The sequence below is a fragment of the Uloborus diversus genome, chromosome 3 (assembly GCF_026930045.1).
Source record: "Uloborus diversus isolate 005 chromosome 3, Udiv.v.3.1, whole genome shotgun sequence".
Classification (NCBI taxonomy): domain Eukaryota; kingdom Metazoa; phylum Arthropoda; class Arachnida; order Araneae; family Uloboridae; genus Uloborus; species Uloborus diversus.
This window is the reverse complement of record NC_072733.1, coordinates 146649513-146721601: the sequence shown is the minus strand read 5'-3', so window position 1 is coordinate 146721601 and position 72089 is coordinate 146649513. Positions and strand designations below refer to the sequence as shown.

Genomic DNA, 72089 nt, shown 5'->3' with positions numbered 1-72089 from the left:
CCTGGTCAAACTCGCTTAGTTATACTTTGAACTTAGGACCTCTGAACTCCTATTTTGTAGTTTATTAAACAAATCGTGTCGTAAATCAAAATATTTTTAAAATTAACCTAATTGACATAAATACACATTTTGAAATTTACATCACATTGTTGAAAGTAGTATTGCGGAATCCTCATCGTCTTTGGGCAAAAGTTTAATTAATTGAGTGCTGGTCAACTTTGACTTATTTTGTTTCAGTCGAACGTTTAATTAAATTTAGTGTGGTAGGTTCATTGTTTCAAAGCTTTTCAAAATACAAAAAAAAAAAAGAATTTCAGTTTCAAATGTCTGGAAATTTAAATACAAACGACGTCAGAAAAAAGTCTTACATAACAAGAGCTTGAACAGAAGTATATTCATTTCTTTTCAATAAAAGGAAATCTTAAAACGCATCTGCAGAAATCGTTTACAGTTTTACTACTTAACAGTCATTTAACTCAATATTTTTTTTAATTAATTTATTTGACACATGTACAGATTTTAAAATTTACATCACATTACTGGACAGTTGTATTGCAGAATCCTTGTTTTTACATGCAAGTCGATTCTATTGTAAAATTCCATAAAAATTTAATTTATAAAAGCTATTTTTTACATTTATAAACTTAATTAGTCGAACACAAATAATATATGTATCCTTTAACATTAATTTCTCTTGGATAATATTCTTCTAGACTTAGACCCCCCCCCTCCTCCCTTCCCTTTTATCATCAAATATAGCTAAAATGTTTTTAAGATATCAGGGTTTTTTTTTTTTTTTTTTTTTAATTACGGCGAGATTCTCCGAGTCTCTTTCCTCTAACGTCTACAAGTTCAGCTTAAATCTATACTTTCAAAATTAAATTTTGAAACATTGATGTTGGATATCCCCTTAAGTCCCATAAAAATGTTCCTAATTCTTCACCTCTGAATCGTTTGCGTAGGGGATCATTCATGGAAACTCTTACCCTTATAGTTTACTAAAAACTAATCTAAAATTGCAATTTTAAAACTCCAGTTTAATTCATTTTTCTAGACCCCCCCCCCTTCGTTTTCTCCCCTTTACATCACCCAAAGACAGCTTAAACGTTATTTTCAAAACATCAGCTTCAACAAATATCTCGGGAAGGTATCCTACACATAGACGTGGGAACCGGTTCGCTCTCGCTCACTTAACTAGATGGATCAGCCTACCGAAGTTCGGAGGGGAAAATGATTCTCCCTAGGAGTAGACTCGGCCGCCATTGTAAGGGCAAATACACTGCTCAAAACAATTAGGGGAGCAAGCAAAAATGTGAAGAAAACCGGGCGAGACGGCTATGTTTTGGCATACAATGGATAGTACACGCGTATCAATGCGCAATACAGAAAAAAAGACGTAAAATAATGGGAATTAAGTTTTAATGCTTTGAAAGTATGGAAAAAACGTAAAAAGATGATTTAGGGCAACAATTTGGTTACATGTAAATGATGAAAAAAGACACTGTTTAGACATGATGCATAAGTTTTAATAAGGCGTGTGGGCTCCTCGAACACCTAAGACTGCTGCACACCTGTTTGCCATGGATGCGATGAGGTTATCTATCTGACTTTGGGGAATACTGTTCCACTCCCCAAGAAGTGCAATTTCCAAGTCTCGAACAGTAACAGGCGGCCTTGATCGCGTAGCAATGCGTCGTTCGAGAATGTCACAAACATGCTCGACTAGATTCAGGTCAGGAGAACACGCTGGCCATTCCATACCCTGTATTGTTTCAGCTTCAAGCATGTTCTCCACCAGACGAACTCTATGCGGTCGAGTAATATCATCCTGCAAAACAAAAAAATATCCAATGGCTTCAGCATAAGGGGTGACATGAGGTCGCTGTATCTCGTCTGCATACCATCGGTCCGTCAAAGTGCCATTCCGAATGATATGCAGGTCCGTACGTCCGCCCATGCTGATTCCACCCCATACCATCCAACCAACTCATTTGTATTGTGACCTTTAACGAATGAATGCGAGGTTATTTCGAGTTACCCTGTCCCTCCATACCAGAAAGCGTCGGATGTCACACTCTAGGCTGATTTGGGACTCATCTGTAAACAACACTTGGCTCCAATCATGTTGCTCCCAATCTCGATGTTCAACATCCCATCATCTTCGGGCAGCACGGTGGCGTGGGGTCAACGGAATGAGGACCATTGGCCTACGTGCATAGAGCTCTCCCTCATGAAGCCGATTACGTACTGTTTGGCTGGACATCCTTCGTCCTGTTGCCAAGAGTAACTGTCTTTGCAGCTGCGTAGCATTCTCTGTTCTGTTTCGACGAGCTATTAACAGTATATACTGGTTATCAGTTGCTTCAGTGGCATGTGGCCGATCTTGCCCTGGTCGACGTCTAACATTTCCTGTCTCTTGGAATTGATTCCAAAGCCTTGCAACAACACTTCTGGAGACTCCAACAGCGTCCGCGACACTACGTTATGTTTGCGCGGATTCCAGTCTGTCTATAAGATGTCATGTCATGGATTCCGGTAAATCACTCTGTTAAGACATTCTCAAGTAACCTTGTCTCAAGAAAAAATACTGTGCAATCGAATTTCACAGTTACGGCAATAAAACGGACGTTTCTGCAACATCTCGATTTCTGCTCTTATCTCCTTTTTCTGGTTTTTGACGTCATGAACACTGATTGGCATATAAAATTTTCTTTTTCCGTTTCCTGGTAGGCTTAAAATTATAGATGTTTATATGTACATACATTTTATGTTATTTATTAGTATGCATCTTTGCGTAATTTTGTTAAAACCATGTGCTCCCCTAATTGTTTTGAGCAGTGTATATTGGTGGTTGACCAGCATTTGCTTCGTTTCTCAGCGTTTTTCAGGTGGATGAAACTCAATCATGCCGACTTGTTCAGCATTTAAGAACCATTGTCTGTAAGGATCAGGCAGGTTGTGATTGTTGACATTTTTAATTTTCTTTATTTTCGCAAATGTTGTTCCTTATCATGAATGTAATGTTTGTGCAAAATATGAGCTTTGTCTGCCTTACCGTTTTTGGGAAATTAAATTTTATTTTCATTTTTAAACGGAGTTTGTGGCCGTCGCCCTCGTAGTGACACCGATTTCACAGCTGTAATAGTATCTAAGAAGACGATATAATAGTATAGAATTTAAAAATCCATGTCATTATAGGGGCACTTAAAGCAACAAGAACTTTAAAATCCACAAATTTGAAAAACACGCAAAAATGTGCCACGCCCCCGAAATTTAAAAATTTAATTTCCCAAAAACGGTAAGGCAGACAAAGCTCATATTTTGCACAAACATTACATTCATGATAAGGAACAACATGTGTGAAAATAAGAAAAATTAAAAAGGTCAACAATCACAAATGCCGAAAACTGCCTGATTCTTACAGACAGTGGCTCTTAAGTGTACAAATAGATTAAAGAAAGAAAGCAATGTATCTTTCTAAAGGTAAGAGTGAGTTTGTATTTAGAAGCATAGAATTTAGTTTGAGCAACTATAATGTTAAATAATCAACAGGAGTAAAAATATTGAAACGCATACTGCTCTGTTTGATAGGAAAAATAAAGGAGGGTTGACGAAACCGACTAAGGACAGTGTTAAAATTTGCTCAGAAACAGAAAAGTGTATCCGTAAGTATATTAACAAAGGTTTACCAAAAATGGTCAAAATAAGAACCAAAATTGTCCATTTAGTGCTAGCCAATTTTACTTGCATTTCATTATTTAAAGAGATCAATCATGGCAATGACGATAAAGATAGGGAGCATACACTTTAATTAATAAAATTACTTGCAAACCAATATGTTAAAACTAGATGTCACCATATTTCTAAGAATCTCAATTGTAAGCTTAGTAGAATCAGACAAAAATTAACAAAAACCATACTCTTTAATAACTATTAAATTATCCGTTAAGTATAAAATAGCATAAATAAACTTATACCAAACAGCATTTTATTTTAATTTTGCATTAAGAAAAACATGAACAATTAACAAGTTAACATATAAGCTGATTACGTATAGTTTTATGCAATTTACTAGCTTTTAGAACAACAGGCCCGTGTCCAGGATTTCATAAAGGGAGGGGTTTTGGTTTCAATAATTTTTCATTTTTTTCTGCATTTTCAGGAAAACACAACAGTGTGCCAAAAAATTATTCATTTCCGTTTGATGGTCACAACGAGGGACAAAACGGGGAGCCAAATTCCTAGAAGATTTCGCTTTAAGCAATATTACCATATCTGTTATTGTATTTTTTTCGGTGGAACGTCGTTTATCGGCCCCCATTTAACCGGGATAAAATTTGTAGAGTTAAAAAATATATACCAAACCCAGTGGCACGCTAGCCCATGGGGAATAAGGCCTACTGTGCTCATCTCAGTCTTCCTGACCAATGGCTCTGGGGTGCTAGGCAGATGTTCCGGTTAGGTGGTCAGCCTAACGCGTAACCCCCAGGGTTTAGTTCGCAAGCGCGCTTGGTACTCATTTCATCGGCCCTTCAAAGGGATGAACCGTTAAGTCAACACATAGGGATAGAACCCGGACCTGTGGCGTGGAAGTGTACCACTGAGCCACTGGGCTCCAAAAAATATATACGCACTTAAATAATAATTGTAAATTATGATTGCTGCAAGAACGGAATCGTAAATGCGACAAATATTCGGTGTTTGTTTTGATTAAACATACAACTCCTGCATAGAACATACAATAAAGTATAGAACTACTAATTTTACAAACAAATATGAAGATTTTGGAGCGTCACACTGACACCGCCGCAGCTAAACTATAAATGATAAAGTATCTTCGAGAAACGGTACTATTTAGATTTGTTAGAAAACTTTGTCTTTTTTTGCTTTAATCTATACTAATATTATAAAGAGAGAGGGCGGATTTTTGTGTGTTTTGTTTATATGTTCGAGGTAATCTCTGGAACCACTGCACCTATTTGAAAAATTCCTGCACTATATGAAAAGTGCTTTCTTACTGAGTGACATAGGCTACAATTCAAAAAAATCCAATAAATAGTTCTTTTTACTTCCTTTTACAAACGAGCTGATATGTGCATCACATGACTTCCTTTTACTCCAGTTTAATGTCATTTTCCCATTATTGGCAATTTTAATGTGATTCAATAGTTTACTCTCTGAAAAAAGATACGTCTCTTTTTCCAAAATATGATTTTAGTCGATAAAGAGAAGGCATTTCTAAATTTCTAGGAAGCTTAAAAGGGGATGGTAAAAAAAAAAAAAAAAACCGTGCACAAACTTCAACATTCAAGTTAATTTTAAGCCAAATTTGCACTTTTCTTCATTTGGTTTATTATTTTTTCACCAATGGGAGGGGTTTAGCCCCTAAAACCCTCCCCTTGGACACGGCTCTGTAGACCAATGTAACGATAACTAATGCTTCAACTTTAAGTTTGAAAGATACTAGGAAACCATACGATACACTGTTAAAATCAGAAGTGCCACAGGGGTAAAGAATTTCACCCTAGGGTGAAAAAACGGTGACTCAGGGTGCAACAGAGGCTAGGAAGTGTCGTTAAGGTGCTTTTGGTTCCTCAATGGGTGAAGAACGTTAACTCAAGTGCTAAAAGACCATTCAATAGGAGAGCGACTCGTTGCGCATGCGCCCTGACAACAACTCCAACGACAACTTCAGTTTGAATGGCGAACGAAGGAAGTTGCAACGAAATTTACTTTCACATTGAATAAGTACAAAACTGAAAATTTCGTGGATTAATCGTCGAAACCTCGCGTAAGTAAAGGCATTTGATCATATTGTAGCTCTTAGAGCTTTCGAACATATTTAAAGTGTTTAAAATATGTTGACAACTGCTTATTGTTCCGTTTGCCTTATTAAATATTTAATATCTTGCTATTTATATCCTGCAAAACTGTTACATAAAACTATCTATCAGTACTATCTTGAACAACAACATTAAAAATAAAAATTTTAAATCAGCTGATAATTGAATAGCTAATCCGGAATAAAAATGCATCGACGCGACGTGAGCAGCCTATATACCAATGTATATTTCTTCTCAATGAAATAACTACGTAGTAAAAACGAACAGAGCAGCAAAGGCGGAGGGAAAAAAAAAAAAAAACGCGTAAAAAGAAATCTCTCTCACTCAGTGTGACTCATGAGTTTCACATCGTGTTTTGGTTAACGTATCTTTCTTAGGCATTATTGCATGAAGCGAATGTAGTTATCTACTCGTTTTTATTTTTAATCTGACGGAAAACTTGACATTGGAAAGAAGGGCTTTTAAATTAGTATTTATCTTGTACGCATAAGGATACTCAAATATTGAATCTTATAATAAGTATTGATATGTTACGCTCGATTAAAATTTTAATCGTTAATGAAACGCTTTTTTTCCCATGATTCTAATCTAATGTTACCTAATATTTCTGGTTGTTCCGGCAAATGATTGATAAATACCTTCCCTGTTCATTTTCAGTACGGATCATGCAGTAAAAGTTGTCAACAACATATTAATTACTGTGCAGTCCAAGTGTGAATGCAAGAAAGTTGGTGCACGAACAGACAAATTAAAAGTCATGAACACTTCTAAACTATGTTCGAAAGTTGAAATGTGATCAAATGCCTTCGTATATATAAATCAAAATAAATAAAACACAATTGTATTCAAAAACTCACACAACACGGGGGGGGGGGGGCTATAGGAAGCAATAAAGGTGCCATTTTTCTCATCTAGGGTACCATCTTTCACCTACGATGCACGTTAGGTGAAGGGAGCCAGTTTTTCACCCTTGCTAAAGGTGCAATTTCGGCTCTCTTTCGGGTGCCGCTGGTGAACAAGCGTTTCACCCCTGAAAGGTGCCAAACGCAACCTGTAGTTTTAACAGTGTAGTGTAATAACGAAAAAATATTGACGATTTACTAGCAATGGAAAGAGCTAATTACAGCATGTGTCTGGATTCGTAAATTTTTTGCCTTCGTGTCTCCGTAACCGAAATATGAAATTTGTAGGTCTCTCGTAATTTTAAGAAAAGTTTAAATTTAGCAAGTTTCAGTGAGAAATGGATAACATTTTTCACACGCATGCAGGCAGATACCGCTCGAAAACTAAAGTCTTTTGTATTTTTAAGGGCATAAAACTTTTAGATCAATCAAAAATTAGCGTTGAAAAGTTGTCACCATTAAAAACTGCACATAATAGAGAATTAATAGCAAATTTTCGTGTTTTATCAACAATTTAGTTGCAAGTGTTACATATTATTTTATTTCATAATATTTGTTATTGATTCTGATCCGAAAGTGGATGTGAGATTTACAAATCTATGTACCTTATGCCATTTTTGTTCAATAAAAATATTTTGTAAATTTTACTTTTCGCAATTTAAAGTACATATTCTGATTACGAGTAATTAAACATGTTATCATGACTTTAAAAGCCATTCAATATCAATTTTGATTTCTTAAATTTATAATTTATTACTAACCAAAAGTACATATAAATTTACCCGTGAATTGCAAATTTTATGCAGTAAACTTCACAGATATATCCGAGTTAATTTAAAATCCCTTTATTTGAAAATATGCGAGAATTCACACAAGATACGAGATATAGCCTAAAAAATCCTCGTAGTGATTAAAATTGACTTATCCGTTACCCAAAAATTAATTTTTCGTTAAAGACAAAAGTATACTTTAATGTTTCGCATAATTCCGAATGACGAATGAGTTACAAATTAAGAAGATGCGAAATCTATTTATCCGAAATTACCCCCCGTAGTTAATTTCGAACAGGAAAATAATTTTGAGGATTTTTTTTTTTTTTTTTCAACTTGAAAAAAAAATCTTTCACTGAAAGTAGTATTTTAAAACAGAAAAATCCCAGAAAATAGTGGAAAACGAACCGATAGGAAGCTTATGTGATGCGCGGTGGAAAGTTCTTGCCCTACAAATGGCGGACGATCGTTGGTTGAAAAGGAATCACTTTTCTACCACAGGATGATCCATCTAGTTGAGAGCGCGAGCGAACCGGTTTCCATGTCTATGATCCTACACCTTTGCCCGAACATTAAAAATATAGCCTAAAATTGCGTTATTAAAGCTAAAATTAGAATTTTTTGATTAAAAGCCCTGAAAATTCCGAGTATTCCAGTCTGAGGCCCCCTGAGCCTCTCTTTTATAGTGTTAAATAGTTTGCATGAAATATATGTATAATATTGAAATATTTCTTTAATATCTGCAACAGAATGAACTTTTTACTTATCCAATAATTACAAATTTTTCGTTAAAATTTTCATCATATGTTGTTTAATTTTAGTTCATCAAGCTGTACATTTTTCTTAAATAGGACATGGTCATTTTTCAAAATATAACATTTTTTATTAACGTGTCGAACAGCAAATTGAAAAATTGATTTAAATAAGGCAAAAAAAGGGTAAATTTCTCAGAATTATCTTCTAAACCAGTGGTTTTAAACCTTTTGTTTCCCAGTCCTTTATTTTTAGTAGTTTCAAAAATCATATCAAGATAGCTGATATAACTTTTTGCATATATTTCGAACTCATGGTAGAAATTCAAACATCATTTTTTTTTTTTTTTTTTTGCTTTACTATGCATTTGTGTTAAATTTAAATTGTGAGACTCAACTTTCATAAATTTATAAAGTGTACCAAATAACAATAAAGGCTAGGGATCCTTGTTCCAAGCATAATTGATGGTCAAACATCAGGATTACAATTGTATAATTTTTAAATTTAGTTATTTAGATTCTTCTGCAACTTAAACAGTATGATGAATAAAAGTTTATTTAAAACAAAATGTGAATGCTCAGAGATGTACAAGTGCTTAATGTACAAATACTAACGCATAGTGTACGCAAAATATGGAGGTCAACGATCTGCGAGTGCTATGTCAATTTTCAAATGTTTAAGCATAATGTAATGAATAGTAATGGAAATAAGTAACTTGCATTAAATTATTCCAAACCAGGCGAAAACAGTTACAGATGAAAATTCTGAAATCTACATCAATGTTTACTAATACTTTCTGCGTAGCTTCGCAGAATTTGGCACACGTGATGAAATACGTCACATTTCATAGCACAAAGTTCTTTCAATTAAGTTTATGAGTGAGGGTATTGAAAAAATGTAACAAAATTTGCAGTAAAAATAACGTCATCTAATTTAATAGTGTATACATACAGTATATAGTACAACCAACCAATCTTTATCTACCCATCATCGTTGCAGCAAAGAAAGCAATGATTTTACAAGTGTGTCCAAATGTGACCAAAGGACCAAACATGTTTTCAAATGTGTTGACGAACCATCTGCTGCCTGGACTCGTGTGCTCGCAGTCGAGGTTCAGTATCCACAACATATTCGGAACACTTTCCTTCTGACGAAGCTTATTCAGAACACTTCATAGCGCACATTCACATATTAGGATCACTTTTTCTGAAACAAAGTGTTCCAAATTGTGCAGGTTTATTTGCAGTGCAGTTGTTGATTGTTCTTGAAGCCATGATACAGTTGAGATAACATGTTCATATTACATGCCGCCTCCATTAATATCATGTTTTTCTCAAGAAACTACGATATGATTTCTTTCATTTTGCATTTTTTATAAGCTGAAAAAGAAAAAGCTATCATTTCACAAATAGCTTCCTGGATCAAAATAATTCTTTTAGGCACGCCTGCACATTTTTTGAAGAATGTTAGTTATTGATTCCATCAAAGAAAAATTAATGGACGAATCGCGATATTACGTTCCCTTGAATTCAAAACCAGCGAGTTAAATGTATAAATGTATTCTGCCACTCTAGGACTCCAGTATGACTTCTTTAGCAAACAAAAATGCTATTATTCAAAATATGCTCTATGTGTGTTTTGTGTTCTGTTTAATTAACTATATAAAAAAAAAATGATATGGAGAAGTCGATTAAAAAATAGTGAATAAAATGGTTAAATAAATTCATCCTTTGGGGGGGACACGGGCCTCCTGCCCCCCCCCCCCCTTAAATCCACTACTGAGTAGAACAGTAGCGAGCTAAATTAACTATGTCATAAATTATTTGTGAACAACAGTTTGAACTTATTCATGCAAAGCAGTATCATTTATATTACAAATGTGTGTAGTTTTCTTATGGAAAATTATTCACTTCTAAAAAATTGCAAAATTTCTTTTTGTTTTAACTAATAAGGTTTTATTTTAGCAGGACTCTTCCATTTTTTTTTTTTTTTTTACATTCTACCAACACTTTCTTGTTTCTCATGGCGATTTTACATTAAAAAATGCCTTTCATTTAAACCTGATTTTTAAGGATACTACTAGTTCTTAAAAACTCAATGAACTGATAATAAAATGTAACCAAATTTAAATCAATATTAAAAAAATAATAATAATTGAATTATTTGATACCAATAAGAATTTAAATAAAAGAGTGCAGATTACATCTGTGACGAACTGTTATAAATAGTAATAATGAATTTATAAATTAACAGATACTGAGATAAATCACATATATATATATTTTTTATTAAAAAGGTTTTGAATTCAAAATAAAATTAAACGAAAACAGATTTTTTTCCGGCCAAAAAAAAAAAAAAAAAAAAACTTCACGTAATTATATAACTTGGCTTGAGTTACATGTTACTATAATCTCAAAGAAGCTTAATTTTATTTTAACGAATAATTTCATACTTTTAATATCTTAATTTTTATGCGCAGTATAGATAAATAACTAACTTGGCAACACACTGAAACTCATGGCTATGACACAAATAAAAGCAAAACGACGTGTTCTTAAAATAATTTTGCTACAGTTATTGAGACATTTTGAAACTAATTAAACAATAGAAAATTTAGATTAAAAATTAATAAAGTAATTAGTATACTTGAACTTTGACGGCTTTGTTATCTTAAACTCAGAAAAATCAGTTTTAAAAACAGGGCAAATATTTTACTACTGCTGGCAATTTATTAGGTGCCGTTACATAGTTGAGCTTTACAATATTTGAAGGAACTATTTATGATGATTTTAGTGAATGTCCTTATCATCCCATGAAAATTAACAAACCATAGACAGTTTCATGAAAAGTAAAAAATATTACAATTTCAACAAGAGTTTTAAAAAGTATCTGAAATTGCACAGCAGTATTAATAAAAAAAATTTAAAACACATAAATAATCTTTCAATGTATTTCGATATAGTAATTTTGAACTGTAAGAACATCTTAATGCACTACACCAAGGCATCTTCACATTAAAGATAGCGTTTGATGAAAAATTCGAATAGCAGAGAGAAAATATCTAGTATTCCGCACAGTGAAATCACACAGGCAACGATACAAAATGGCGGACTGAACCCACGTGACTGCCCGCGTCCAATGGCAGTCGAAAGCGGCGCGCAGTGCATGGATCCAAGGCTTTAGTTTCTACACCCCCCTACCTACTTTTGAACAGATTGTGTTTCTTATTCATATTTTTACATAAAATTATATACATGTGTCCACTGATAATGATTATCTTCTTCCTTCTTAAGAAGAGAAATGATCTGTTTATGATAACTAAAGTAAGTAATTACAAATGTACATATTGATCTCCGCGCTGCTTGAACGCAGTACATGCAACCATACAAAATGAGAAAGGAAGCGAGAAGAGTGTAATGTCTCACTTTTCTCCAATACCTGAAGGCAAGCAAGCCGCCACTGCTTTCCTTCTAACCGACATTGCTTATCCTCACCACTTTTCGTCACACAAAAAGGTTGGATCATAACTTCAAAGCCCTCGCATAAAAAGTTTCACTTAAAAAATCTTTGATTCAGCATTTTATCATAAAAGTATTGATATTTCAACCCACAAAACTTTAAATGTACCTAATTTCTGACAAACAAGAGCTGTGGCTGGGAGGACTTTTACGATCTCAAAAACCCATGATAACGGTCCTGATCTCAAAGGTAATTCAACACTTGTTAAAATTTAATTATGTAACAATTATGGCCATAATTATTTAAAAATCATTTTTGCAATAAAAATAGAAATTTTTACTAACCTGAAGCGGGGTGATAGCATGCACTTGATTCTTCAGGTGATAAAGAAAGAGTAGCATGTAATTAGACAACCTAAAAATTAGTAAACCCTAATTACAGCACAATAAAAAGTACCAACACACTACTTGAAACGAACTTAGAACATCTCAGTTTTCTGTTTATGAATGAACACACAGCGAGTGACATGCTTGTTGAATAAAGAAGAGTAAATTACCGAAATAACCAAAACTGCCTACAATTCATTAAATTTTTAATAAAATAGTATTTTAAATGGGCTCGCTCAACCTAAAAAATCGATAAAAACTGTACTGTGTGTCAAGCAAGAGTATCCATCTCAAACACTTTGGCAAATTCATGTGGTGACATTAATTTCATAATCGAATTGACATTTTTTTTTACAATTTTTAACTAATAAATATTTGGCAGAAAATTATAACAAATCGTTTTTCCTTATATCTAAATGTTATTAAAAGATACTGCCAGCAAGCATTGAAAGTTCTATAATTTATAAGCATTTTATTTCCTCTGAATCTCCTTTCAAAAAACAAAAATTTGACACTGTAAATACTTACGTTGCATAAAGAGAAGATTTAACTTGGAGTTTTATAGCTTGAAGGAATATTAAAAACGATACACAAGTCAATTTTTTTCAATGATCAGGAAAAATAAAAACCCTAACATTAAAGCATAAGTTAAAATGGGTTTTAATATCACATCACATTTATTTTTTAAAAAAATTTCTGCAACATACAGCATTTATAATACAAATCACAAGTTACGACAACCTCACGTACATCACAAGTGTATGTTTTGTTTACTTCCACTCGTCGCCCAGCACGAAATTGATCGCGCCAAACCGAATACAGAGATCTATCGTTAAAAAAAATTAATTAACACAATTTAAACTTTTGCCTTGTCTTAAAGTGTTGTTTTTCAATAACGTTGTGATTGGAATCATCGATTTAACAGGAAAACTAACTATAAAAGACCCAAATAAAGTGTCAGAAGGGAATTTTAGCACACCGGAACACATGTTCTTGATATAATTACGCGATAGTTAAAGAAATAGGAATGGACTCACTCAAGTAAAGCTACACACGTATAATTTGAACATTGTAGAACAGTAATATGAGCATTAAAATCTTGGACTCACCTTTAATTTTCCAGATTCTGGGTTTTTCCACAGCACTGTCATACGCTCCATGTTAATCCTACGGGAGAAGAAGAAACACTGCCTCAGGCGGTCTTCGACCAATAGGAAAATGATGCCGCGTTGTCGCAACTCTGAAAACTACGTTTTCATATAGGGACTCTAGTTTCTACTACAGGCAAATTACCAATAACTTCTTTCTCTGTGCTTGGAATGAAAATTTTGCGGAGAAAATGAATACTTCGAGTGAAAGTGTGGCTTTAGTAAAGCTGACTGCTTGCCAATAACGCCTGGTTAGGAAGTGAGTTAAGTAAAGTGCTTTTTTTGATGCCATGAATTTCTTTTCCTTTAAATGAGTGAAATTTATGTCCCGAAAACGTCAATTAAAATTCTTTTGCAAACTTAAGCTGCCGCAGGCGGCAAATACGGGGCGAAGTACCTGAAGTACACCGCCGGAGGCAGTACTTCGGGGGAAACGAAGTTGACGTGTCGTTAGGCAAATCCACTGAAGGAGGGTAGGGCGAGACATGTACGGCGAATCCGCCACAGGCGGCAAGAAGGGCGAGCCCCGAACGTGTCTGTAACATTTTTTTTAAGTATTAGTAATGAGAAAAGCGAGTGCTTTTAAACAAACTTCAAAAATTAGTTACTTATCAACTATCCATGAAGAATTTTTTTTAAACTCTATATAGTTTTAAGATGCAAAAGAGCAAGATCTGAAAGTTTCACGAAAATCTGAGATGGTATAAATGAGAAGATGTACAGGGTGGTTATATATATATATATATATATATATATATATATATATATATATATATATATATATATATATATATATATATATATAATAACGTGAGGTGTTCAGAGCCCTGTAGCGAGTGAAGTATTGGACCAAACATTGCCAAATGTTTTGGGCGTGCACAGTAGACCATGGGATTTAGATTTCTGAAATAAAATAATTAGTACCAAAAATCAACACCAGGGGTAATTTTGGCGTAGAAAACGTGTCTTACTGTGAATGAATTCGATTTCTACAATTAAAAAAATTGGACCAAAAGTCCCCACCAGTTGGAATTTTGGCGTTATAAAAGTGTATTACTTGCGAATACTGAAGAAATAAATGACATTTTCGGAAAGTATAAGGATCCCCTCCCCTATGTAAAACTCTTCAAATATGCATAAAAAATCATTGAAACCAGTCTAAAAGTTTTTTTTTTTTTTTTTTTTTTTTTTCAGTTTAGAATGTGTCGTCAGCCCAAAATTTTCGGAAACGGCAACCGAAACGTTTCGGAAATTTCGGATCGGAAGCACCCTTTGTAAGTCCCCAAAAAAGTTTTAGGCAATATTTTGTGCTTTTTTGGGGGGGGGGGGGGGAGGGGCCGTCATGACCTCCCCCTCCTCTGTATACGCGCCTGATATCAGGGTATCTTTAGCAGTCGCATTAGAAAAGAAATTGAAGAAGTGTTTATAGAGAGGGTCCTCCTCCAGAAGTCCTGAAACCCCAATTTAAGTTATTTTTATTAAATTAGCAGAAGGGTCACGATTCGGAAGGATTGCTTCATGAGGGGCTGCGGGTCGCGACCCTGATACACCCCCTTCTTCTCTACACCACTGCGGGATGTTGGAGGGGAGTCACCTGATCCTTTGGGATGAGCAATAAGAAGGAAACCTCAATCTCTTTCCACTTTTGAACGTCAACTGCAACTTTGCAATTTGTCTAGATCAACTTACTCCTTTTTCTAATAAATTTTCAGAATAAACATTTTGGAGGAGGATGAAACCCTAATGAGATTGGCTATGGAGCTGAATAGTTGCTAGAAAAGTTTATGGACTCGTAGTTTCCTAGAAGTTTTTTTAGTAATAGTTTTTTTTAATTATTTATTTATTTTTTATTACAGTGTGGTCAGACACTTATGAAATGCTGTGAACAGTCCACGCAACTACAATTGCAACTTTTATAACACTTGTTTTTTTTATCCAAATGTTAAGCAACTACTCTACCACGTTGTGCATTACCGCTCAATCAATGATGTAGATCAAAATTATATCAATAAATTGAAACATATAAAACAATTAACCACTAAATTGCCAAAAATTAAACTTTCTCTCCATCAGTTTAATTCTGAATGCGCCACTGCTACTTATTACCTACTTCAATTTACGACTTGAACTGCATCATTGCTTGTGGACTCTTCCTGGAATGCTAAATTCATTTTAAATACCAGCTTGTTGGTAATCTCAGCTTTAATGAGAGATTATCTGTCTCCAGCTCGGTTATTGACTATTCTAGACTGACGAGTCCATAACAAAAACAAAACTGCAATCCTTAGATACCCTTACCAGGTTGTTGGTATTTTGCACATAATTCTACATTAGCCCTGGCTTAATCACAGTAACTTACTGCATACTGTAAAAGGGCTTCTTTACGTGTGCCACAACTTTCGTGAAAGTGAAGATATTGGTGATTTCGTGAGCGGAAAATTCGCGAATATTATCTAAACAGAACCAAAAGTTAAAGAAAATTTTTTTTCCTCAGGGTTAAATTTTTGCAAATTGAGAAAACTAAAAATTAATGCCATGACAAAAAAAAAAAAAAAAAAAAAATTGCTTTTCTGTGTTATCTAAGCTTTTATTTTCAGTTTAAGAGTCCGCCCCATAGCTTGCGGACTCTTGCGGTAGTGCTAAATTCACTTTAGCTACGAGCTTGTTGGTAATCTTGGTTTCAAAGTAAAAACATGAGCCTCCATTTTGGCCTTTGACTATTCCAGACTGATGAGTCCATATCAAGTACGAAATTAGTCTCTGGATGTCATAACCGGGCCGTTGGTATTTGGAAAGTAGTTCTGCCTTAGCTCTGACTTATGGGCAGTAACTTAAGTCAGAGCTAAGGCAAACTACTGTTTGTTTTATATATTGCTCAACCACTTATTACCAACTGTTCTCGGGGAGATTTTAAATGAGAATTATTTTAAAATGAATCTTTCAAGCAGATTATTAAAGCTTGAGCACATGATGAAAAAGGGTCAAATTTGAAAATTATAAATTACACAAACTTAAAACTGTGTTAACTAACAACACTTTTTCTTGTTAATTTTGATGTGCCAGGAGCTATGGGAAAACTTTCATCGTTGTAATTTTTTATGGGATTTCCAATGACACCAAATCAGAAAATATGAAAACTTCTTCGAGTAGAAGCAATGATTTAGGATCTAAAATAAATATTATCAAGTACTTTCAAAAGAATTTAAAACTCTTTTAAAAAAGTAAACTAATTTTTTACAAAAAATTTATTTCCCAAAGACAACACAGCACCATATATTTCAAAGTATCACAAAATCATTTAGATGAACTGTGTGTGACTTAAATATACCTTTTTCAACAATAAAGTTCTGTTCATATACATAAATATACATACATTTTTTTAACAGTAACAAAAATGAGTTTACATAATATCGAATGTTTCAAAAATAGTTAAAGTTTCACACAAAATTGTATGCAGTTCATCAAATGCAGTTGGTTGGCACAAAGCAATATGAGGCAAGTTCAAAGCTCTTTTGTCTTTCAGCAGACAACTTATAATAAGTAAAATAACTATTAACAAAGTTCCAAATTTCAATGAATATGAAGGAAAACTGGAAAGAACCATTTACAGTAAAAGACATTCTAGAAATTAGTTTTTCTTTCTTAGATAAGACTAATTTTAGTAGTAAAATGGAACGTAATGTAAATAAAAATCATTTTAACTAGTGAAAAAAAAAACCCTAACTTGTATTTTTCAAAAAAAAAAAAAAAAAAAAAGTTTATGTACAGTTTAATTTTAAGCAAAATAATGTTTGTTTGAAAAGCTTTGTATTACATTTAATTTCTTAAAAATCTTTCATAAATCATTCATAACTGTGCAAAATTTTATTTCTAGAACTAGATATTTTTTTTACAAATATTAAAAAATTATACTTTTCATTAATGATACATACAAAGCAACCACAACACAAACATTGAGACCAAAAGACAATAATACATGCATAAACAGTCAAAATATTTTAGAATAACACTTGATTTCACATATTTTATCTAAAAGCTAGTCTAAATTTATTTATGTAACCAATTTGCAAATCAATAAAATACAGTAAACTTAAATGTATGAAGCACTGAAAACTAAACATAACACGACATTTTTTAGCATAATATTATTAAACTTATTGCTAAAAAATTAAAACAAATTTACGCTATGGGCTATATAACAACTGTCAAAAATACATAGTTTGTAAAATTCTAAAACATTTCCATAAATAGTGTACTTGTAAAATGGATTGTTGAATGCATGTTTTTTTTTTTTTAAATTAAACAATCACAGACAAAGCAGCAAAGTAAATCACATGAATTTATTTAACTCTTCAAAAATGTCACATGTATATCCAAAATCTATAGAAAATATTTTAGTAAAACCTATAGCCTTCAAGAATTGTAAATATGCTTATAAAACATTGTGTAAAAGGAACTATACTTTAGTAACTGACAAAAGTTCACATCAGGATTTATAAATTGATCTTTCAAAACTACTAATTAATCTAGTTTCAAGTATCAAAAAAATGCTTCACTTGACACAAAGAAGATGAATGTTCATTTCATGAAAATGTTATTTTCTACTTTGTAAAAATGTTGCAGGATCAAAATTTTTGCACAAATCAGAAAATATTATAATTCCCAAGTGAAAAAGAGACTTGAATAACTTGAATATCAAAGACATTAGCAAAATGTATGCAAATGATACTACAAACATCATAAATATTTTTAAAAATTTATTCTAGGCGACATCTTCACGTTGAATTACCTCATCTTCTTCTACATCTTTATTTAACTTACGACCAACCAAATCATAAAACTTAATAGGATCCCAGCCTTTCTTTTCGGCTACTTTAACTTCAAGCATGTCTTCTTCAATTATGGTTCCTTGTGCAATGTATCTAGAAGCCACAACTGTTTTTCCTAACTAAGACAGAAGGAAAAATAAAATAATGCAAACACTCTTAAAAGATAAGACATACACTTTACAGTAGCTAAATCTGAAATTACAAAGTGGTTATATGCCTTAAAAATAACAATCTAAACTCAAAGCATATTGATTGTTAGTTATAAAACTATTCCCTTAAACCATCCATAACAACAATTCCTTAAAATCATCATCTCTGGGGCAGTTTTCACCAATCTCTATGTTTTGGTTTCAACACCTGTATTAGAGCTACAGACTGCAACTTTAAACAATTGTGAAAGACCTTTCTTAAAAATTAAAATCATATGTAAAATCATTCTTGTGAAATACATTTGTGGCTAGTTTCATGTCAGTCAATTTTAGCTTTGTGTGCATTGCATTTTTGGTCATATGTTTCCAGATGATTCTTACTTGCTATTGAGTAATCTACAAGTAGAATTTTGAACAATACTGCCGTGTGCAGGTAAAGGGCAGTAACTGCAAATTTTTCATTTTTCATTTTTTTGCATTTTTGTCATCTATTGTACGTTATCTTTACTGTACAAGCTCACTTATTTGGTTTCCGCTGAAAAAAAGGTACGAAAAAGACGTCTGATTCCAACATTTCCCTATTGTTAGTATTGAAACCAAAACGCGTTTCTTCAAATATCTCGACAACTCATTTCTGCAGATACTGCCGTTTACCTGCACACGGCAGAATAGTTCTGAGTCCTTCTGTATATAAACAGTTACTGATGTACAGACTATTGAATGCAAAACTGTTTAGGGTGTAATCCCCAGGCAAAATGTATATATTTCTCCCTTACAACAGCATTAAAAAGAAACGGGCATTCCTTTTCCAAGAACATTACAGGCAGTTCCTGATTCACTCTATGTCATTTACACACAAATGATCTACTGACAAATAAAATGTTTTTTACATTAAAAATCATAGTATTCAGAGATATCCCCTCCCCTAAAAATTCCTTTTTTGGAATGTAAAATCGAAAATACACATCAGAATTCAGTCAATTGTATTTTCAGCTTATTTTAAATAACACTTCAGCACTGAGGAAAACATCGGGGAAAAGCAATTTTAATTTAAAAATATTGTTTTAATTTTTTTTCAAATTCAAAACGTATAGGGTAAAAAATCAAAGTAATAAACAAATCTTTTTCTCACCCTTCCATCTCACTTTTAGTAAATTAGTGTTTTAGATAGAAGTTTTTTGCACATTTCACTCTTCCTCAATGAATTTCACACCAATAAAAAATGTCAACAAATATTTTCACACATTGAAAAAAACTTTAGCAATATCTCTGCTTGTATTGAAATTCAACAAACAATTATTGAATTAAGATTCACTATGTTCTCACAGTGAACTTCAAAGAATTAATTGCTATAAAAGTACATTGTAATAAATTTTTGACCAAATCTTTGAATTGTCTGAAATTGACATTGTTTACAGATCAATGTGAAAGAAACAAATTTAATTGTGAACCCAAAAAGGAAGGAAATTTTTCCTTGTGGATTTAATGTAAGTGACAATCCCAGTGGCAGAAACACGGCGACACAGCGACATCGTCGTGGACAACGAAACCCTATTGCAGACAGTTCTGTTCGCATTATTAAAAAAAAAAGTTGTCTGTAAAAAAAAAAAAAGCTTGTCTGCAGGGAAGAAAAAGAAAGAAAAAGCTGTCCCCAACTGTGGTACATTTATTATGCCATGACGCACAGCACACGTGATCCTCCTTCAACCGCCACACGTATAAACCAAAACAAAATGGATCTTTTTCAAACTATTTACTGAAAAAGCAAATCTGAAATCAAATAACGCATATTTCTGTGCAAAAAAAAAAAAAAGAGAGCACACTTCTGTGATGCAAGCGATAAATAACTTAACCAACTTAATCGTGAAAAATTTTGCTTGTTTGTTTTTATCATATCGTTAGCAGTGGTGTTGGTTTTAAGTTCTCTGAAAATGCAATGTAAGGACGTTTTCTTCCTGCTAATGACTTAAACCCCCCCCCAATAAAAAAGCATTTATCAGCAAACGGAAATGTTTTGTAGTAAGTTACAAAGATTAATCAATCTTTGAGTTGAATTGCACCATTGCTGCGGTCACTCATCTGGTGTGCTAATTCTACATTAGCTACCAGTTTGTTTGGCTCTCTTGGCTCCCTTAAGAGGATTTTCGCCACCGGCTCATGTGATTCCTATTCCGGGCTGATGAGTGCTAAAAAGCACGAAACTGCAGCCCTCGGATAGAATAACTGAGCTGGTGGTGTATTTTAAGTAGAAACTGAAATGTGATCTCTTCAAATAGGGTTACGAGTTTTCAAGTTATCGCCATTTAGCGTCTAGTGTTAAACCTTTACTCATTCCATCTCCCCCCCTCGACTTTGAATTTTCGGTGAATATGTCAGTGATATTAATAATATTCATCATGCAGACATGTAAAATGGTGATTCTAAAATTCTTTTACTTTAATAAACTTTTTTATTTACCGTTTTTATTAGAGATGCGTGGTTCATGAACGAACGGGTCAAAGAGAACGAATCCTTAAAATGAACGGATCCGTTTGTTCACTTAAAAAATGAACGACCATTGTTTTGAACGGTGAGCACGTTGGAACATTGTATTGATGCACTTGGGATAAAATCGCATTTTTTATTCATCTTCAAATTTTTGGTTCCAACATTCAATATCCAGAGATTTTTAATAATGGTTATTAATGTCAAATTTTTCCCCCATATAAAAAAAGTGCTCCTTTTTTTTTCTGTTCTCATCGGTACTATGGAATAATTATGAAACTTTCTAATATTTAAGGTGAGTTTTTAAAAAAAATTACTTTAACTGGTACTCCGGAAGAGCCAAGGCTGTAGCCAGAATATATTTTCGGAGAGGGACATGATCGGAGGAAAAGGTGGTTCCATACTTGTAATCAAGGGGAAAATAACGTTTAAAAATTATGTTTATTATGTTGTTTACAAAAATCTAACAAAATTGTAATTAAAAAAGTATCAAATAATTGTTTTAACTAATTAATTAGTTCATTAGTATTTGATACTTAGTTAATATTACATCAGAATTATTCATTATGGAGTAATGATACTTTTTATACGATCTACATCACTATCTGATGACTACCCGACGCAGCAAAATAAGAGGACTGCATACACTTAAATGGTCTATAATACATCATACAGTGTTTATTACATATTTACAACTACAAGTGCATGCGACGGGGGCTTTTAGAATAACTTTTGGGCAATTAAGTGAAAATAGTCACAATTGAAAAATTATCTAAAATGGCCACCTCAAAAAATAAATTAATATTCTTAAAGTCAACAAATGCATTAATCCGCATAATTTTGTTAAAATCTACCAAAATAAGCATTTAATCAAAAGTATGATTGGATTAAAAATGGTAGATTTGAACACGTGAATCTCTTACAGTCTCTTGTTGAAGTGTATATCAAAGAATGTTTTTAAAATATTATTTGTAATAAGAGTCATTAACATTCCGTGATGGACCAAGGTGTAACGACTCGTAAAAAAATTACGACTTTTTGAAATTTCTTTTAAAAATATGTATGTGGGTGTGGAGGGGCGAGGAGGAGAAGGGGTCTGAGTCTGTCTGAGGGAAGATTTGTATAACAAGGTCAAGTGAAGCAGGAGTAAAGGGAAGAGTTTTAATTAGATAGTCTTCATTTCTTTATTTTTTGGAGAAAGGTAAAAATTTCGGGGGAGGATTTGTCCCGACAGTCCCCACCCTGTCTACGGCCATGGGCTAAGCTACCGATACATTTGTTGCTACTTTTTTTGTTGTGCATGGTCTACTGGTATATATAATATACAGTAATATATGTATGTACAGAGCAGGCTTGGAGTTGATTACGAGAAAATGTAATCGATTACGATTATGATTACCAGCTCGAAAAATAGGAGATTACAATTATGATTACGATTAAAATCCTCTGCCAAAACGTAATTACGATTACAGCAACGATTAGATTATGTCAAAAATGTAATCGATTACAATTACGATGTGCCGATTACGATTTTGATTACGATTACAGACTTGTGAGAGGAAAATACATGCACACATATACTATATTATTCTCATTATTATTTTGCGGCAACAATATCATAGTTAAAAAATTATGATTTTTGATTGTGCTTTTAAATGCTACATAACTATTTTGACCATATATCCTGCACAGGTAATTAGGTGTCCCATATCCAAATGACTTGCCACATTATAATGCATTTTGTACATGATTTAAATTTTCATTATTATTTTTCATACAACCAATATAGTTTCTAAAATTTATGTACTATATTTCCATATTCTGTTCTCTACAATTTGCTATAATATTATTTAATTCAACCTATTTTTTGAAAAAAAAACCCTTTGTATTTAATTTTGCAAAACATGCATAGTATTAAAATATATTCAAATAGTATAAATAAATGATAGGAAAATAAATGTTCAAAATAAATACTGCAATCAAGACAACTTTTTATTGCATTTTAATAATACCAATGCTTTAAATGTATCATGTTTCATCCTCATTCTCTGTGAGGTATAAATCTTTCAGGCAGTACTGAATAACCGCTCAACAGGTGCAGATGATGCACAAATTGACAAGTATTTGGGAGCAATTTTGCTCAGTATTGGGTATACATGAATATTGGATCCCCAGTATTCTAGGGGATCAATATTATGCCCATTTGGTGCGCTAGTTTCATACGCATTTATTTCGCTTTCGATTTTCTCCTGTATTAAGGAATTATTGTTTTTGTAAGTGCTGGCTGGTTTTTCTTAAAATGCGAACAATTTCCTCTTTTTTTTTTTTTTTTTGCAGGCTGTTTTGGTGACACATCTTTTGTGTCCTTATCTTCTGATTCAGTGCAAATGTTATGACAGTCTTTGTTAGACATTATTTATTCCTTGATAATTTCTTTTATTTTATTTTTTGTACTTGAGTCGTACCAGTTGCATTTGAGCCTTGGGTCTAAAAATGAAGCCACTTGAAATGCTTCCGATTCTTCATAGTGACTCATTCTAGAAGTTAGTGCTGACAACAGCTTTTTTACTGTCGTATTAGAGTATTGCAAATTTTTGGTCAGGAGGTCCTCAAGATGGTGCTTGAACACTCTTAAAGCAATATAATTGGAAAGCACTTTAAAAAGTAAAAATGAGTATAATAAGTTTTGCTATGATTTCCAGGCATTATTTTTTCCCCCACATGCATAAGCATTTTATAATGATATTTTTATATCTCAGTTTCAAAAACAAATATTTTTACGAAGGTTAAAACAAATGTTTTTAAAATCTTTAAATGCAAACTTTTTTCTCTTATATACCTATTAAAAGTATCAGCATTAAAATATAAAGCATAAATTTAAGATTAAATTAGATGTGAAAATATTTTGAAAAATCACTTACCAGAATGATGTCATCACAAAAATCAAAGAACCGCTAAGATAGTGCGTGTGAATGAGCACTGAAGTGCAAATCTAAATTCGCTCTTCTTTTGACAAAATTCCTCCTCTTCCGCCAATGAAAGTAAAAAAAAAAAAAACACCAAAGGCATAAAACTGTTTTTTTAGAACTTCGTCGAAACGAAAACATGTGTGCACTGTTGATATAGCTCTGACTGTTGACATTGTTCTTTTTCCGAGGCGGTAGCTCCACTTGTTTGTCTGTCATTCACAGATGAAAAGGAAAATTGATGACCAATCCAACTTGGGGACGCGTTTGTCAATGACACCTACAGGGTACAAAACCCCCTAAGATGCGGCATGTTTATGACCCTTCGCCAACGAGCCCTTTTAGCTGCAGGGCCTAAAGGCTCTGCTGTCTAGTCCTATGTACGTTTCTATTGAAGTCTTATCTTTTCCTCAGTCCAGATCCCATCGTCTGCATAGCATTGTAGAAACGCAACTTGAAAGTTTTCACTTTCAGCAAGTCGGGATTACACGATTATGGAACAAAATTACGATTATCTAAACTTAGATTACAATTACGATTATGCAAGAAACACTTGATTAAAATTACGATTACAAGATTACGAGTGTCCCATTGACAGAGTATGATTACAATTACACAAAAATGTAATCGATTATGCAGATTACGATTACGTAATCGGCGATTACTCCAAGCCTGGTACAGAGCAGTAGTAGGAAAAATTTAATAACTTAATTTTTTGACATGCTGAAATGGAACCTGCGATTTTTGGAATGGAAGACATATCCTACCATTGGGTAACTGAGAAATATCTTACAAAATGAACTGTATGATTGTTTTATACATCTGAACTTCAATAAAGTTTTTTTTTATTCATTTTCAAAGGCCTATTTTCTTACTTTTAGATCATTTTAGTTATTTTTACTTCAAAGAATATTACTGGTCTAATGAAACATTTTGAATGTGCGTGAGTATGTCGTGCGGAGAGATCACCTGCAACTTTTTTAAATGAACGAAGTAGTTCAAATGAACAAATTAAATGAACAGATCAAAAGAATGAATGATCCTCTAATGAACGGATCATTAAATAGAACAACATTGCCCACCTCTAGTTTTTATACATTTATGCCTTCATTTTGAAAAATGCGATCTGTTTGCATTCGATATGAGAATCAAATTTTTACTTTTTGTTTTCAAGCTAACTTTGCTCTATACAGAGGCAAATAAATGAAAAGTCTATTAAAACCACCATTTCAAGATTTTAAAGCTAACTTCCGTTTTTATTTGAGTCAAAAATTTAAATGCCGAATAGATGGTTTAATTTTACTTTTTGTTGCAACTGTGTCAATAGATATAAATGATATGTTTATCATAAGCCTCTAAAATGCAATTCTAAAATTAAAAAAAAATAATTCTTTTGTGAGCCGTTTCTACACTTTTGGAGCCGGCACTTTGAGAGCTGCAATCTTTTTACATCCGCTTTGAGAATCAGATTTTTCCAATTTTTGATGTTTAGTAAGCTTTGTTAAGAGGTAAACAAATAAATTCTACTTTTATTTTTATTAAAATCACGAAATTTAGAAGTTTGTAACGTAAGTTCGAGATTTTTAAGAGGTTCAAAGAGCTAAATGCTCAACCACTGCTTGAATTTTATTTCTTTGTTTAAATTACTTTAAATATGTGCACACAAAATTTCCAATTAACATTTATAGCATTATTTAATGTAATGTGGAATGGTGTATACGTATTAATATACTTAAGGGGTTCCCATCTCCCAGAGAGTGATACAACTGAGCCCCCCCCCCCTCCCTGAAAACCTACAAGAATGATGTTATCAACGGAAAAAAGAAAAAAAATACCACAAAAATATCCACTTTGAAATTTTGTTTTACAATTCAACCCCTCCCCCTCTCTGTTCAGTAGTCAGCACATGTTTGTTAATATCAGGTGCCCACCAAGAACAGGGGGGCGCGAGGTCATTAGATTGCACCGTTGAAACTTTTAGGTGGAGCGGGGGGAGGAGTAATTTGAGAAAGATTTTGGTCTCAGTTTGGGATGGGAGTCTCGTTCTCGAGAGCATGGAATTTAGGGAGATGCACCATTGTCATTGGGGGGGGGGGGGGGGGAGTCACCCCTTGCCATGTTTCAAATAAAATTACTTAAAAAAACTTGTTTATTTCATTTTTTTTAATTGAAACCACGTGCAAAATTTTGCAGACAGGTTATGAAGTTTTAAAAGCTTGTTGCAGACATCTAAAAACTTTTCTGCCACTGGGGCGACAATACAGAAATAGTTTCTATTTTTTAATTATTAATATAAATCCAAGATGTACTTATTGCAGAGAAAAATGGGAGCTGTCGCTATTTTAATAAATTTCATTTAAAATTTATATAAATATTAAAATACTTACACTATTCAGAATGAAAGATAAAAAAACATTAAAAACGATTGAGGTAGAATCTATGACAATTCAACCAGGGGGTTACCTTGATTGTCTGGGATTTTTTTGAATTTTACGTACGGTAAAATTCAAACAAAAGTAAGAAATAAGTGTTTCTCGGTTTTGCTCAAAAAAAAAAAAAAAAAAAAAAAATCTTGGGCTATATTTTGTTGCCATTTGTCTTAGCTGAAAGGTTATTTTTTCTTGTTTAACCCTAGCGTCAATGACCAAGCACCCGGGTACTTTTTAGCGACTTTTATCATAATTTTTACCCTTTCTAATTAGGTCTTGGTAAAATTGCTTTAATTCTTGTTATTTACACTAATCTGAACTAAAGAAAGTTGTAACCGTGTTTTCAGAAAAAAATTTGGGGGGAGTTTTATGGCATTTAGAATTTTTACCGTATTTTCAGGAATAAGTGCCGCGGCGCATACAAGAAAAAAAGTTAAAAAATTCCTGGTGCAGCGCATATAACGGGTGCGGCGGATACAGTGTTTTTTTTTTTTCAAGTTAAAAAAAAGTTAAAAATGCTGGTAACAGATGGTACCACATGGTTTGTTTTCATTTTGCGAAATCCTTTGCCCTTGGGCGACAAGTAAAGCAAAGAGGCGGAAAGAAGGTGAGTCAGCGATTGCACGTGTTTCACTGAGGAGAGAAATGCTGATCCACGTGCACGAGCAAGCCTTATCGCGTCGGAGTGAAGGGACAGGAAATCCTTCGATCTTGGGTGACAAGTAAAGCAAAGAGGGGGGATGGAAGGTGAGTCAGCGATTGCATGTGTTTCTCTGAGGAGAGAAATGCTGATACACATGGGCAAGCAAGCCTTATCGCGTTGGAGAGAAGGGGTCAGGGAGAGGAGGCAGCAAAAGTACTAGTAAGAGAGAGGGATGTTTGCCCAGTTTGTAAAGGGAATTTACCACCTCCTTCACAAATATGGGTTGCTTGGTCAAGCAACGTAATGGGAAACTTGTCTCCTAGCTCTAATTTTATTATTCACTCACATCGTCGTGTTGCATCTTTTGCTGTTGTTCGTGTGTTCTTGGCTTATCTTTTTTTACAGAATTTTTTCGGAGTTGCTTTTGAAATGGCTCCTAAGCAATTGAAAAGTTATACTGCAGCCTTTAAGTTTAAGATAATAAAGGCAGAAGCAATCGGAAATCGTTTTGCTGCCAGAGAGTTTCGCATTGATGAGAAATACGTTTGCCGTTGGAAATTGGATAAATTAACCATCGAAAGTGATGGCCAATCGAGGGATGCCGAAAGCAAAAAGTGCAAAATGGGGATTTTTTCATAATATAATAGGATAAATATTTTATCATCATTAATTAAAAATACTAAGGAGAAATAAAAAAATATTTTTTATTTACATTTAATCCAGCTTTCTTTACTACTGATTGTGCTTTTAAGCTGTTTAATGCTGGGTGTGCACTTATGGAAGGTGCGGCGCGTACATTAAAAAACTTTTTTCTTTCAGAATATATTTCGATGCGGTGCTTACATTGGGTGTGGCGCTTATTCCCGAAAATACGGTATACCAATATTCAATTACTGGGTACCCATTACACTGCACATCAAAAAATACCCATTAAAAATGCTTCTGACACCATTTTTGATGATTCTCATGTAAAATGAGCCCTTGAATCAAAATATGACCACTGTTTTCCTCCATCATTCTCCCCCTCTTTGATATCCCGCCCCCTAATTTTATTATGTTTTCGGCAGTTACATAGCAATTATTTATATTTGATAGGAAAAATTGCATTGTATTCACCATTATTATTATTTGGAACAGTCAGAGAAGTGTATAGTTCAAAAGCATGAACATTTGTAGCAAGTTCGGATACTCATTACTTGTTTAATAATACAATATAATACCAATAACATTGTAAACAATATATATTCAAAACAGCATTTAATCTTTAAATTTATTTTCAAAATAAAAACATTTTTGCAAATAGTTATACTAAAAATATCTCGCTTCATTTAGGGTTTTGAACTATGAAGGTGTAAATATTTTAAATGAACTTCATCCCCACAGACTCCGCAACGCGAGGATTAGGGATGGTCCAGAAAACAAAAAGTAATAAATAAGCATTAAATTTGTGCATCAAAGTATAAAATCTAAACTGACTTTAACTTTAAAACAATCACTTGTTAAAAAGTTAGTTATTTAGAGGGGGGGGATCCAATAAAGCGAGCGGTTAGGGTCCCTGGTGATTTTTGCAGGAAGGGGGGGGGGGGCAAAAACGATGATACTAAAATTATTCCATCTTTTAAATGTATTGTACAATTAAAGTGTCAAAATATAAGAGCAGGAGGCATAGCAGTTTATTAGAATGATCTTGATTGCATAGATACTGTCACTACAAACATAGGATTACATGTTAATAATGCTACAAGCTTTAATACGGCTACACAAAACGATATTGGTGAAATGTGTTGGAATGTTTCAATGAAGCAAAGCAACAAATTATTATTGCCAATATATATATATATATATATATATATATATCTGCAAACAAATGTATTTCAAGTATTATTCAACTTATTCATAAACAGCTTTTAAATTATGCATAAAAAGGTTCTGCTTTAGTTAATGAAGATTATTATACAATTAATTTAATTTTAACAGAGATTTTAAAGTTAATTTCGCTTCTGATCGAGTTAAAAATTTACTATCGTTTCTACAACTCAAATTACAATTACAAATTATTAATAAGCCAGTAGAAGTCACTACAAGTTATGGAACTATACTTGATGCAGTCTTTGCAAGATTTTTAGATAACATACAATGCAAAAATTTTTTTGCTTATTATAGCTATTATAAACGAATTGTTTCTTTCATAGGATTAAATAGTGATAATAATTTAATCCTATGAAAGTTATCACTTCTGCAGAGCGTCCCGTGACCCACATTTTTTTTTTAAACAAGAAAACAAATTTTTAAATAAAGCAAACCGCAACAAATATGTTGTACAGTTTTCTGAGATAATGTACTTTAAAGATCTTGGCAAAAATCTCAAGTGAGAAATGATGAAAGGGCCGCCACCTCTGGAAGCCAGTATCTCAGCCCAGGTTTTTTTTTTTGGGGGGGGGGGGGCAAAACCAAAAAAAAGACGTATTTCTTACTTTTTTTTTTATAAATTTTATCGCATGTTAAATTAAAAAAATTTGGTGAGACCATCAAGGTTATCCCAGAGTAGAATTGACATGAATTCTACCTTGAACATTTTGCATTTTTCCTGAAAATAATTGCATTATTTTTGACACAGACTTAATTAGTATAACTTAATACTTTTTAAAATTAATGAAAATTTTTGCATTCATAATTTTAAAATCTCAAATAACTTTGCATAGTTTTTTTTTTTTTTTTTGCTTTATGATTAAAAAAAATTTAGAACAATATTATCAAGCTTTAATCTTTGATGACGTCACTTTTAATTGTCAAAAGAGAAACCTGATTTTTTTGATAAAAGACACGACCAAATTATTTTTTACTCATGTCAGAGCTGAAAAGGAATGTTCACTGAAAGTTTCTTAATGTTATTGATGTTTTTGTTTTTAATGTTATTGATGTTTAATGTTATTGATGTTGACATTTTCTAAAAAGTTTTTACTTTTGGAAAAATGTTCTAATATTTAATGAATATCTTGAGCTAACCAATAAGCTTTGATGGACTAATAAAGCTGTTAAACTGTAAAAACGCATGAGAAAATTCTTCTTAAAAGTCATTTGCATAAGACTTTTGAAAAGCTTTTGCACATTTTTGAATAACGGCAACTAATAGAGAGCAAAACTGATTTGTAGTAGAACAAGGATAAGTAACATACTTTATTGTAGCAGGGAAGTTCACAGTCTTGCACTTGTTTCTTTGGAGACCCCATAGCTTCTTCTATAAGTCTAACTTCACAAACAAGGTTTTTCAGTTCTTCAGGTTCAAGGGATGCAATATGATCACTGCCTGGTAAGTCATGATCAAAAGTTATATGTCTTTCCAAAACCTAAATCAAAGAATGTTATTAATTTCAGATTGCTTGAAATGTGTGACTTTCAATCACTTTGCAACAGAGTGTATTGCAATAACTGGTACTTTCAAAGAGTTAATTTCATTAATGCCAAAAAAAGAAAGTCTGAAAAGTATCTAACTCGACAAAACACAAAATATGATGCTACTAATTTCAATATAGTTGCAACAAACTAAACAAGGTTATAAGAATTAATAGCTCTACTACACATTTAAGAAATATTTGTTATACTGTAATTATTATTTGTAGTTGATTACCTTAGCACCAGCAGCTACGGCAGCCACACTTATATCAATTCCAACTTCATGACCAGAGTAGCCAATGACAGCACGAGGAAACAACTCTTTATACCTCTAAAATATTAAAACAACATTTATCTTCACATATTAAATGGCAGTCTACATTTTTTGATATATTGATATTTAGTAGAAAAGAATAGTATAAAATATTTTACTTGGTTTCATTGAAAATCTTATCAATAATATGGAACAAATCATATAAAGACCTTAATATAAAAAATGGTGCACAAAAATATCCGACAGGAAATGCATATTGCAGTCAAAATAAAAACTGGAAGCTCAAATCAACTTATTGAAATATACTAAAATGAAACATTTAAAAATACTGTTGACTTGTTGACTGAAAATTGCTATTAAATTTTGTGACATGAATTGTGTTCAAAATCAGCACTGGGCTTTTTCTAAATTTGAAAACATTTAGTTGAAATTTAACAGCTTAGCAATTCAAATGAAAAATTATTATTAAAATAGTCTTGCTTTTAGATTTTTTTTTTTTTTTTTTGTTAACTTCTCTTTTTAAAATCCTGTATAATAAAGCTTATTGTTTCATTAAAAAAATCACGAAATTAAGTTTAATGTTTTATAAAAATATCTGCAAATTGAAGAGCTTAACATAAAAGATAAATTTGAAAAATAAAAGAAAGGTGTTTTGTGTGGGTAAATATGTGTCAATCAGTCTGTTTATATGTACCAGCTTTATAAGTTTTGAAGGAACAGTCACTTTGATGCCAATTAAAAATTAATTTTATTTGTATCATCTTCTCCAGGAAACATCATATCTGTTTTTCAGTGATTAAATTTAATGTGATTTTCGTTTAAATCTAAAGAGTTCAAAAAAAATATATTAGATTCAACAAAAAATTTGAGTTCTAAATCCTGATCTATAGGTGATCTAGTCTCTGATGTGGATCGACTTGATCAAAATAAATTTTTTGCAAAGAGTATGTAATAAAAACTGTTTTGATTTAAAATTGTAAGAAACTGCTTAAAAATAGAAAGCATTTAAAGCATTATTGTCTAAAAAAATACTGAAATATTTTAACTTGAAAAAACAACAGCACCAGGAACAAAGTTTTTGTAGCAATAAAAAGAAATTTTGTAGAAAAAAATGCAGATCATACGTAGTGTTTTTCCTAGATCTAAAGAGAGGCAGGGTGCTTCCTGATAAAAACACATTCCTTCAAAGAAAGGCTGATTTCTCAAAAGATTTTTGTTGTAAAAAAATAAAGTTTTGTAGTAATTATTTTAACAAATCCATTCTAGGGGACAAGTGGAACAAGAAAGTTAAATTTCAAAGCCATGCATGAGTGAGTTTTTACCTTTTGAGCAAGAAAATTTACTTTTGTGATCAGGTGTTGATAAATTTTGTAGAGGAAAGATTTGTGCATTGAGAAATGTGAAAAAAGAGGGCAAGGCACATTGAAGGATGCTTGAATGGGGCAGGGCGCAGCTCAGTGCCCTTCAAAAAATGTCTGACGGAAACACTAGTATGAAATATATTAAAAGAATACTAAGTGGTTGGTTGAATGGTATGATTTAATTTAAGAATTTAGGAAAATTTAAAAAAAAAATTGTTCTGTAAAAGAAGGAGCTGCAAGGGATCTTATTTTTGAGAAAAATGATTAGTGAACTGTGATTATTTCACATTTTTCATAGTTTTTAATATATTTTCCTGTTTTGTAGGCTTACAATGTAAAACAATTTCATTTGTTAGGAAACAACTCATTACAATTTAAAATTTTTCTACTAAAAATTATGTGCATTTGCGAAGTATTGCATAGAATTTATGAGTACTTCATATATTTTTAAATTATTCAGCACAAAAATGTTTATATTGGAAGACATTTTTCTTGCAATTCAGTTCTATTTAATCCCTGTATTTTTAAGTTTACATATTAAAAAAATGTATGAATGCATACTGATTGTAGTGAGAATATCACAGTAAACAAGGTATTATTGCAAGGGGTGTTAGCTAAAACAGCCCTGAGATACATAGCTTATGCTGTACTCCTTGGTGTAAAGTACCTGCTACAGCAATTGCAACACAAGGACACCAGGGGGGGGGTCAATCCCCCCATAGTTCTTGTTTTTAGCATTAGTGCACAAAATTCTGCTGAGCTACTGTTGTCTCACTAGACCAGTGGTTCCCAACCTTTTTTGGCCCATCGCCCCTTTCAGAAGTTAAATTACACCTATAGCCCCCCACGTTCTTACCTTAAAAACGCAAATTAGATGGCGCTGATTTTAGTGAAGATTAATGTTACTGAACGCCTAATTTTAGTTTAAAGCTTCAAAAAGCGCATGATAAAGCAATAATTAGCTTTTAAACTGAATTTTTTATTCTTAACCCCTTCCCCTCCCCCCCCCCCCAAAAAAAAGAAAAAAAACAAGAAAAAACGTAATTTGAAGTGCTTTAATTAACCAACGTCATTTACATACTTAGCAAAAATAAGAACACTACATTTTTTAGTAACATGCTTTTTTTTAAATTGAAATCCAGAAAAAAAGGGAAAACTTTAACTGTTAAGATTTGTTCTTTTTTACCTTTTTAATGGCAGCCTTGTGCTTGATGAAACTCCATTAAAGCTTTGATGTCTGGCTTTATATTAGTGTAATTTAATCTGAGGTCCCCTTTGAGGCAGATGTCCAATCTATTTCTTTGCTTCGTGAGAAGCTGCACTACAGAGCTAAATCCTCTTTCAACTAAATATGTTGGGGGAATGAGATGAGGAGCTGTTTAACTTTTTTCCAAAGTTGTGGGTAAGTACCCATAAGCTTCACCCAGGCAAGTTCATAACCGCATTGCTTGAAAGTAATTTTTGATTCACAATCAAATTTCAAATCCATAAACTCTGTCTGCAAAGAGTTTTCTAGTTCATCCACATCTTGAAAACTAAATGGGTCTAAAATCCAGTCAGGAATTTGTAAGTTGATCAAATCTGCAAACTTTGATTCCATGTTCCTTTTTAACTGATCAAAGTGATCAATAAAAATTCAAATTTTTTCTTCAGGAAGTTCATCATCCACAATTAAACTTTTTTTTAGAGTCGGAAACAGGATAAATTCTTTAACGGCCAATATTTGCCTTGTGGATTTCGAATTTGGCAATGAATGCTGAAATAAATCTGCTGCTGAATGAAAATCTTGTTAATACCAGTAATGACTAATTATAAGGTTTCATGTAAAACATTACTCAATTTTTTTGCAGCCAAGTGTTGACGATGAATGACACAATGGATGATAATCACTTCTGGCATTTCTTTTTTAAGGTGTGCAAGAAACCCAATATGACGACCCGCCATGGCAGGGGCACCATTTGCTGCGCAAGCACTTACATTTGTCAATGGAATTTCTTTTTCTTCAAAATAATCCTTCACCACTTTAAAAATCGATGATCCCTTTGTATCAGTAATCAAAGTTCTGGCGAACAACATTTCCTCAGTTATCTCTTTCAGCTCATTAATAAACCTCACGTAAGCTAATAAAATAGCTCTGTTATCAATCACAGTTGATTTATCAATCTGAAGTGCAAATTTACTTTGTTTCAAAACATTTATAAGTTTGCACTAACGTCAGCAGCCATATTATCTATTCTCCTGGAAACTGTGTTAATACTCAGGGGGAGAGATTGACCTATCTTTTTACTGGAGCCCTCACCAAGCAAAATTTCAATTTTGGTATTTTAATTCTATGTGGTATTAAATGCACATTGACAGTGAAAATAAATAAATAAATAAATAAAACAAAAATTTGTATTGTTTACACTAAAGTGCTAAAGGCAATTTATTTCAGTTAGAAACATTTAAGTGCCACAAAATGGTTACAGAAATTAAAAAAAAAAATGTTTTACATTTTTAGAATACCATTTTGTGTCATATCATATATTTCAGAAGGAAAAAAACATCTACAAAACCTTTTTATTTATTTAACGTTAATAACTGACGATTTTAAAAAATGTCCCTTTTCACATTATAAATTTTTATTCATGTACATTGCAATTGGTCATAAAAATGGGTAAGAGTTTTTTCCTGATTAACAATAGCAACATTAGTCTCTGGATTATTTACATCTAATATACAAATTCAAAATGTTTATCAAACTTTTATGTAGGACAGGGATTTTTAGATAACCCATTAGCACACACACACACACAGCATCATACTTATAAGGACAGTCGTACTTCACCTGTAAAAGAAACCAATTCCTTTACAATGTCTTTATTTTGCAAATCCTGTCAAGAATAGATATATTTTTACACCACAAATTGGATTGAAATGCCTTTTAATAATTGATCCTTGATGTCATAAATTTAATTTTCAAGAATTACAGAATTCTGTGCTTTAAACTAATACAGATGTTGAAGGGTTAGTTTTGGTTGAAAGGGGGAAATTTCTTTCCATACCCTAAACAAGTAGTATTCAGGGTATCTTTGAGCCAGACTGACTAACTTTGCATCACTTCACATTTTTTTTACATTATAGTATATTTTAAAATCATAAAAAGCAGAAATTTTATTTTATGATCTTGACAGCAAGAACACATAACTGGGACTTCTAGTTTTTCCCCCCAAGTCAACAAACTAAAGAATATTAGATGGCACCAAGTTATCCGGACTTGCTCAAAGATACTTTGAATGACTGTAGGTAAAATCATTTGAAAGTAATTTCAAGTTTTAAACTTGTGACAAACACGATAAAATTACATCTAGAAAAATGCACTCATAATTAAAACATGTTAAAAGTTAAAAATTACATTTATTTCACTATCAAGATCAAGAACTTTAGTTTACAGGACATTTTCGCAATTTTAAAAGGCAAAGCAAATTTTTATTTTAAAAAGCAATTTTTCTGCTTTTGCCACAGAACTTGTACTTCATTAAAACTCATCTTAAAGTCAAAATAAATAACACTTACACTGTTTTGTTACGCAGGGCTTTGCTGTGAAAGTGTAACACATTAATGGTACAACTATCATTATCATCACTCCCAAATCCATACTGAAGTTTCCCTCAATAAAGGTCTATTGAACTAACTTTTACAAAATATTCGAAAAGTCTGCACATCAAGGATGTAGTGTAGCCAGAACACACCAGAAAGACAGTCCACCATTTTCAAGGACATTGAGTGGAAAAAAAGTGTTATAAAACACTTCCTTAAAACAGTATTATCTTCTTATGCTTGAATTTCAACATGCAGCATGCTACTGTTTAATGAAAAATAAATTAAACATAAAATTATAGCCAAAATTTGTACTGTTTGAAAATTTCATTGTTTGACATTTTATTATTTCATGAGTCAAACACCAAGTTAAAACCTTATACATTTGAAAGAGGAAAAAAATATATAATAATAAGATTAAAAAATAAATAAATAAAATAAAAGAAGAATACTTTTTCTACTTCAATTCCCATTTTCAATGATATTTTCACAGCATTTTTGCATCTGTTAATCTAAATCAAGATTTGTGTGGACTGCGACTGAACCACAACCAAAATGGTAAACAATACTATTAGTAATAAAAATATTTTGGGGGAAAAAACTTTATTTTAATTCAAAATTGAGAATCACATAGAAATAATAGAAACTAATTACACATAACTGAGGAGTTTACTTTCAAAACGGATCATATCCACTTCTGGAATTATTTTTTTTTCGTTTTCGGAATCTCTAATATAAGCCCTATTGACAATGAATTTCTTTCTCCTCAAAGGGGTTTATATCTACTGTTAAAAAATGTATAAACATTGGTTTTACCACCTAAATGGTGTATATATAGCCCCTCATTTCTCACCAGGTCTTTAACAGCAAAGTGGAACTCATCCCTTATTTGCCGGTACTCACTCATTTACTCAGGGCCGTAACCAGACTTTCGTTTGGGGGAGGATTTTTAACGCATATTTTTCATAAAACCTATATAATCAATTAAATTTGATTTTATTGAATATTCTATTGATTTTTGTTGCAATGTTAAGCAAATGAAAAAGTTGATTTATTTATTTAATGATGAATAAAGATCTACTGTGTGTGCAGCACACAACTCCTTTGTACCTCTATTAATCCATTTATTTTCTATAACTCAAAAGAATTGATGTGCACACTCATGTATAAGCACATTTGAAGTAATGCTTCTTAAAGTAATATGTTCTCACAATAAGTAAACAGGTCAAATACAGAACTTGGATGCCTCAAATTAAAAAAAAGAGAAAAAAAAAGATGATTTTAAATGTTTTTGTAGAAATGATGTTTGCAATAACTACAAATACAATAAAATAAAGGAAGAAAAAATAAATGCTGTAAATAGTACAATTTTTCATTAAAAATATCATTTTTTAAATGAAATTGAAAAAAAAAATGAATTGACAAAAAATTTAAAAATGAAGTGATAATTATAACTTTTTCAGCAAAAAAAGTATGATGAAAAGCACTTTTTTGGAATGCTGTTGAAAAATTTTGAAGGGGGTTTGAACCCTAAGAACCCTCCCCTTGCATACGGCGCTGCATTTACTGTCATATCAAAAGGGCACATATCTAAATTTGAATTTGCCTCTTCTAATTCCAAAGTAGTGCACAAATAAAATAGCGGAGCAAAGCACAGGCTGGGCATTTTTAATCAAGTGTGATACCCCTTCGTATTAAGAGATTGCAGCCCCTCGCGCCTTGTGCAAGTCTGTTATCAGTTAGGCAAGTGCGACTTCAAATTGTGATTACTAAATTAATATTGAATAATTAATATTGCTATTAAATTGTGAATAATTAATGATTAAATTGTGAATAGTTGTGATAAAAATTGTGATATATTAATTGCCAGGAAAATAAGCAAATTTATGCAATGAAAAATAAAAAAAACAATGTTCCTTTTCTGATAAAAGGAAGCACCTGTCACTTGGAATATTTATATTTCATGACTATACAGACATAATTAAAATAAACAAAAACCAAAGTTTTTTGTAAAAATTTTTTTAATGTTGTCAAGTATGGCAAAACTTAAAAATGTCTTGCTTATGCCCAGTTGATGGAAAGAAGTACAAAACAAAGTCAAACCATAGAGCTCAAAATGACATTTTTTTCTAACATAAAACAAGAACTAGTATCTGCTAATGCTCCTCTTTCTCATACTTAACAAATTACTGTATTTTAAGTTATTTTTATGATCAGTCACAAAGTGTAACTTTAGTCAAATAGCAATTTTTTTGATCATAATACAGCAAAAAAAAAAATATATATATATATATATATATATATATATATATATATATATATATATATATATATATATATATATATAATGAGTGTCAGAATATTACCTTAATCACATTTAAGTTTATCTTGTTAGGTGGAGTAGGATAGGTACTAGTACAGTGAAGGATAGCAAGATACTTTTGATGGGCCAAAACTTCATGATACATAGTACAAACTGTGTCTTCACTTGACATTCCAGTTGAAACAATAAGAGGCCTTCGATATTTGCAAGCATGTCTCAAAAGCGGTATATTATTACAATCAGCGGATCCTATCTTGAAGAAGGGGACATCAATTTCATTTAGAAAATCAATGGAAGGCTAAAAAGAAAATAAGTTTCGTTACTAAACTCCAGCTGCTCACTTTGTTGACAGTATTACAAAAAATGAATTAATTTTACAGTAGCATAAAATGTGCTACTGCATGAATATACAAATACAAATGTGACGACCAGCAACAGGCTCTGGGCACAGCTGGACTGGTCCTAGTCAATTTACAATCCCCAGTGAAGAACAATGGCCCTCTTAAAACTATCTACTCCCTTGCTCATTACCACCTCTTCCGGTAAACTGTTCCAAGGTTCCACTACCCTGCTATAATAATAATTTTTCCTAATATCCATGTTAGCCTGAGATTTAAATAGCTTAAAACAATGACCCCTTGTCCTGTTTTCAGTGCTTAACTTCAGCCCCGTAACATCTTTCATTTTAATAAATTTAAACAACTGAATCATGTCCCCTCGGTCTCTTCTTTGCTTAAGACTGTACATTTTTAACCTTCTAAGCCTGGAATCATAGTCTAAGTGAGAAAGTCCATTTATTAGCCTTGTAGCTCGCCTTTGAACCCTTTCCAATACATTAATGTCTTTCTTAAGATAAGGAGACCAAAACTGAACAGCATACTCCAAATGAGGTTTTACCAAACTTCTATATAAGGGCAGAAGAACTTCTTTAGATTTGTTTGAAATAGATCTATTGATAAACCCAAGCATCTTATTGGCCTTGTTACTAGCAATGCTGCACTGTTGGCTAAACTTTAAATCCTGACTTATTAAGACCCTCAGATCAGTAACTTTGTCTGCCTAACTAATGACTGAACCTTGTAAATAATAACTTGTACACTTATTTCCATGCCCTAAATGTAGCACTTGACATTTCCCAACATTAACAGCCATACCCCATTTATCAGCCCACTCCGTAATATGATCTAGATCCTCTTGCAGCTGTTTTGCTTGTTCTTCATTATCTACAGTCCCCATAACTTTGACATCATCAGCAAAACAATTCATGTTCCCAGAAATATTTTTGTGAATATCGTTCATAAAAACAATGAACAAAACAGGCCCTAACACTGATCCTTGAGGAACCCCGCTTAAAACCTCACTCCAATTAGAGTAATTTCCCCTTACAACCACCCTTTGTTTCCTTCCGATCAGCCAGTTTTTTACCCAAATGAAAGTTTTCCCTCCTATTCCTATATCAGCTAATTTGCTAAGTAGAGCAACATGCGGTACCTTATCGAAAGCTTTTTGAAAATCAATGTAAACAACATCTACAGGCTTCTTATTGTCCAAAGCCATGGTAACTTTGTCATAGAAATGTAATAAATTAGTTGCACAAGATTTGCCTTTCCTGAAACCGTACTGAAAACTAGTCAATAGATTATTAGTCTCTAGAAAATTTACTATCTAAATTTTTATCAATGTTTCAAAAATTTTGCAAACCACCGAAGTTAGACTCACAGGTCTATAATTTCCCACACTCCCTTTAGACCCTTTCCTGAAGAGCGGTGTAATGTTAGCCAGCTTGACAGTCCTCTGGCACTGTCCCCGAGTTATAAGAAGCATTGAAAATATTTATGATTACATCTGCTAATTCCTCCGCACATTCAACAAAAATTTTTGGATAAATATTATCAGGTCCCGGAGCCTTAGTCTTTTTAATTTTTTTCAAATGAAGTAAAACGTCATCCCTGGAAAATACAAAGTCCTCAAGCTGTACTATAGCTTGTGTCTTGTTGATGTCAACTGTTGAGATACAGTTATCGTTAAAAACACTCGAAAAAAGTTAATAAGAACATTAGCAATATCACTATCGTCCTGAATTAAAATTCCGTGCTCATCAACCAGTGACCCAATATGACTATTTCGAACTTTCCCCAAATTAGCGTATGCAAAAAACCTCTTGGGATTCCTGTTTATGTTATCTGCCAGTCTTTGCTCCAACTCTCTTTTCTGAATCCGTACCAAATACTTAAATTTACGCCTTGCCTTACAATATTGGAGCCTATCTGCACTGTGACCAGTTTCACTAAACCTATGAAAAGCAGCTTGCTTGTAATTTAGAGCATCTTTAGTTTCCCTGGAGAACCACATTGGCCAAATTTTAGAGTTGACACCCTTTCTCCTAAAAGGAACATGATCCCCAACCGTTTTCGCTAGCTTTTCCTTAAACTCTGCCCACTGAAGATTCACATTGCTATTGTCCAATCCAGAAGAAAAAACTGCTTTCAAACTCTGCCTAAGTGCCACAAAATCAGTATTTCTGAAATTGGGCACAAACCTAAAATTCTCTACTTTGTGCGTATCAAATTTAATCCCAAACCTAATACTGTTGTGGTCACTGTCTCCAATATGTTCCCCTACACATAACCCCTGAACAGAACCTTCCATATCACAGAAAACTAGATCCAAAATCACGTCCAGTCGAGTACCCTGAGTTACAATTTGATCTAAAAAACAGTCACCAATTACTTTCAAAAATTCCTCTTCTCTGCTATTACTATGGTAAACATTTTTCCAATCAATTCCTGGAAAATTAAAATCTCCCATTATAATGACTGACCCCTTGCTTGAAATGTCACTAATAATACTAAATATCTGTTCATCTTGACCCTGGCTTAAGTTGGATGGCCTATAAATGTTCCCTAAACGTAGTTTATTTCCCTTATTGCTCATCAACTCCAGCCAAATCATATCAATCTCATTAGGTTTATCATTAATTACCAATTCATTGCAAGTTAAAGTGTCTCTGACATAAAATAAAACCTCTTTTACCTACTCTATCTTGTCTAACCAAATTATACCCAGCAATAGATAATAAATCATCATCACTTTTGGTAGCCCATGTCTCAGTAACTCCAATAATATCCAACCTCTCATCTATAATTATGCTTTTCAATTCTTCCATCTTGTTCCTAATACTACGAGCATTTGTATAAAAAACCTTAAGTAAGCCCATCTTACTTTTATTTAATGCTGCACGATTATTTGAATCCCAACTGTTAAAATCTTTTCTCTTATTAGTCAACCTATTTCCGTTTCTACTAAAATCTAAATAGTTAATACCCTTTCGAATTCTGCTCCTAAAACCATGCCATTAAACGCATTAATATGAATTTGAATATTGGAGTTTTATTGATTTCGTTGTGTTATCAATGTTATAATAAAATACCATTGATGTTTGGCTTTACAAATTCTTTGAGACGAGGAAATCCATCTTAAAATTGACAGTTAGTAGAAAAAACACACATAAAAAATAAAAACATACGGTAAGCATATTATCAAAGTAAACTATTATTAAAATGTAGATTTCATATTGAACTATTTTAATAAATGCTACAAAAATAATATGTGCTACTATAATACTTTATTACTCTCTTCTGGATAATTATTTGAACTTGATTTAATAAAATAATCTGAAAGAAACAAGACTTCCTTTTATCAATAGCATTAATTATTTAATTACTCCTTTTCATTTTGCCTCAAGAAGGGTAAAAAGTAAATGTTTATAATGAGGAGGGGGGGCAGCATGAATTCAGAAAGCTCATTGGAAAAAAGGTGAATAAACTATAAAAAAAAAACGAACAAAGATGTAAAAAATATAGATAATAAGGTTAAGGTGATTGACAGCTTTTAAAACTTAGTCTCTTTTCAGAAATAAAAGCAGTGGTGGAGAAAGGCAAAACAAAAGTAAAACTGAAAGAAATTATCTTTTACCCTCAGACTTGCAGTCCCTGTTGCTGGAATTTTAAGAAAGAGCTTCTTCAATCTCTATGTCAAGTTTGCAGAAAAGAGATTTTTGCATGTTAAGTTCTTGAAAAAAAATCGAAAACTTAATTGTCTCTTTAACTGATGCAGAAACATTGTGACATTGTGAAGCATGTGTGACAGAAAATGTCGATAGACTATTTTTGACTTGAAAGATATTTTAAAACTCCCTTTCTGCATGAGTCTAACAAATTTAATTACAGGTCATAATGAAACAGGAAGAAGACATTTAAAAATTAAATGGAACGAAGGTGAGGTGCTAGGCTCATAGCCCTCTGGAATTTGTGAAGTTAGCTATTTTCTCTTTTGTGGAATAGAACATAGAAATCTATACATTATAATTTTGAAACTTAGTACAAAATTTTTGGACACCCCACGGTGATGCTGAGGCTTTTTAATCCGCGTTGTAGGTAGCATAAAAAAAAATCCGCTACTGAGTTCTATAGAAGCTTCTTCGGGACCAAGTTTTCGTTCAGTTGTGAGCACTCATAAATTAGAAGATTGTTAAATTCAGCTGTATCAGTACATGTTTATTCCCTTTGAAAGGGCTACAAACTAGTTTTTATAAACTTCTGCTACAACGTTAACAGTTAGAAAGAGTTACGATACTGGCTTCAATATCAATACTGGCAGCTACTATTTTTGCTGTAAGTATTTATTTAGGTCCATACAAAGAGTACCCCTTTACTTCTTAACATGATCAGGTTTTGTTTATTTTGGTTTTAATTGAAGTATGAATTACTTAATTTAAAAAACACAGAATATTAAATTTGTTTCATTAGTAATTAGATTAGCAAATTTTTAAATGAATACTAACAATAGATTTTCTTTCGGAGATTCAAATTGCTTTAAATGTTTACCTTAATAAAAACTAAAGTACTACCTTATCCATTCCAGATGCAGTGAAGTATATTCCCATGGCTTCAGCAAATTTACTCAATTCAATGAAATTTTCCTCTGTTAATTCAATGTTTTCACGGTGTTCACCATAAGTTTTTCCAAATGAATTTCTACCAGAGTAAGGTTTTGTGTATACACTTTTGGTGAATCTACTCTTTACATCTGTCTTCTGGAACTTCACACAATCTGCCCCACAATCCTAAAAGTGCAATTTGCTTTTCACATTTGTTGAAACAAACATTTTGTATAAATTACTGAAAAAAGAACATGTATCACACAACAAAAATGCAATTAAATTTTATGTATTGCTTGCTTGTATAAACTGTTAATATAATTTATGTAGAAATGAAAAATGAACAAAAAATAAATAGCTGCAATAGCTGTTTTAGCAGAAACTTCACTCATAACAAAAAAAAAAAAAAAATCCATTAAAGACAATTGTTGTAACTGAAAATAGAGAATTTAAAGTGTAGAATATTCTCAATGTTTTGTGTTCCTGTTTAATTACTAACATTGTTTATTGATTAATGTTTATGCAAATTAATCTTGTTCTATTTTTCTAATACCTTTTTTTTGTGTGACAACAGTGTGTTGTCTAATATATAAAACTGCCGGTGTTTTGGTAGTCAGGGTTTGTTTTTCATTTTTCTTCTCATGCGCGTGTAAACCTTAACCATGTTTTAAATCTGTTTTTAATAAATAGTTTTTGTTGAAATCTTGTGCTGTCTCTCGACCTTAAATTCAGTTAAATTACGATGAAGTAAGAATTCAGAACATTTAACCAATGTCCCGTACCTGCAACCCTCAAGTTAAAGATGTTTAGATTCAACGCAACTACGCAGGAAATAGACGGAAAAAAAGAGCACTTTTGACATTTGATCTGCATATACAGAAAACATACTGTGAATGCTTCTCTCAAACTAAAAAAAAAAAAAGTGCCATCATCACTTGTTCTCAGGATTAATAAATCATAACTAACTTTTGGTTCATTTCATAATGCTAAAGAAAATTTTCCAAGAAATTATAAGTCGAACTGGAAGTCAACAGAAACTTTATGAATCACAAATCCGCTTGCTTTAAGACAGCTTTGCTCACTAAGAGCTAATTATTCTCTCAGAGACTTGACATTGTGCTAACAACTAAACATTTCTGATTTCTCCGCTGAATCCAGGATCTCCTTATGAGCGAGTTTCACTGATTAAGTTAGGAGTCAAACTTTTTGGAAGGTAGCACCCATCATGAGTACACAGCAATATTAACATTTTCAGAGCTGCCCCAACAGGCGAGCGCAAAGGGTTAACAGTTATAATTATGAAAGTAAAAATATGGACTTCTAGTAAGTTCTACCATGAAGTTTCAAAGCGGTTCCTCTGTATTTGACCATAAGTAACAATTTACAGGAATTTTAAATTTGGAAAATTCAAACTTAGTAAAATGCTAGTAATTTCTAGTGATCATTTACTTCAGATAGTAGTCACTTTTTTATTAAAGTAAAAGTGCTTAACAACAGAGGATTTTTTCATTAGAATTTTTAAAAATAATGTTGCTCTGCGATTTTTGGCAAATGCCAATTTTGCATCTTTAGTCACACAGATTGAAGTTTCTGGTAGAAGTTTTAGTATGCTGCATTATTTTTACTGATGAGTGACTATTTTTACTGATAGTGTGCTATATTTTTTTAGGCATTTTCAGTTATATAGTACTATTTGTCATGTACCAGACATGCAAATGAATAATTTTTAAGATACTATGAGAAATGATGATATTTTATAAAACTACAAAGCTTTAAAATCATATACAGGAAAAACTTTTCGAGAGTAACGACATTCTTGTAAAAATTGGTTGCTAAGAGAGGAGGTTGGTTAATGGAGGTTGCTTTAAATTAGTCAATGATATCATTGAACATGTACTTTAAGTGCTAAAGTAAAGAATTTAATATATTTTAACAAAACTTTAGTAAGTAATGATAATAACATTTTCTCCTCCAAAAACATTGTAGTTTGACGCAAAGGCAGAGATTGAGGGTTTAAGCGAGGTAAACCTCATTTGAAACCTTATTAGCACCCTCCAAAAAAGAAAAACATCAACGAACGAAGTTAAAAGCCTTTTTTCTATATGTGCATCTCTGAAATAGTTGTTTTTAATTTCAATACTCACAGTTTAATACTACAAAAATAATACTCACAGCTATGAATAATTTATTTTCTTTTTGCTCAGCATTGAACATTCTGCAAGGCTTTTTCTCTTGTCTCATGCCCTTCTAATATTTGCTCATTGTGCCCTCGTTGTAGTTAACACTGCTTTATAATATCCCAGAGAAAGCCCTCAAATCTTTCACTTCACCTAACACCACCAAACACATGAGTGAGTGAATGATGTGACACACTAAGAGTGATGTGAGAGCAGGGGCAGCCGTAAGGATGGAGAAACCAGACCCCTGTCTGGTGGGACATTTAATTTGAAATGTATAATTATATATTTCAAATTAAATGCCCCACATGAATTCTATTATATGCCACATGGCATATAATAGAATATATATTATATGCCATGAATATATATTCTATTGGAGAAAGAAATGTACAAAAGCATTTTGCAAACAACTCTTTTTGTAACTTTGAAGCCTGAAAAGTATGAACGTAGGATTACACTACCTTTTTTTGCCAGTTGTAGCACATTAAAAAACAACTCTTGTGGAGTTGTAACCCCATTTGATTCCCTTTAACATACATACAAAAAACATTAATAAAGAAATAATAATAATTTCAAAACTAATACCACAGCCAATGAAATAAGATTCTTAGCCATGCCCATATCTCCATTATGGTTTTGTCCAACTTCAGCTATGATGAAGCATGGAAATGCTTCTCCAATGTATCTCCCAGGAGCAATTTGGAATCCATGAGTTGGCTAAAAGAGTTTTAAAACTATAAATATAAGTTCATATACAATACAATAAGACCAGTATTCATACAATAAGACCAGTTCAAGAAATGTTCCCATCTCAAAAGTAAACACTTTAGTACCCATTTAATCTGTCTCTACAATCTGAGATAAAATTCAGGTTGAGATAGCTAGATTCCAGTCAAAATTCATTAGATTTGCTTCTTCAAAACAGTCCAGGCAAAAATTCCAAAAATCCTCTTTGAATACAACAGATTGTAAACAATTAGAATAATGTTGTGGAAACAGCACAACACATGTAACAAAATTGGTTGTTGTTTTTTTTTTCCTCCCTAAAAAATGTGACCCCTTTGAAAGATAATGCCTGGAGGAAAGTCTTTTGTCCACTTAAAAAAAAATAAAATAAATAAATAAAGCCCCTATACAATGTCAAAATAATTCTTTTAAAATCATTTAATTTTTTTTTATTTTATAAGTTTTCACATAACAAAAATTTTCCTTTTAAGTTGCACTTAGAGTTAGCTTTGTGAGCAAATAATAAAAATTAGAAGAGTTTACTGCTTCAGCAGGATTTTAGGCATTTGAAAAAGATCACTAGAATTAGCTGCTAATTGCAATGGGATAAAGTTTAAGAGGGCTCTTGAACTTAATTGAGGATTAATAAAATATTTAGGACAAGTAAAAGAATCAAATATCTTTGTGCTGAAATGTAAACAATGATTAAACAAGGTTATAAGTAAATTTGCTGTTTAATCAATGTTTATATGGGACAAGTGCATTTGGACCCAAAATCTCTTTTGGGTATTCACTTCTGTGATTTTTTAAGTCTCTTATTATTTCAGCTAATATTAATTATTTTTCAAAAGTAATTCTCAGTTTTTTTGTACAACGTTCAATGCATGATTCAAATACTAGAAAAAGCTAGTAGTTATAAACATCAGTCTACTTATGTTTGGATTTTCTGAAAATAATCTTAATAATTAAGTAACTTTTTCCAGTTCTGTACGAAGCTTCTGAAATGAGTTTCTTTGCATATAAAATGTGTACCTTAGAATAAGAAGTTGACAAATATTATAGCAAAATACCTATAAATGCTTTTCAACGTCAGGATATGCATCTATCTTAGCAGCACTCTGGGTAATCTCAGATTTTTACATTCAATTTACCAATGGTTTTTGGGTATTTTATTTGTAAATTTATTGATTTAAATTTTCATGAATGTTTTCAATTTAAAAAAACAAAATATCAAAAGGATCACACATCACCATAATTACTCCTGCGTCCTGTTGAAATTTAATAGTTTTTCTATTAATTATCCATTAAAATTCTAAAATCAATTAATATAAGCTATGTGGCATCCCCCATCCCCCCCCCCTCACTTTGAGTAGAAAACATCCAGGAGCATAGGCATTAACAAATACGAGATTAAGAACTCTGAATTGAAACACTGGTTCAAAAAAACTTCTAAACAAATTAAATAAATGAGCAATTAATTAAATTATATTGATACAATTACTAGAAATTGGGTTAATTGGTTCAGGCCATATTTGTTTATTGTTGCATATTATCAACTTTTACAAAATAATAATAGTAATGATAATACCTTTACATTATACACAATTAAATCGATCAGGATGGAACAGCTGGTAATTCACAGACGAAAAATGATATAAATAATTTAACCACAAACACTTGAAATCTATCAAGGTGAAACAGCAAGTTATATAAAAATTACCAGATCTTGAATCAAGAACACTAAAAATAGTTTCAATAATAACTTAAATAGAGAAACATGTTTACCACAATTGTCAAAATTAATAAAGGGAATGCAAATTTAAAAATAAGGGTTTATCAACAGAAAAAAGTAATGCAAATGATAAAATGAATAGTTTTTACGAAAAATAGCTCAATGAAAATTAAAACATTTCAAATAAGTTTTGTTGGGAAACAGATATTTACCACATCTGGAGGAAGTTCAGGAAGACAAGCACTCATATTTTAAACGTTAGATTGAAAGAAAGGAAAATTAATTCTCTACTTGTAGCGAACAATTCCACACGTAAAACGCAAAACTTCTCTTTCTCGGAAAGCAAAACAAAATATTACCGCATGCCGCAGTCAGTTCCGCAGTCACAGAACGAAGTAAACAACCGTAGATTTTAAGTATAGATGACAAGAGAAACGATTTAGTTTTTGTCATTGCCGCTACCGATATTTCGCTTTTAAAAGTTTTTAGGCCGTGGTAGCCTGATCGGTAAGGCATTGGACTCGGGACCGGAGGGCCTCGGGTTCGATCCTCGCTGGTCGAAGACCCACCGTCGTCATTAAAGGGGACTGGGCGGCATTAAATATGCTCGTGGTCTCAATGTCCTCCAAGTGAAACGATACCTCTGGGGGTGCTAGTACTAGGTAGCTATTAGCTCCTGGACTAGTTCAAAATTCTCACTAACTCTTCGATCCGGTGATGGTGCTGCCATCTATCGGTACATAAAATAATGGAGGCAAGGCACTTAGTATGCAGTCCTCGACATAAATACAGTTGAAGTCAGTTGTGACTCTAGAATAGAATAGAATAGAAAAGTTTTTATTACTCCCACAATGCTTTTTAAAAAATGTGAATATTTTAAAGTTTTAAATAAGAAGTGAAACTCAGATATAAAACTACTTAACTGAAATTGAAGGATTTTAACCATTAGGGCTGCGTTCGGAAACGATCCACCGGTTACACCGCGTGGTTAGTCCGGTGTGGTTATGACGTATTTGGAATTTCTCTAGGAATTCCGGTAGAACAGCTGTGTTTCCGAACGCTCGTGGTTAAACCGCGGTAGTTCTAGTTCAGCAGCAAACGACACTCCAATCAAAGCGTAACTTTCATAATAGGCAAGTCACGTGCGTTACGATCAAAACATGAAACACGACCGGATTGGCCAACACAGACTTTGTGACGTTTGTGATCTCGCTAACCGCTTCCAGACAGCGGTGCCACAGGTTGCTACCAAGGTCGACCGCCAGAGAACAACCGCAGCGTTTCCGAACGCGGTTAAGTGACGTCGCCGGTTCCACCGCAAGCGTTTCCGAACGCTTGCGGTTGCACCGAGACGACCGATCCGCGTTTCCGAATGCACCCTAGATAGAAAGAGCCACTGAGGGTGCATTCGGAAACAAGGATCGGTCGCCTCGGTGCAACCGCAAGCGTTCGGAAACGCTTGAGGTGGAACCGGTGACCGTTCGGAAACGCTGCGGATGTTTTCTGGCGGTCGACTTGGTAGCAACTAGAGTCCCTATATGAAAACGTAGTTTTCAGAGTTGCGACAACAGGTACGCTCGGAAAGCGCAACCGGTTACAGGAGAAAGATAGGGTTGCCGCCAAGCTGCAAGATTGGCTCCTTGTTCGCTTTCGAGTTTCATTTAAAAAAAAAGTCACAAGCGGGAGCGGGAAGAGTGGCAGAAACGGGTTCTGAAGGATGTAAGCACGCGGATTCGAAAATGCATGCTGTCAATAAATGAAACGCTCGATTTTGATTCAAACATTAGAAAAAGACAAAATGGCCCTGTGTTAGCAGAATTAAAATCAGATTTTTTTCTTTAACCTTATTCTCTTTAATACGATTAATTTTAAATTAATCAAAAGATTCTGAGACAACGAAAATTATATTATAGTTTGAATTGATTCAAAATGAATGAAGAAATAAAAACTGATTAAGAAAATGAAAATAAATAAATAAGCAACAAATAACGAACATAAAAAAATTGCTTGTTTTTGCTACATTAATTAAGTTTTATAAAGATTTTTGAACATAGAAATGTTTCTTGAATTGATATCAAAAGCATTACTTATTTTTTTTTTCTATAAAAGGAAAAAAAATACAATTTTCTGATTAAAATGGAAAAGTTTAGCATTAGCTAAAAAATTCCGAAAGGAAATATATGCCTGGGATGGCCACCTACGGGGGAGGGGGGGCACCCATATATATGCAAAGGAATGTTTGAAAGAGTAATACTAGAAATATGCAGAAGCTTAAAACAAGGTATCCTATCCAGGCCCGGATCTATATATTTTGGGCCTCCCTGCAACAAAATCTCTATAGCCCCTCCCCAGAGGCCATCAGTGTATATTTGTAACATTAAATAAGTCTTAATGCTTGTTTTTTTTTCAATTTTTTTCTTCAATTTCATAGGCCGTTGGACCCCTTAAGACCTGGGACACCCCACACAGCGGGGTTTCTATCTCGCTCCCCCCCCCCCCACTCCAAAAAAAAAATAGGAACCTCTGAATATTTCAATGGTTTGGTGGGCACACCTAGTTAATTGATTAATTTGTATTTAGATGAAAACGAAATTATATTAATCAGAGGTCATTTTTATTTGAAACTAAATGAAGATAGAAATATTCAGAAAAGAATTGGAAAGATAAGGTGGGGGGGGGGGGGCGTGTATTTTGACATATATTTTTTTAACATTCGTATATGCATAAGAAACATATGTCTCCATCGTTTTATATTTATTTCTTGAAAGTACACTATCTATTATTTAAAATTTTCAAAAACATTTTTATACCAAAACAATACTAGAATGAATGGTAGTTAGGTAGTAGACATTTTTTTTGATGAAACAAAATTAAAACAATTCAGAGCACCAAAAAAGGACTTGTACTTATTTTGAATTTTTATGAGAAAACAAAAACTAAAAATTAAAAACAATTTAGCATGAGGAAAACTCATTTATTTCATGCTAAGTTTTCAGATCAATAGCATGATCTTATAGTTGTAATCTTATTGTTGTTGCAAACAACATAGATCTCTGTTGTTCAATTTATTTTTTGGTGTTATTGTATCTATAAACTTTATTTAAAACACAAAATTTCCAGCATTTTCATCCGAAAAAGAAAACATTAGCTTAATTAAAAACTTCAGTCACTAATGCGCTAATCTTCAAAAAGTGCAACTTTGCTGTCACATGCCTTTTACAGTTAAAACTAAGGAATAGTTTATTATTTTTTAATTTCAGCAAAAATATATCCATTTAAATCTGCCGATAGTTTTTTTTTTTTTTTAAATAATTTTTATTTATTTATTTATTTATTTTTGGGAGTTCGCAGCATGTGAATTCTTACGTCCATGTATTAGAATTTAATTAATTCAGAATAAATGAAGTGATAAAAAAAAAAGGTAAGAAAATGAAAATAAATAAATGAACGACAGATAATGCACATTAGAAATTGCTTGTTTTTGTTTCGGAAAGGCAAACGTTGCCAAAACTTTTAAATCTAAAAATATTTCTTGTAACCATCTGAAAAGCAATATCACTAATTAAAATGGTTTGCTATTAAAAAAAAAATGCTAATTAAAATTGCATGTTTAAGTTTACTCTGTACAATTTTCTGATTTAAATGTGATTAAGTTAAACATTAAATTAAAAATTTGAAAGATAAATATGCAAAGGAAAATTTGAAAGTTCAATACTGGAAATAGGTAGCTGGTCAAAACGAGGTAACCCCTCCCCCCCCCCCCCAAAAAAAAAGAAAGAAAGAATACCAAGAATCTCTAAATATTTTAGTGGTTAAGTAGGCACTCTTGGTTAAAATATTAACTTGAATAAAGTTGAAAATTATTACTTTAATTTGATGTAGATAGAAATATTCAGAAATAAATTGAGGAGTTGAGGGGGTGTAATTTGAAACATTACTTATTTTCAACTCATATGAATAAGAAACAAATGTATCTATTGTTATTTATTTATTTCTCTGCATCACATCATGCATTCATTACTTACATTTTGAACAATATTTTCAAATCGAAACAATATTATAAAGAAAAGAAAGTAGACACTTTCTTAATGAAGCAAAGAAAAAAATCATTCCCAGCACCAGTAGAGGACTTGTACTTATTTTCAATGTTCGTGGAAAAGCAAAGTTTACATTTAATTTTGACAGAGATTTTAAATACAACTTAGTATGAAGAAAACTCATTCATTCCATACTAACAGTTCAGGTCATTACCACATAAAGATTACAACAAAAGTCTCTAATGTTCAATTTATTTTTTGGTGTTGTTACATCTATAAACTTTATTTCAAACCTAGAATTTCTAACATTTTTACACACAAAAAAAAAAAAAAAAGAAAAAAGAGCAAACAAAGACATTTTTCTCAATGAGGCAATTAAAATTAAATTCAGGGTACCAAAGCAGAATTTGTAGTTTTCATAGATTTTGGGGCAAACTATTATTGTCAATAACTGCTTAAGTAACAAAATAAGCAAAGATTAATCTTTGTGTTTTCTAAAATGCAACGTAACTTTAAAATATTCACATGTTCAAAATGTGGTTATTATTATCAAATTTTTAAAAATTCTTTACTCCAAAGTATCATTTCCTAAAACTAATAACTATGGACAAAACACAAGTTCAAAATTTCAGTCAAATCAAAAATTTCAGTCACTTATAAGCATAAAGAAAATAAATTTTGTTATAGGCTTTACTCTCATCTACTCAATTAGGGAGTTTCGATTAGACAGGGCAAAATATACTGATGCTTGTAATTTATTTTCTTTTATACTATTTGTGAAGTGAATGCATGTGAAAAAAAAAAAAAAAAAAAACCTTGATTGAAATAAATTGAATTTTTTTTGTTCGGATTTTTTCATATAGATTGCAATTCCATTCATTACCCTGTATCATGGATGGATGAACATGACCTATATTCCAACATCCTGAAAAATGCTTCCAGAATTTAGTCAGAAACAGAGAAGGTGCATTGACAGTCAGAAGTGGACTAAGATAACAGTTGCTACCTATCCCTTCCAAAATTGGAGTTATTTGCAGTTATTCAAATCCTGTCCTGTAGTTTAAGTGTTGAGAAAAATCTCTTCTTGAGAGGAGGGGGGGGGGATTTCTGGAAAACTACACAAAGAGAATAAGCATCAATGAACTGTTCATTTAATGCTGAAATAAACAAACCTAAATATATCTTTCATAATCTTATGTATACCTAGATTTTTTAGCCTTGCATTGAATACCGAAAAATTTATTAAAAATCTAAATTGAAAACAATATTTTTACATGACAAACAAGCATAAACCTTAAAGCATTTGTTTCACAAAACAAATTCAAAACTTTTAATTTAGAGAATCAAAACAGAATTCCAGCTATTTCTCAATTTCTGTTGCAAAGTTATTGTTTGTTTTACCTCTTTACATTTCAATATTATTATACAAATGAATGATAATAAATATGATAATAAGCGTGACAAATCAGAAATACAGCACTGTTTGTATGAAGAAGATCAAAATTTCATTTAATTACACTATTTAGCATTTAAACACAGAATTTTTGTTGGTTTGTATGTCATTGTTGAAAGTCCAGAGACCATTTCGGCAACAAATTTCCTGAAGTCATCAGCATAATAAGAAGCATAACAAACATGAATGGCATATTATGTATGGAAGTTTATTATTTTTTTAAACAACTTCATTAGTTTTGATAAAGTTGTCAAGCTAAGAAAACTTGGAAAATGATTTCTGGACATCCTTGTAAACTAAATATTGGAGATCATTCTATTATTCAATTCTTTAAGCGAACAGTACAATACTATCATGAGTTTCCTAGAACATCTGCATCAGGGCTCTAATTTAGCTAGTAGTTGAGCTTTCTTCAAGTTGCAGAATATCTGGAAGAAACTTAAAAAACATTAAAGACAAATAAATTTAAAAGCAGAAGTAAAACTCTTCAAATGTGCTAAATCATCAATACGGTTGAACACAATTGGCAGGAATGTTTTTTTAAACTAGTTCATAAAATTATAAATGGAAAATAAATAAACAAACTTTAATTGAAATAGAGCTATATTTCAACTACTTTGCATTAAGTGTGTTGCAAAATTTAATTTCAAATAACAGGGTGTGTTTTAAAAACACTTGAAAAAGTAAAACACACATTACAGGGGAATATTTTACCTAATTCATCAATCTCTTTTGACTAGCATAGATTGTTTTTCATTTAATTATGTACATATTTGTTACTGTGCATCATCTTTGCTCTTAAGAAGAGAAATCATCAGTTAATGATGACTAAAATAAGTAATGAACGTTCGTGATTCTAAATTTTTTAGGAACCATGAGAAAACTTGCTTGTTTTTTCTGCACCTCACTTAGGAATATCCACAACAAAATTGTAGGGGGAGGTGGGGCACGTTGGACAGTGGGGCATGTTGTACGGGTTCCAATTATTTGAATAATATTAATATTTTTTATTTTATTTTTTGACCAACAAATAACTCCTATCCTACAAATCCTATAATGAAATCACATGGTACAGTTATATTGAACAAATTTTATTCCAGAAAGTGTTATTTCAGCAGTCCTGAGTACTTTTCAGAAAACTATGAATTAATTTTTTTAACGGTTTTAGTCAAGATTGCGGAAAAAAAAAAAAGAACTCCTGTCTTAAACTTTTACGTGAATGCTACTACCTCATCAAAGCGCTTACTTGTGATTGTGATTGAAAAAATGTGAGTGCATAATACTAAAGAAATTAATTATAAACTGTTTTTGTTTGTTTTTAATATATAAATTTAAGTGAAGTAAAAATATAGAGAATGCAATATACTGATGCTTGAATTTAAATTCTTTAAAATAAAGCCACATTCTTTAGTAAAATCATTTATCTATACCTGATATTTCAGCTGGCCACATGAATCAGTTTTGAAAGCCGTATGTTGGGCACCACTGTTTTAGAGCATTTGAATTCCCCTTTATTTCAATGTTCTATTTCCTGACAAAAGTATTGATTTTCTAAAGACTTCAACAAATTAAGATAAGCTCTGATAAATTGAATATTTATTTATTTATATATTTATTTTTATGAGTGGTTGAAATGAACTTGGATGCAATTGAATTACTTTTTGAGTGGGTGAGGCAAAATCATGAACATGTAATAAATGAATATAAATAATGAAAGAAAAATTACTTTTAAAGTTGATGCATTATAATAATAATATAAGAAAATAAATAACTCTGATTTAAGGAAGCAGTTACTAAACACTTTACTTTGCATTAGTTGAAAACATCGGATAAATATCAAAATATCCAATATACAGTCGACTCCCGCTACAAAGCGGTCCGACTTACGAGAAATGGCTATATAACGAGATTTTTTCAACAGTAAAGAATTTTTGAGCTAGCGCGAATTCCTCGCCCACAGCATGAAAATTTTCAGCAAGGAACCACAGTGAGTAAGTTGTTTTCCGTGAACGGACCTTCATCCCTTTAGAATCACTGAGAGCAGAAGTACCCACACCGTGCTAGTGTTTTATGGCTTATATAAATAACTACTTCTCATTTTCCATTATTTTTTTTTCATTCTAAATGCGAAAGTTAACGAAATATAATGACACCTAGGAGCGCTGCTTTATCTGAAGTTGAATCTTCCATACGTACAATTAAAAGTCAAGAAAAGGAAATCCATAAAAGTTCACCGAGTAATAGTATCTAAGCAAAATGCAAAAATTATGAAAATGGAAGCTGTTCTTTTATTGTAAATTAAAGAAACCAAGAAGTAATGCCATAGATGGAAACTTTAAAAAAGAACCAATGAAGCAACTGTATTTAAAAATATATTAGAATAACTGCAGCATAAATCATCATTTCACTTTTTTTAAGTTACAAATATCATTACTGAATCAACTGTACAGTACAACTATAGGGCATTTGTTCTCCTTACTACATGCCGTACGTACAGTACTGGTTTATTTTATGTCTTTCTTTCCCATTGATCATTGTTTTTGTGCATCATAGCAGTATTTTATGTTGAATAAAACGGCTTTTTTTTAAAATACAAATAAAAATTCAGTTTTTTATGTAAGAAACAGTAAGGTATGGTTAAGAAAAGGTTTTTAACTGTTTAAGGTTGTGTTTACACGTGTCTAAAATGATTGGTTGTGTTTATAAAAGTTTTTACATATTCCTTTTACCACAACGCGAAATTTTGACTTACGCAAGGGGTCTTGGAACGCATCCCTCGCGTAAGTCGGGACTCGACTGTATATCAAAAATATCGGATATTTTCGAACCCTGATCTTTACAGATAATCTCAAAACCCCACGAAGACAGCCTTTATTTTAAAATGCAATTCCACAATAGTTAAAATTTAACTCCACATTAATCGAGATAGGATTATTTAAAAATCATTTTCCCACCAAATATCGAAATTTTTACGAACTTGATGTGGGGTGAGATCTTCATGTACTTTATTTTTCTCCTGATCTAGAAGAGTAGAATTCTTCTAAAGTTTGATTCCAAGAAACAGGTTGTGTCATAATAAACACGATAGACGTGAAACATTTTAACTATTCATCAAACACTTTTGAACAGATTGTGTTTCTTATTCATATTTTTACATAAAATTATATACATGTGTCCAGTGATAATGATCATCTTCTTCCTTTTTAAGAAGAGAAATGATCTGTTTACGATAACTAAAGTAAGTAATTACAAATGTACATATTGATCTCCGCGCTGCCTGAACGCAGTACATGCAGCCATACAAAATGAGAAAGGAAGCGAGAAGAGTGTAGTAATGTCTCACTTTTCTCCAATACCTGAAGGCAAGCAAGCCACTGCTTTCCTTCTAACCGACATTGCTTATCCCCACCACTTTTCGTCACACAAAAAGGTTGGATCATAACTTCAAAGCCCTCGCATAAAAAATTTCACTTAAAAATCTTTGATTCAGCATTTTATCATAAAAGTATTGATATTTCAACCCGCAAAACTTAAAATGTACCTAATTTCTGACAAACAAGAGCTGTGGCTGGGAGGACTTTTACAATCTCAAAAACCCATGATAACGGTCCTGATCTCCAAGGTATTTGAACACTTGTTAAAACTTAATTATGCATCAATCATGGCCATAATTATTTAAAAATCATTTTCTCAATAAAAATAGAAACTTTTACTAACCTGAAGCGGGGTGATAGCACGCACTTTATTCTTCAGGTGATAAAGAAAGAGTAGCATGTAAAGGAAATAACTAGGCAACCTAAAAATTAGTAAACCCTAATTAGAGCATAATAAAAAGTACCGACACACTACTTGAAACGAACTTGGAACATCTCAGTTTTCTGTTTATGATGGAACACACAGCGAGTGACATGCTTGTTGAATAAAAAAGAGTAAATTACCAAAATAACCAAAACTGCCTACAATTCATTAAATTTTTAATAAAATAGTACATTTTAAATTGACTGGCTCAACCTAAAAAATCGATAAAAACAGCCGTGTGTCAAGCAAGTGTTCTACTTCATATCCACCTCAAACGCTTGGCAAATTCATGTGGTGACATTAATTTTATAATCGAATTGACATTTTTTTTTTACAATTTTTAACTAATAAATATTTGGCAGAAAATCATAACAAATCGTTTTTCCTTAAATCTAAATGTTATTAAAAGATACTGCCAGCAAGCATTGAAAGTTCTATAATTTATAAGCATTTTATTTCCTCTGCATCTCCTTTCAAAAAACAAAAGTTTGACACTGTAAATACTTACGTTGCATAAATAGAAGATTTAACTTGGAGTTTTATAGCTTGAAGGAATATTAAAAACGATACATAAGTCAATTTTTGTCAATGATCAGGAAAAATAAAAACCCTAACATTAAAACATAAGTTAAAATGGGTTTTAATATCACATCACATTTATTTAAAAAAAAAAAAAATCTGCAACTTACAGCATTTATAATACAAATCACAAGTTAAGACATCCTCACGTACAACACAAGTGTATGTTTTGTTTACTTCCACTCGTCGCCAAGCACGAAATTGATCGCGCCAAACCGAATACAGAGATGTATCGTTAAAAAAATTTAATTTACACAATTTAAACTTTTGGCTTGTCTTAAAGTGTTGTTTTTCAATAACGTTGTGATTGGAATAATCGATTTAACAGGAAAACTAACTATAAAAGTCCCAAATAAAGTGTCAGAAGGGCATTTTAGCACACCGGAACACATGTTCTTGATATAATTACGCGATAGTTAAAGAAATAGGAATGGACTCACTCAAGTAAAGCTACACACGTATAATTTGAACATTGTAGAACAGTAATATGAGCATTAAAATGGACTCACCTTTAATTTTGCAGATTCTGGGTTTTTCCACAGCACTGTCATACGCTCCATGTTAATCCTACGGGAGAAGAAAAAACACTGCCTCAGGCGGTCATCGACCAATGGGGAAATGATGCCGCGTTGTCGCAACTCTGAAAACTACGTTTTCATATAGGGACTCTACTAAAAGGTAATCTACGACCATCTTAACTAGAGTCCCTATAGGGACTCTAATCTTAACTACACCTGCGCGATCATTCAATATAGCCGTCGCTATAGGTGGCATGTTTACATTTCGTAATAATCTTCACATAACGAATGAAAACTCAATTTTCACCAAACTTATTTTGGGCAATTTTTTTCTGATATGATTTTCTCTATGTGTGTAAAAGGGGAGACGAGAACAGTACAAACAAGTAAGATAAGTGACTTTTATGTGGCATAAAATGATATTCATAAAGTTCAAAGTCAAAAGGAGAAACCGGTTGAACAAAGTAAATTTTGCTTTTTAAGTAAAATTAATGAAAATAAATTGGAAGCATAACATTTTAAAATGCTACAAAAAAAAAAAAAAATACAATCAAAAATTTAGTACCATATCCATTTCAAATCATAATAGAACACAATCATGGAACCACAACTGAAAATAACATTATTGATGCACAAAAACAACACATTGGTCGTGTTTGCAGCATGGGCGGATTTATGGGGGGTCAGAGGGGGGCAATGCCCCCCCCCCAGTTTTGGGAGGACTTTATGTAGTAACAACACATCTTCCAAAAATTTAAGAAAAAAAAAATCATTTTTTTTCGTTTTTGAATAGTTCAGAAGAGCACGGGTGGATTTATAGGGGGGGGGGGCAAAAGGAACAATGCTCCCCAGTTTTGGGAGGAGTTTATATAGTAACAACTTATCTTCCAAAATCTTATAACAAAAAAAAATCATGATTTTTTCTTTTTTGAATAGGAAATTAAAGTTTATTTTTTCTTTTAAACTTAAAATAGCCGTTTCTTACAAAGTTTGAACAATACTGTACAAGTGTATAGGGGGACCCGGGGTAAAATGGGTAGCCGGGGTAAAATGGGTATAGTTGCATTTTTCTTGATTTTATTCTTCTGGACAACATTTTTTGAAAATAAAAAAATATGATGAAAATGTTTACATATCAGGCAACATTTTGACTTGAGGAAAAAAAATCTAGCAACTCATTTACCAGGCTTAGCAACAGGTTTATTTTCAGAACACAAAACAATGTGTTTATAGTGAGTGATAAACTTCTTTCTAGAAAAATTTACGGGAAGAGTTTCGGAAGTTTTTTATTTGGATTTGATAGAAAAAGAATTTTTCTAACAGAAAACTCAAAAAATAAGTAAATTTCAATATTTAAAAAAACTTTATAGTACTTTTAGTTGCACGGGGTAAAATGGGTATAGCCAACATTTTTTAGTTAAAGACATTGAATGCATGAAGATTTAAAAACTTAAATTATCTTTGCAAGACAAATGTTAAATATTATTCATCTTTTAAACTAAAAGTATGTTTTTAAAAAGTTTTATAAATAATTACTCTTCATTTATTTGTTTTATTTTAATTACTAAAACTTATGTCAATTAGTACTTAAAGGTATTTCGATTATTATCGACATAGTTCATGATTACTGTAGGTTAGTAATTTACTGTAAGTTTATTATGTATATGGTTCATTGCTACACATTATAGAACATAGTAAGTATTGATAGCTAATATGCTGTCTTTTTAATTTCCTTTTAAAACCACCAGCCCCATGCCCAGAACATAGTCTAAGTACAACCTCACAAACAATCACAACAGAATCCTTATGCCTCATAGCAAAGTTGTACTGAATAACTAAAATCAAACTGCTATACCTCTTGGTTCACAGCCATTTTATAGCACTGGTAAGGAAATGAAAAATTTACAGAAAAAAAAAAAGTAAAAGTCCAAACAAAGGTGGGAGATGTTTTAATTACATAGCAGGTAGCTGCAAGATTGTACATGAACAGGCAAGAGACAAACAAAAGCAGAAAAAATAAATAAATACACATAAAGTAAATAAATTTAAAAAAAAATAACAATAATTGATAAAATAACTAATGAAGTAGAAGTGAAAACTAGTGGTTTTCCTAGTTGTTAATCCCATCAATTGGCGACAGGGTCGTTGTTAAATTTGTGGAATTCATAGGTTTAATCACTGAAATCTCAGCTGAAGGTGAATATACTGAGAAGTTTGCTACAAAATCATCTGCCAAATTATCCTATGTGCTCCCCAAGAAAGATGACATTGATGTTGTGCAGGCATCACAAAGTTGTAAAAATACTACCTCAGCCAAACCGCAAGTCTTTGCCTATGTGCCTTTTTGTTCATAAATTTGGTTCTGTAAACATTTTTTGTGGTTGTTTTGGATTAAAGTTTTTATCCTCCAATGCAATTATACTAAATTAAAAAAAAAAACTCAATTAGTTAGTGTAGTTCAACTTTAAACAGCATATACCCATTTTACCCCGGTGTATACCCATTTTACCCCGGTGTATACCCATTTTACCCCGAAGCACGGGGTAAAATGGGTATACACAGGGGTAAAATAGGTATACCCCTTTACACTAAATTTAATGCAAAAAGTTAATACAAACTATGTCCAAATTAGACCTAAGATATACAATGTATAGAATATTGAACAAAAACACAATTATATTTCATGATATTTCTGCTATGAGTCACTGAAATTAAAAATGCTGTTTTTTATAGCCATTTTACCCCGGGTGACCCTAATCTACTACTCAATTTCAAAGGCTGGAAAGTGCAAATTATTGATAGGTTCTAAAATCCCTGAAAAGAATTGGCGCAGTATAGCCTACAAGGGCTCTTGAACCAAAAACCCAATCTAACCAACCAAACCTTGAAAATAATTAGACAAGTCTTTGAAACTCCTAAGCAAAGTGTGCTTCAATTTTATTTCTTATCAAGTGTTTAAATTAAGAATTGTTCAAATGGGTAGTATGTTACTCTCTTGATACCTGTTCTCTAAATCTGTGCTCCATGAAAAAAAAAAAAAAAAAAATCCACATACCCTTTTCCACAACGCGAAATTTTGACTTACGCGAAGGGTTTCAGAACGCATCCCTCGCGTAAGTTGGGATTCGACGGTAGTTCCTTTTTTTATGGTTTTTTTCGCGAGATCTTTTAATACCTCCTCTTCAAATACATCCATGTCTTTATGAGTGCCAAATGGTAGCTACTCATGGTTTCGATCTTTCCATGAGAATTGTCAGCCTCAGAAAATCGGGTCTGGTAGGCTTCCTCTCTCTAGCTTTCCGTAAAAAGGATTTGCGATGTGCTGGAAGTGTTGAGTGACAATTTTAGCTCTCTTACACCCGTAGAGGTGCTCATAATGAAATATTACTCGTATATTTAAGAACTGGAAAGTATATTGGTGCAAGAAATTAAGAGAATTTTCAGATTTGGTCACTTATCTCCAAAACTACTAGACCGATTTTAATGAAATTTGATATGTACTTACATTGAAACAATACTAGATAAATAACCATCCAAAATTTAAAATACACACGCATGATCATAAGTAACACTCGTTAGAGTCGGAGGGTATGAAACAGCACTTGCAAAATTGAACAAAAAAAGGGTTAATATGGGGTTTGATCCCCTCTAACAGACATACAGGCATCAGAGTGCGACTCCATAATTGAAATGAAGCAGTTTATGGGATCCTGAGGCAATTGTTTCCACTCGTTCAACAACGCTGTACTCAGGCTGTGGAGGGTCCCCGGAAGGAGTGTTGCGAGTTGCTATTGCGCTCCCAAGAGAGTCCCAGACATGCTCTATAGGATTGGAGGCTGGAGATCTGCTTAGCCAATCCATACAGTGAATATCCTCCCCTTCAGGAAATTCGTCGACCAGAAGAGCTCTATGGGGTCTTGTTTTAACATCCATTAAAATTAACTCAGGGCTAACAGCGCCCCTCAAGAGGTGAGCATAGAGCTCCAAGACCACATCCCTATTCCTTGCAGCTTTCCCAGATCCTCTCTCAAGACATGGAGGGATGGGTGGCCATTCATCATGATGCCTGCCCACACCGTCAAACCATCACCGCCATAATGGTCAATTTCACGGATATTAGAGGGCAGGTAGCGGGTTCCTGCTGCTATCCACATGAACGTAGGACAATAATAGTCGGTTAAGCTGAAACGGCACCCGCTACCTGCCCTCCATTATGGAGGAGAAGGTTTGACGGTCTAGGCAGGCGTCAAGTTGGATGGCTGTCCACCGCTCCATGTCTTTGAGAGAGGCTCTGTGACAGTTGCGAGGTATAGCAGAGCATTTTTTAACATAGGTACTACGCGACACCAATGTCGCGTATTGAAAAAATTCTGTCGCCTAGAAGATGCAAAATCAAACTACTGGGCGACATTGGAAAATTCAACATCCACTCCTCGTTTTTGTAAAAGGATTTCAAACCTTTCTTCTCTTTCCTCTTGAGCAACAGAATTACTTGGGGCATTTTCCAGCTGTCTACCAAAAGCAGTTTTTCTCTTTTTCCCGACTGGTTACGAAAACATGTCATCCCCTGCGGATCAAGGGGTGCTAATTGTTGTCGCCATCCAGTCAACATTGTACCGCGAAATGGGAAGATTGGGCGCCGACTATTGGGCGCCGGGAAGATTGGGCGCCGAGAACTTTGGGCGCCGGGAACTTTGGGCGTCGGGAACTTTGGGCGTCGGGAACTTTGGGCGCCGAGCACTTTGGGCGCCGGGAACTTTGAGCGCCGGGAACTTTGGGCGCCGGGAACTTTGAGCGCCGAGCGTTTTGGGCTCCGGGAACTTTGGGCACCGAGCGTTTTGGGCGCCGGGAACTTTGGGCGCCGAGCACTTTGAGCGCCGGGAACTTTCGGCGCCGGCAAGCGAATTTTGAAACCCTCTCAATTACAGTGCATTGGCGAAATTTGGAAGCTGCCAAAATGTTTGGTGAGAATTTCGCAGTGCTGCTCTTTGCGGAGCGCAATGCTGCTTATGCTCTGCTCAAGCGCCTCTGCTTGCAACCTGTGTTTGAAAACAAAGTTCATTGTAATAGTCGCGATTGTCATAAAGTTCTGTATTTTTAAAACTCTGAACAATATTCTTGGTCTAATTAAACAATTATTTGAACACAATATGTATCAAGTTTTTAAATGTTGCAAGTTGTGTATGGATATTACGCTAGTTAAATTTTGTATTGAGACTTATAAATTTTGTTTACAAACGCTACTTGTGCAGTCGTGAAAGCTTGGCTTCATCTTCATACGTTATGGCTTTCATATTTTAACTCGTATTATATTTAAAATCCTTGAAACTTATGTTTTGTCACATACAATCTTATTTTGTGAAACAACCACGAATTTTGTTAGCGTTACTAAAAAGTTGTTATATTGTTGACTAATATAATGTAAAAAATATATGAATCTTTTAGTATATATTTGACATTTCTTTTAATTCAGTATTGATTCAATGTATTTTAATTCGTAAATATACTTCAGTTTGATTCTTCTGTGTGTTGAAGTTACGCATAATTCAAATTGCAGACGATATTCCTTTTATATTTTCCGAAAAATATTAAAATGCATTTTACTTATGAGTTAAAAACTAGTTATGTTGTGGAACAGTCAAAAAATATTAAGAATTTTTCCTACTTTTCCTGCAATCCTACTGGTGATTAAAAAGTTAAAGTTGAAAATAAAGTATGATAACGGAATATCATATAAATTTATTTTAAATACTAATAAAATCTCGGTTGTGTTTCTTTAAAAAAAAAACCTATATTGTCCCCTCAAAGCAACAGTAAGATATCTTAGTGTTATATCTGTGATTAGGTATGTTACTGTTGTTCTAATGCTATGATGTATTTTGGTTTTACATTAAAAAAATCCGAGTTTAGACCAAATATCTAGGACAGCATCAAGACAAGTAAAAAAAAAAAAAAATTCTAAAGATGGAATGGCAGATCTACCATGTTGCAAATGTAAGGGACTCCCAGGACCATAAGGCTATAAAGATGATTCAAAATTGCAGCCTTTTTTAAAAAATGTTTTACTTTGTTCTATGATAGACAAAGACTTAATAAACTTTTTAGAAATATCAATATTTTGAAATTTACCAAACTAAATAATGAGATGGGCTGGTCATTTCTCAAGAATGGAAAATGACAGAGCTGCGTTGACGGTCTTTAGTGCGGTCCCATTTGGACAGCGACCAATGGGTAGACCAAAAACAAGATAGGTCGACTGTGTGGACTCTGATTTTGATTTCATTAAAATCAAAAATTTGAGGTCAACGACAAAGAAGCGCACAGCCTGGCGGGATCTCCTGAAATAGGCCAAGGCTCGCAATGGGCTATGCAGCCAATTATGATGATAATTACAGACAAAGGGGTCCCCAAAAATATATTTCAATGGGCCTCTTAAACACATAAATCAACCACTGAAAACTAATCTTCTGGTAACTCTGAAGTAATTTGAAGTGAATATTTACCAAATACTTGAACTACCTATAATCTGTGAAAAGGTAATTGTTTCTTATTCACAGTAATAATTACAATTGGCTAAAATCACATTGGTTTGCTTAAGACATGAATAAGTACAGAAATTCTTAATTTCTTAGTATTCCTGAACTGCTAATACTTCGTATAAGCAGGCTTGTCATTTCGAATTTTTCTAGGGTTTGAGGGGTGGGAGAGGGTGTTTACTCAATGCAAATTTTATTGCAGGAACTACAACCCCTTATATGTAACTTTAATTTCTCAAAGCTAGGGGTGAGGCAATTGACCCTCCTAAATGACAGGCCTGCGGAAGGACTAAAGGAAGTTTAAATTTCGACGGGGTCAACAAGAGGCCATGTCTGCCTGGTGTAAACCTAACCGGCAGCTCTGTAATGCTGTGATTAGGATTTGCGTAGCCTTCACAATATTCCAAGGTTAGGTTTGCCCGAGCTATAGTGAGCCTAGCTTGGAATCCAAGAGATATATTTATGGAGGGCTGGCAAGCCCTAGCTGACAAGGGGTCTACAGTGACTCCCAACTTTTAAAGAAAATTACATTGTTGTAGAAAAACTTGTATGGAACAATTCAGCAGTAAGTTATCCAGGGCTAAGGTAGATATGCAATATACCGACAGCCTGGTTATGACATCCAGAGACTACAGTTTTGTCATTGTTATGGACTCATCAGTCTGGAACAGTCAATAACTAAGCTGGAGGCAGATGTCATCTCATTGATGCTTAGAGTGCCAACAGACTGGTAGCTAAATTAAAATTAACACACCAGCGAGAGTCCCCAGCAATGGTGCAGTTCAACTCGTCAATTGAAAGCAAAGCATGGGCATAAAGCAGTTTACCACCTTTTAGCCAGGGCTAAGGTAGAACTACAGGCAACATACGGAAATCATCTCATTCAAGCTGAATGAGTCTCGTATCTGCCTCTCAAGTTCGGTTCTTGAATATTTCAGACTGATGAGCTCATAACAAGGATGAAACTGCAGTCTCTGGATATCATGACTGGGATGTCAGTATATTGCATGTAGTTCTGCCCTAGCCCAGTCTTAAGGACGGTAACTTTCTGCTTTATACCCATGCATTGCCTTCGATTGTTTAGTTGAAGCACGCCACTGCTGTGAAACCTTGTGATTTGCTCAATTAAATTTAGTTACCGGTTTGTTGGCACTCTTAGCTTCAATGAGATGACATCTGCCTTCAGCTTGGTGATTGACCATTCCAGACTGATGAGTCCATAACAAGGACGAAATTGCAGTCTCTAGATTTCATACATGCATAATTGACAAATGTGTAAAAAAAATGTTTTTCTTCAAATCTTGCTCATAATTATCATTAACTTTCAAATTGGAAGCAGCAATCAAACAAAATGTTAAGTTCCTGTCTTGAATCTTGAAAGATATGCGGGCCTTTCTTGTAGTTTTCTCAATTTTTTTTGATGCCCTATCACTTTGATCTGTTTGATTCTTATTTCACTGTTAATTAGCAATTGCAAAAAGTTTTTATTTCAAAGCAACTATCATTAAATGAAATACACTTACTAGCAGCAAGTTTACTAATAAGACAGGTAATTTAATTGATTTAATCTGCCATTACTAATAAGCCAGCTAGTGTCGAGAAAGCATGTGGTAACCAAGGCTGAGGAATTGGAGGAAAAATGACCCCGACTCTTTGACTTTGAAAAGAATAAGGTTTTGTCAAAATGTCTTCTATTGAAAGGTGCTTCATTCATAAGGGCGTAAGGATTGGTAGGGGCACCATGGGCTCTCACAACCCTTTGCACTGAATCTTATTCAGTTCCGTATTCTGCACAAAATATGAAGTTGAGAAGACGATTGAATGTCATGGAGAAGCGTGCCATATCTTGCGCTCACTTAGGCTTCAGATCTGGCCCTTCCCCAAATTTTCCTTCCACTTCCACAGTGCCAAGAATTCAAAATTAATTATAATGCAAGAATAATTAACTGCAAGCTCCTTCTGCAAACTTATATGGATTGCTTTGAACCTAAATAAGAAAAACATTGGTAGCTCACAAGTTGTAGGATGCTTACTTTGGCTCAAGAGCCTCCCCCCCTTTCCCCCGACTACAAATCACTTCTGAAGTGCTCCAAATTCAGAGTTAAGTACAATACAATATGAATAGCAACCCCTTCTGCAAGTTTTCCGGATTGCTTCACATGCCATGAATGTACGGGAAAAAAACGGAAACGAACAAGTTCAAAGGGTGCAAGAATGCACTAGCCAAGGGCACTTTGGCTCCCCTCCCCCCTCTAACTTAACTATCACAGGTGCTATGAATTCAAAGTCAATTATACAATATTTGCTGTAAACTCCTTTGATGGGGAACATTTTAATATAATTAACATTTTGGTGCAATCTGCAAATTGTTATCAATTATCAGTTCATTCAGGCAAAATTAACAAGGCCAAAAAAAAAAAAAAAAAATTTTTTTTAGAGCTCTGAATATATTATTATCATTAGCATACAAATGAACTCACACCTATTAGACTATAATGATTTAGTACAGTTAAGGAGTGACACAAGTTCGGAACATAAAACAATCGAAATGGAACAGCTTACAGTTCCTGGAGCCAATGACTACTCCTTACTAGCAAAATTTTTTGCATCAGCATTGACAGATCTTGATATTATACAGATGACGTCAATATTGACGTGTTTCATACTGCATAAACCTTGCATAAAGATTAAAAAGCAATATTACAATAACAACAAGTATGCAAAATTGCATTCATCTTAAAATATCAATATTGATATCACCTTACAATAACAACATTGCATACATGTTGACGCCGTCAAGAGGATATTGATATCATGCTGTCGCCGTCAAGGTAATTAGTACACAATAGAACAGGTGGACCTTCGTTGATACTTGCGCATGCGCACAGTTCTTTCTACCAGCGTCCCTCGCTTTGCTGGCACATCTTTCTCCTTCGACCTCCGATTCAGTCGGTTCAGAGGAGCTGCCCGTGGCGTTGCATTTCTTTAGGCTTCGTTAAGTTGGTTGCTTAGTTATTAGTGTGGAATCGTATTGTTTTAGGAATAACTTATGAATGACTGATAACTGCATTTGTTTATTAATATAGTACTAAACAAGTCATATCGCAGACGATGTGCGATCAATGTTAAAAATGGCCGAAAATAACTTTTTTCTTCCCTAGACTTTGAAACAAAGGACATGAAGCCCAGAATTTCGTATTATCATTTCAATCTCATGAGTAAGATTAATTTTATTCAATGGTTATTTATGTTATTCTTTAAGATAAATTCATGTGTTTTGTCAATGAGATATTTTCAATGCTGACATCCATTAGGAAATGTACTTTATTGTATTTATTTACTTATTTATTATTTTGCTTTCTTTACTCCTAAATGTGTTATAAAAACTTCCGCAATTATTCCTAACTAGGCATTTTATGTCTTTATAATACAATTAGAAGCATGAATTTAAAAAATAAGTCAAGTATTACGCAAAACGAAGAAACTTTCATCTTTTAAATTGAATTGCGAGTACTATTAATGCCCTAATATGAATTTCCGATCAGATGTCAGCTTTAAGAAAATATTCTTAGGCTAGAAAACTTTCTTGAAGAATAAAAGAAATAATTACAGAATGAAATTTAATTCTCGAGTTTAAAGTGAAAATAATACAAATAAATAAATAGATAAAACACCTTGCAAACGTGCCGATTTCATACTGTCATGCCAATGTATACTGACATTTTCCTGTGATATCAATACGTATGCAATATTACAAAAGCAAGATCATCTTGCCTAGACCTTGATTTCATGCTGTTATGACAACATTTTGATATTATCCTGTCATATCAATACGTATGCAAGATTACAAAAGCAAGATCATCTTGCCTAGACCTTGATTTCATGCTGTCATGACAACATCTTGATATTATCCTGTCATATCAATGAGTATGCAATATTACAAAAGCAGCCTACCTTGATATTTTCCTGATATTATGCTGCATACACCTTGTCAGTCAATACTGTGGCAGCCTGCTGACAGCATAAATGGAGTAACATAACAACATTGAGGCAGCATTAATGCAAGATGATTTTTCTTGCATGTCAACCTTTATGCAATACTGAGGCAAGATATTTTGCTTACTGGGCTGATTGCGAGTAGTTGGTGGTAGCTAAACGTGTCATTTCAATTTTTCTAGGAAATGGGGGGGGGGGGAGTGTGCAAAGGCTGACACAGGTCGCTCAAATTCTCACTAGCCCCACAGAGCATAGGAGCAGTGACTCAACATCTTCTCACCCATCCTTTCCCCTTTTTATTTTTTTATAAAACTAAAAACTGAGACAGATGAAGGTTAAATTACAAATTAAATGAAAAGGATTATATTCTTTAATGAGATAAAATGTATTTCTTAGATCATTAAATGGTAGTATTTTTTACAGATTTTCTCACGACATTTTTATTGTTAAAAAACTTTATGAACTAACCAAAATCTTCAACATATTGTTCAGAGAAAACCAATAAATTAAAACATCAACAACATAAGAGAAGCACACTCAGATCGTATTTCAGTTACTATTCTCAAGAATATAAAAAAAAATCAACAGTCAAAGAAACTCATTTTGAAACAGCATGTATTATTTACCATGTTAAAATCTGTTCCGCGTCTCTTTCAATGTGAGTTTATTGCGAATGTTTACAGCAAGCAGAATTTTCCAAACATAACAACAATACAGATGTAAATTAAGATTCAGAAGAAACCCTACGAAAACGCAAATATTTCACAACACAAAAAACAGTAAATCGTGAAATTAAAACGAACTAAAACTTTAAACAGCAATATTTCGCATTGCAATTTCTACCTCACAATTTAAAGGGGCGGCTCTGTTTACATTTTACTCGGGGTTGCTTTAATGTATCCAGGTTACCATGCTGTTTAATAGAACGCGCTCGTTTTTATTTCTCATTACGCCAATGTACTGTAATTGGTTTTGTTCGGCGATCCTAACCGGTCGACCACTGAGTAACCGGTGGCTAACCGCTGCGTTCTATCATCGACCGGTTACCGTATTAATATGTTGATTAGTTGATTGAAGCACGTGATCATTAGATGTCACGTGATGTATTAATCGGTAGCTACCAGTTGAGCTCGTCGAACGCAAGCATTCCTTGCGTTCGACGGACCTCACCGGCCGACCGGTTACTAACCGCAGCGTTATATGATCAATCGGTTAACATTCTAAGCAGTTGATTAGAGCACGTGATCATGAGCTGTCACGTGATTACCTAACCGGTAGCTACCGCAAGGTAAGCATTGAAAGCGTTACAAAATTCGCCGCCAAGAACATTGGGCGCCGAGCATTTTAGGCCCCGGGAATACTGGGCACAATATGCTCGGCGCCCAAAGTTCCCAGCGCCCAAAGTGCTCGGCGCCCAAAGTTCCCGGCGCCCAAAATGCTCGGCGTCCAAAGTTCCCGGCGCCCAAAGTGCTTGGCGCCCAATGTTCCCGGCGCCCAAAGTGCTCGGCGCCCAATAGTCGACGCCCAATCTTCGGCGCCCAATCTTCCTAGACCGTTGTACCGTACATCGGGTAGACTCAGTGGTGTAAATTCCAGACTAATGAGTGATTCACTCGGGGTGTGATGATTTTTAGCGGGAACATGAGGGCTTATGAACAAAATGGGCAGTTTAGAGTAAGAGTTTACGAACGAAAGGCGCTTTCGTTGACAGATTTTTTTTTTCTCTCCCCACCCCACCACTCAGCATTAAACGTTGTTCTTTCCTTCATCAAAAAGGTAAGAGAAATAAGTGATTACGCTTTGATTTTAATTTGTTATTTAATTCAAATACATACGCTTTTTATTTTAATATATGTCTGAATAAATAAGAAGAATGTCGGGATATGGTTTAGAGAGGGGTTTTTCAACCTTTTTTACTCATGTGCTACATTGCAAGTTTTTGGAGATGAGGCAACAATACTATAGTTCATATGGTTTAGTTCGCACTCCCCCCCCCCCCCTCCTTCCCTCGACCTGCCACATTCATCCATAATTTTTTTTAGAATAAACGCACAGTAGCATAGGACAGGGGCGGATACAGAAAAATCTTTTGAAGGGGGTCCGGTAAATTGAATGCCCCCACCCCCACACACATACATTCGGTGTTTCATAATAAAGTTTTCATGAATTTATTTTAAAATGTTTTATTTATTTATTTGTTTATTTTTTTAATATTCCTTATGTCAATATGAATCTACTTCTATAAGAGTTCCTGAATATTATTTACTAACTAGAAAATCGCCCGTCAAGGTATGACGGGTGAAAATTGCTTCTACATTTGAACGAAGCCATTGCCTGTTTGGTGATATTTTGATACTTAAAATTGTAACCCTAACTCCAGTGGATTAACCCAAAACTCCAGTAGGTAGCGTTCATTTTTGACCATTTTTTCTTTTCTTTTTTCCCCTGAAATGACACAGTCTTACCAGTAAAACTGTTAAGTTACCAGATCGAGTTCAGCCTTGTCACAGTAAGGTCTTTCCCAGCATGTTAAACATTACCAAAGCATATTATCAAATTATAATGCCGTGGCGCAAATTTCATTGTTAAAACACGCGGGTTACTCGATCATTTGCTATTATATATATGAGGATATGATCCCTCCGAAACTAAAAGCTGGATGCGACCATGCATGTATTTGTCTTCTAGGAAGTGGTAAATGCTAGCCAAACGTTCGTTTGTATCACGCCTCAACATATTTAAAAAATACTAATTGTTCTATGTTCTTATTTGTAACAAGCACATCTGTTTCGTTTCAAATGTGCATATTTGATGCGTCTGTTCTTGGTTATGCAGAAATAAATCACCAGGGTCATTTTCCAAACTTTTGCCTAAACAACATTTGAAAAATTTCAAACATAAATATCATCAATTGTTTTATTTATTTCGGGAAAAATTTCTTGTAATAGTTTATTTTTAAGGGTACAATTATATTCGAGGCAGTGAGAAGCAAAAGGATGCAAGTGGCAAAATTAAAAATTTGGAGATAACCAGTGCAAATGGTAGGTGAACCCTTTCTCTGTCTTGGGGCAAGAGATGGTACTAGTAGCCCTGGTAGGTGCTGCTGTACAGCATGATTTAGAAAAAAAATCCAATTAACCAAAACCTACCTAGGACGTAATCTTTATACGCGCTTTACTCGAAACTTGAAAATGTCCACTTGCATCCCTTTGCTTCTCACTGCCTCATTTGAGCTTAGTATTTCATACAACTAGAGATATTTTACTTTAAAAGTAAATTTTTCACCTTCAGTGTCATGAGTGTTACTGGACAACATGACAGTATTTTAACGAAGAATTTAAATGTTTATTTTTACGAAAAATCATACATTTTATGAATAAATTTGTCTCTTGAATCGTATAAAAAAATAATAATTTTTAAATAAAAATGCACAATATTCATCGTCATAAGTGTTACTACGTATCATATTTTCACTGCCTGTCAAAATTATAAATGAAAAGAAAAAAATATTTTAAAATAATATTGTTAGAAAGATAACATTGCTTTTAAGTAAGCTACAAATTTTAATAGAGTTATTATGCATTTCTTTTGTTTTTTTTGAATTGAATTTTAGAACTTGTTTACTAGGTAAAACTCACGACACATATGATTAGACTTTGTTAAGGTGTGCCGTTTCCGTTAATAATCGTGGTTTTTCCAAGAAATTGCCATATGATTTCTTTCATTTTAACTACACATTAAAAAAAAAATATTATTGATTCCATCAAGGAAAAATTAGTGAACGAATCGCGATAATACGTTCCTTTGAGCTTGAAACCAGTGAGTTATATGTAATCTGTCACTCTAGGTATCTGACTCTAGCATTACTTCTTTAGCAAAAAAAAATGCTTTTGTTCAAAATATG

The 72089-nt window shown here is 33.1% G+C and overlaps 1 protein-coding gene across 1 annotated transcript; it reads right to left on the bottom strand.

Moving 5' to 3' along the window:
• Positions 1-16518: 16518 nt before the first annotated feature.
• LOC129218419 (sialic acid synthase-like) lies at positions 16519-47601 on the bottom strand. The gene is made up of 7 exons (XM_054852674.1): positions 47481-47601; positions 45396-45527; positions 42601-42816; positions 37735-37989; positions 30390-30485; positions 29938-30108; positions 16519-18209 (listed from the first exon to the last, which is right to left on the bottom strand). Exons 1-7 carry the CDS (start codon positions 47514-47516, stop codon positions 18024-18026), a joined length of 1092 nt encoding a protein of 363 aa, XP_054708649.1. The 5' UTR covers positions 47517-47601; the 3' UTR covers positions 16519-18023.
• Between the last annotated feature and the right edge of the window lie 24488 nt (positions 47602-72089).

Coding starts and splice junctions, on each gene's coding strand:
- LOC129218419 (XM_054852674.1), bottom strand. CDS start 47,516: ATGAGTGCTTGTCTTCCTGAACTTCCTCCAGATGTG. Junction 45,528..47,480: donor CTGAACTTCCTCCAGATGTG/GTAAATATCTGT, acceptor AAACTCTTTTAG/CCAACTCATGGATTCCAAAT. Junction 18,210..29,937: donor AACTTCCCTGCTACAATAAA/GTATGTTACTTA, acceptor CTTCTGTCTTAG/TTAGGAAAAACAGTTGTGGC.